Source organism: Rutidosis leptorrhynchoides, chromosome 4 (assembly GCF_046630445.1).
Source record: "Rutidosis leptorrhynchoides isolate AG116_Rl617_1_P2 chromosome 4, CSIRO_AGI_Rlap_v1, whole genome shotgun sequence".
Classification (NCBI taxonomy): Eukaryota; Viridiplantae; Streptophyta; class Magnoliopsida; order Asterales; family Asteraceae; genus Rutidosis; species Rutidosis leptorrhynchoides.
The window spans coordinates 612,826,757-612,898,845 of NC_092336.1; the positions used below are offsets into that span (position 1 = coordinate 612,826,757).

Consider the following 72,089-nt stretch of genomic DNA (forward strand, 5'->3'; position numbering starts at 1 on the left):
AGACCTGTATTTAAGGAATGGTGTGTTGAGTTGATGAGTACTGTATCTCTTGATACAAATATTGTTAGAATAGATGATAGAAGATTTCTTAGGTTTATCCTTGGCGGGAGGATGTACAGAATGTCCATGCTGGACATGGCCAGGGCCTTACAGATATATACTCCTGGTGAGTTGCTATTACCCGATTGTACAAACTTGATTCATTATGGTGAACGGGTAGATAGTAACTTTGACGCTGACGCCATTTGGAGGCGTATGTCACATTTTGATGTTTTTACACGAGCAGGAGGACACTCCTATACACATATTGACAGAGCCGAGCTTCGTATTATTCATAGATTTTTGGCTAACTCGATTACACAAAGAGGTCATAATACAGAAAAAATTACCTTATATGATTTATTCTACCTAAAGTGTATTCGGGATCCTAGAAGCTTTGTCAATATCCCTTACTGTGTTGCTTTTTATTTATCTAAAATGGTAGAGGGAATGCAGGACGGGAGTATAATAGGAGGAGGTATTTTTGTTACTCTCATTGGAGAGTATTTAGGTGTTGATAGGAACCAAGGGGGTCCATTACAGATTTGTAGAGAACAGGTTGAGCCCTTAGGATTGAAAGTTTATGTGGGTGCTAAGGTATTGAAAAGTAGACGTAACCAGGCAGTACCCTATGAGGGATCTCATCCTCAGGTAGAGAGAGGCTCAGACGAGGAAATAGAGGAGGCGGAAGACATTAGGGATGTCTTTCGAGATGCTATTCTTGACGTCCACGTTCGTATAGATGAGGAAGCAATGACGAACGCGGCCAGACATAGTATGTATGAGCAGTGGAACTCCGAGCGAGTATACGAGGATTATAGGCGACGCCAACACGATAGCTGGTTAGTTCATCAGCACCAAATCATGAGCCAGCTATCATATCAGGTACCAAATAACTATGTACCTACTCGACCTGCTCATTTTCCGCCACATAGGCCCTATATCCGACCACCCTTTAACCGGTATAACTATAACCAAGCCTATCAGAACACCTATAACCAACAATGGAACCCACCCGATGAGATGAACTGGAACCCCTATCCAGACTGATTTAGTTCCATTTGGTTATTTTTATGATTTTTATGTTTTTATCTTTTGACTTTTTCATGTTTAAACTTATGTTATTGGATATATTTGTGTAATTTTTATTATTTTATTATTATTGTGTACTAATATTTCATATTTAGAATTTGAAAGTGGGATATTAAGTCCCATTTCAAATTGCCATGCATGATTATATTTGTATGTATGTATATTGTCGATTGTACAAAACAGGGTAAAACAGCGCATTTTCAAAGACTGGCATTAAGTTCAGCAAAAGCTACTAATTTTGACGACAAGATGACAAATAAATGTGATGTAACAACAGACGAAATGAACAAATGATATGCACCATTTATCATTCAGCAAACAAACGCCAATATGTTTGGAAACTTTGGTAAAATTTAATCATTTCTACGCTAATCACCCTCAATAATTTAAATTGTACTGATTTCTTGCAAATGAGGGCATTGCAAGATCTTAAGTGTGGGAAGGGGTTAAATTCTTTCGGATTTTTAAAAATTTTATCTTTATACACTTGGTTACCATTAAAAATACTAGTAACGTAGTAGTTGTATTATAATCTAGTGCTCTCTGATAATAAAGAACAGCCCTAGTCTTATATACTGACTACCCAATTCTAGTAAAATTTTTCAAAATTTTCAATTAAATGAACTCAAAATCATGTTTATACATATTTATGAACGATAAAACTAGGTGTTAACACCGAAATTATTGTTACCTCGGAAAGGACATAAATTGAGAAATAAACCAAAATGTTAAAATTCATTTAAAATGGAATAGAGAACAATAAAAAGGAAAATAAAAGCCAAGTGTGGGAAAAATTATCAAGTTATTTTAAACATATGTCACATATTTCTGTAACAAATAAACTGAAAATACTTTTGCTTTGGACTAAACTAAACTATTTTACCCGATGAAAGAAAAGAAGAGATGGATTTACACGATGAATCAATTCCATCATTAAAAGGAAGTAAAGTCTTCCGAAAAAGACACGCGCTTCTTGATTTAGGTCAAGAAGTTGTCGTCCAGACCAGCTGTAGGTTGACGAAAAATCTAGAAAAGTCATCACTAAAATCAGCAGGAAATCCACGGACCTCAGCATTAAACAGGGTCGCCAAGTGGTCAGATTTATCCTAACCATGAGAAGGATTTATCTCGTACAATGGGGGGGCACCATGCAAATTAGCTTGATAAGACTAATGAATCAGATCCCCAGAAAGGATAATCTCCTTAAAAGATCAAAAATCAGCTTTTAAACCTGATATTACTCAATCGTTGAGATTGACCTTAAAGATTGAGAATTACAAACTCATGGAATTCAATGATATCTAAACTCGAGCTTGAACGAAAAAATATTTTGATCAAAATTACAAACCGATTTGTTTTCTGAAAACCCTATTTTCAATGCGTTCATTACCATTGAACATAAAATTCTAGGAATTCACCTGGAATTCATTAGGTCACCTGAACTAAATCGGGTGTCAACCATAAGAACGGTGGTTGCATAGTGGTCAAAGACAGGACCTTGTGCCAGACCGAAAAATTATAAGGGTGAGCTTTACTATTGCTCCTACCAAGGATAGTAATTGCGTCCGAAACGTTATAGACCATAATTAAAAGCATGTCAGGGGACATTGCCTTAACAGTTGCTTGTTCAACGCTTTCCTTTACAACCGGACGATAGTTTACCGAAAGGTAATATACGGGACAAGTAAACTGGACGTGTTGCTTTCCAAATACAAGGTTAGCAAGTGGGTGACACAAAACCGCAAGTTTTGAGCTAAAATTTTCAAATCTGAAACCCACCAAACCCACAAAAATATTTTGCAAACACCGGTAAAGGGTTATTCCGGAAAACTTATCTAGGGTAAAAACTAGATTTAATTTTCAAAAGATCAAATGTTTTCATAAAGATCCAATTTCCTTAATGGATCTAAATTTTTATAGTCATGTGGGACTGTAAACTATATCGTTACTACCATTGTTTATACCGCCATATAGAAATCACTGATGTACAAAGTGTGAAGAATAAAGAAGTGATTCTAGTATTTCAAGACGATATTGCTTGAGGACAAGCAACGCTCAAGTGTGGGAATATTTGATAATGCTAAAAACGAACATATATTTCATAGCATTATTCCTCAAGAAAGACAAGCTTTTAGTTGCAATTGTTCTATTTACAAGTGATATTCGTTTAAATAATAAAAGGTGAAGACAAAAGACAGATTCGACGAATTGAAGACACAAACGACCAAAAAGCTCAAAAGTATAAAATACAATCCAAGAGGTTCCAATTATTGATAAGAAACGTCTCGAAATTACAAGAGTGCAAGATTCAAAACGCAAAGTACAAGATATTAAATTGTACGCAAGGACGTTCGAAAATTCGGAACCGGGACCAGAGTCAACTCTCAACGCTCGACGCAACGGACTAAAAATTACAAGTCAACTATGCACATAAATATAATATAATATTTAAATAATTCTTATAATTATTTAATATATTATATTTATTTATAAAACCGTCGGCAGAAGAAAATAACCAAATATGAGCCTCCCCAACTGGCCATGCGATCGCATGGCCTGGAAGGCATAAATCCATGCGATCGCATGAGCCCCAGTTCCAGCCCACATGCCTATAAAAATCGAGCTTTGGTGCACCACAAAATCCATCTATCTTTCTCTTCTCCATTCATACGTAATATTTATATTTATAATTTATATTTTAATTTTAATTTTAATTATAATTCTAATAATAAGGGTATGTTAGCGAATGTTGTAAGGGTGTAAGTCGAAATTCTGTCCGTGTAACGCTACGCTATTTTTAATCATTGTAAGTTATGTTCAACCTTTTTAATTTAATGTCTCGTAGCTAAGTTATTATTATGCTTATTTAATCCGAAGTAATCATGATGTTGGGCTAATTACTAAAATTGGGTAATTGGGCTTTGTACCATAATTGGGGTTTGGACAAAAGAACGACACTTGTGGAAATTAGACTATGAGCTATTAATGGGCTTTATATTTGTTTAACTAAATGATAGTTTGTTAATGTTAATATAAAGATTTACAATTGGGCGTCCCTATAAATTACCATATACACTCAATCGGACACGATGGGCGGGGTATTTATATGTACGAATAATCGTTCATTTAACCGGACACGGGAATGGATTAATAGTCACTAGAATAATTAAAACAGGGGTGAAATTATGTACAAGGACACTTGGTATAATTGATAACAAAATATTAAAACCTTGGGTTACACTCAGTCGACATCTTGGTGTAATTATTAAACAAAGTATTAAAATCTTGTTACAGTTTAAGTCCCCAATTAGTTGGAATATTTAACTTCGGGTATAAGGATAATTTGACGAGGACACTCGCACTTTATATTTATGACTGATGGACTGTTATGGACAAAAACTAGACGGACATATTAAATAATCCAGGACAAAGGACAATTAACCCATGGGCAATAAAACTAAAATCAACACGTCAAACATCATGATTACGGAAGTTTAAATAAGCATAATTCTTTTATTTCATATTTAATTTCCTTTATTTTATATTTAATTGCACTTCTAATTATCGCATTTTTATTGTTATTGTATTTAATTGCACTTTTAATTATCGTACTTTTTAATTATCGCAAGTTTATTTTATCGCATTTTTATTAATCGCAATTTCATTATCGTTATTTACTTTACGCTTTAAATTAAGTCTTGTATTTATTTATTGTTTTACATTTGGTTTTAACTGTGACTAAAGTTTTAAAATCGACAAACCGGTCATTAAACGGTAAAAACCCCCTTTATAATAATAATATTACTTATATATATATTTGTATTTTTATAAAAGTAAACTAATATAGCGTTAAGCTTTGTTTAAATATTTTCCCTGTGGAACGAACCGGACTTACTAAAAACTACACTACTGTACGATTAGGTACACTGCCTATAAGTGTTGTAGCAAGGTTTAAGTATATCCATTCTATAAATAAATAAATATCTTGTGTAAAATTGTATCGTATGTAATAGTATTTCGTAGTAAATATATAACTATTTTGTACCCCTTTGCTTTAACATCAACATATTAAAACACTACATGTATATACATTTTAACTGAGTCGTTAAGTCATCGTTAGTCGTTACATGTAAGTGTTGTTTTGAAACCTTTAGGTTAACGATCTTGTTAAATGTTATTAACCCATTGTTTATTAAATCAAATGAGATGTTAAATTATTACATTATCATGATATCATGATGTATTAATATATCTTAATATGATATATATACATTTAAATGTCGTTATAATGATAATCGTTACATATATGTCTCGTTTCGAAATCCTTAAGTTAGTAGTCTTGTTTTTACATATGTAGTTCAATGTTAATATACTTAATGATATGTTTACTTATCATAATATCATGTTAACTATATATATATATATATATATATATATATATATATATATATATATATATATATATATATATATATATATATATATATATATATATATATATATATATATATATATATATATATATATATCCATATATATGTCATCATATAGTTTTTACAAGTTTTAACGTTCATGAATCACCGGTCAACTTGGGTGGTCAATTGTCTATATGAAACCTATTTCAATTAATCAAGTCTTAACAAGTTTGATTGCTTAACATGTTGGAAACACTTAATAATGTAAATACCAATTTCATTTAATATATATATAAACATGGAAAAGTTCGGGTCACTACAATCCGTACCCCGGATGGGACTTGTCGAGGTCCATAGATCTATCTTTAGAATTCGTGTCAATTAGGGGCCATATCCGTTTCCTAATTATTAGGTTACCAAGCTAAAAGGGGTGATATTCAATATTCATAATCCAGCCATAGAATGTAGTTTTTGATCACTTGTGTCTATTTCGTAAAATATTAATAAAATCAGCGCATGTATTCTCAGTCCCAAAATATATATATATATATATATATATAAAGGGAGTAATGAAACTCATAATACTGTATTTTGTAGTAAAAATACATATGACGACTTTGAACAAGTGTAGGGTTTGCCTCGGATTCACGAACCTATATCATTTGTGTGTGTATATATATATATATATATATATATATATATATATATATATATATATATATATATATATATTAACAAATATAATAACAATTAACAAGTTATTTATTACTAATATACTTCTTATATTAATAATTTATATGTTTCATTAATTAACTATATTTATTTTATATAAAATACATAATATTTATTATAAAAATATCATCGATATAGATGTTATGTGTATTAAATATATTTTTATATAAATATCTTTTGTTAAAATAACTATTGTAGTAATACTAAAATAATGTTAATAATAATAATAGTAATTAGATTTATTAATCATAATAATAACAATAATGATAAATTAGTAATAATAATAATGATAATCTTTATAAAAATGACAATTTTAATAATAATAATAATTTTAATAAAAATGATAATTTTAGTAATAATGATAAAAATAATAATTTAACTAATAATGTTAATCCTAATAACATGAATTTTTTTAATTAATAATAATGATAATAATAATTATAATTATAATAATAATAATGAAAGGACCCGTTCATATACATTATAAACGATTCATAATAGTTGATTACATCGTGAGGTATTTGACCTCTATATGATACGTTTTACAAACATTGCATTCGTTTTTTAAAGACAAACTTTCTTTACATCAAAAAAATTGACGGCATGCATACCATTTCATATTACATCCAACTATAATTGACTTAATATTAATCTTGATGAAGTCAACGACTCGAATGCAACGTCTTTCAAAGTATGTCATGAATGACTCCAGGTAATATCTTTAAAATGAGCTAATGCACAACGGAAGATTTCTTTAATACCTGAGAATAAACATGCTTTAAAGTGTCAACCAAAAGGTTGGTGAGTTCATTAGTTTATCATAATCAATCATTTTCGTAATAGTAATAGACCACAAGATTTCAGTTTTCATAAATATCCGTACACTCGCAAGTGTTTAAAAGTATTCTATAAGTTGTAGGCACCCGGTAACAAGCCTTAACATTCATGTTTTACCCTCTGAAGTACACCAGATCAGGTGTGTTTAAAATAACCACGAAGTACTAAAGCATCCCATAGTCAGGATGGGGTTTGTCAGGCCCAATAGATCTATCTTTAGAATTCGCACCTACCGTACATAGACAAGTAGTTTAATGTTACCAAGCTAAGAGTATATTTCTGGTTTAAACCCACATAGAATTAGTTTTAGTACTTGTGCCTACTTCGTAAAACATTTATAAAACAGCGCATGTATTCTCAGCCCAAAAATATATATTACAAAAGCAATTAAAAAGGGAGCAAATGAAACTCACAATACTGTATTTCGTAGCAATTATGTATATGACGGCACTGAACAAGTGCAGGGTTTGTCTCGGATTCACGAACGTATCAATATTGTGATTCAATATTGCAGGAAAGTACGTAAACGCAACGAAAATGATAAACGTTAGGTTGACCTCACGAGCAATACCCTCGATCAATACTCATAACCTCCATAGCTATAACCCATAATTTCCTTAGCTCTATCCCGTTTGAAAACTTATTTTGAAATCGTCTGAGTATAACTCCGTCGTAGTATTTTATGTATACTAATAATATCTTGAAATAATACAAAGAAAATATATATATGTAATTTGATTGAGAGAGTTTAGAGAAATATATTTTCAAGTTTCTATGAAATAATGAAACCTATTCAATTCTATTTATAATAGATTTTTGAATTATTAAAGTGAATTATTAAAGTATGAATTATTAATGTATGAATTATTAAAGTGAATTATTAAAGTATGAATTATTAAAGTGAATTATTAAAGTATGAATTATTAAAGTGAATTTTTAAAGTATGAATTATTAAAGTTAAAGTAAAGTAAAAGTAAAGTAAAGGTAAAGTTAAAGTATAGTAAAAGTATAAAACTATATACGTATAATACGCATATAAATATATATAATATTAATTTAAATCATTATATATATTTAATAAAATAAAATATAAATATCGTTATCTTTATCATACTGGTTAAGTAATGAGTTGTCAAAAGTGGTTCTAGATATTTATAAAACATATATACGTTTTAATAATAAAGTTCTTTTTAAACTGAAAACGTTTTTTGTACTTTTGAAACTAAATCAAATAAATATGATAATTTTGTTTTCCAAAACTAAATATATTTAAGAATCATTTTGTTAAAAGGTTAAAATAATGGAAATCGTTATATCATAAAACATTTTAGAAAAGTAGAATTATATATATTCATAATAGGTTTCAAGTTTTTAAATTACAGTCTATTGGTGAAGCATGGGATAAAGTCCAAAGGTTAAATAAACGTATGAAATCATCTTAATGAAAAATGTTGAGTTACTTAACTTGTCGATATCCAACATCTAAGTTATTTACACTCCAAGTTCTTATTTTCATATTAAATAAAATGAAAGTTAACATAGTTATCTTATCAAAGTCACGAGGAAAATATTATAAAACATGCCTTGGAAATTAAACAGGAATTTCCACTAACCCTTGTCTAGTTCCCGTTAATTGACACATTTGTTCTTATTTATAAATCACTTTACCATTTTCTGAATGTTTTCAAAAAGAATAGATTTCTTAAATCACAGTGGACCTCATAACATAGGCCCGTAATCATATCATAATGTATCTGATAATTCAATCATTTGATATTATCTCTTAATTCTGTCTATAAATATATCGAAACAAATACGTTCATGTAAAGTATCATATATCTAATACTTTGTTAATGTTTTCAGTTAATATTATATATTATATATACATATCTATATACTCATAATTGTTCGTGAATCGTCGAACACGGTCAAAGGGTAATTGATTACATGAATGTAGTTCCAAACTTTTTGAGATTCAACATTACAAGCTCTGCTTATTATGTCGGAAACATATAAAGGTTAAGTTTAAATTTGGTCGGAAATTTCCGGGTCGTCACAGAACCTACCCGTTAAAGAAATTTTGTCCCGAAATTTGATCGAGGTCGTCATGGCTAACAATAAGAATGTTATTATGATGAATATAAGTTGATTCATAGGGTTTTATCATGATTGAGAAATATGGATAAAATAATTTGATTACTCAAAACGTATGAGTGAAGCTATCGTAAAAGAGTGAAATGAGAAAATAGGGATTCATCTTATCTTTTGACATCATCACGGTTGATCTCCGGATTAAAGAAAATCTTTGTAATCTATATAGGATTTCATTCTTCGGTGATTAAGGAAATTATGATCCTCTTCGATTTAATGCGATGATTCATCTCGATTTTTCTGTCGGTTATTTCACTATAAATCCACCTCCTTCGTTTCCTTTTAATTCACACCTTCTATTCTTTCTCCCTCAATTCTTACTTTAAAATTATTCGTCAATATGCTTCATCCAGTGCCGATTCTCGATATACTCCTCACTTTCATATCTGTCGTTCTTCTTTTTCATCTACCTCCAGAAGAATCTATTTACTTCTACTATACTCTTGGTTTTATAGTGTTTTTAGTTCTCCCGTGTCTTTATATTGCTATATGCATCGATATATATGGTTTATAGTTTCTGGGTTATTGTTGGGTTTTATATCTTCCCTTATATTTCGATGTCCCTGCTTCTGTCTTCTATAATCATTGTCATCCCCAATTAATGCTCTCTTTTATTTGCTGCGATTTATACCCCAATTTCTATTTTGGAGTTTTGTCCTTTCGTTTCTTCTTCTTGTGATTAACCACCGCTTGTAATGGTCCAGAATTCGCATATATGAATTTCAGAATGAACATTGTTAATGTTCTAAGAAGGAAATTGTAATGGCACGATCTTGACTTGTCAAATTACTAGAATACCTCAGAAAAGGCCGAATCATCAAGAAATATTTTCTTGATATTTTAGAGGTTAAAGAGAATACAAGAGTCGTGTAACATAGCACATGATGACGTTATGATCTGTGAATCATCACATTCCATTTAGAAACTCAGCATGACTTACTGTAATATAATCACGTTGATCAAGTGTCATTATATTATACTAGTTCATGCTTCAGTTCCCAACACTACTTCAAAAATATTCCTATTTTAAATTCGAAAGTTTCAGAATTTAGAAACTAAAATAGTTTCTTTTATGATGTAATACAGACAGCACGAAGAGGTAAATGATTTCAGATAAGAATAATTATGGAAATATCTTCAGAAATATGGAGGATATTTATAATGAAAGATACGATGATATCTTAAAATTTCTAATATTAGAGGATGATGAAGAATATTGTCCGTACGGGTTTAGAGTCAGGAGCAAGGTATTCGATAATGACTTCAGCAGACACGGAATCATTTGGATTCTTTGAAGGTAGATTTCGTCCTTGTGATTTATCCACAGCCTTCTTCATGGTTTGCTCAATCCGTATTTTTCAGTACCAAATCTTCTCTTTTTTAGAGCTTTGCCAACACACTACTCTTTATCATCAAACTTTTTACTATTAAGGTCGTTTATAGTTTTTGCTGCTTCATTAGTATTTCGAGAACTAGTTTGCAGTTTAGGGTGTTTTTCAGAAACTTCACATTCAAAGTATATAAGTCCAGAAGATAGACACATATAATTGTTGGCGTAGACATGCTGCGAGATTTCAAAATACTGATTGCTAATTTTTGATGATTCGTATGGCAATTCTCGTTACAAGATGCAGATGAGTAAATGATGGGGTTTTGATAAATATAAAGATTTTTCGAAAAGTCAAAGATCAATGAAGTTGTTAATAAGTTTACTGCTAATGTGGCGAGATATGAAAGGTTCCCCGGTAATAATGATGAAGGGGTAATCATTATAATAAGGCTTATTCGAATGAACAATTGAAGTTGGTTTGCTGGAGCTGTGACAAAACCGTCTATTTTTAGAAGGGATTGAAAAGTTATTTTAGCTCGTAAATGCCAAAAGGTCTGACATGGATGCATGTTAAATTATGACTTTGGTTTTAAGAGTTTTTCAGGTACGTAACTGTGGATAACATGTGGTTGGATCATCATCTCGATTGTTCATTATTTGAAGTGTATTCAGGTATTTCGAAGGGCTTGAACACAGATTATAATCGTTAATATACATACGATGTTCTAACACAGTTTTGAAGTTAAAGTATAGCTTTGAAAGATATAAGAATCTAAGAGTGATGATACCGGTTATAACTTGAATTGAATTCGGCGATTTCAAAATCAGAATATGTAATTAGATTTTTGAATGAGTATGGTTGTTTTGATTTCTATAAAAGAATGTATATTGTTGTGAAAGTAGGGAGTATAATGGATGATTTGCTGAATCAGATTCGAAGAATGTAACATATTAATTGTGAATTTATATATCTCTCGGGTATTACCTACCCGTTAAAAAAATGTCACAATTAATATTTTGTACAAAAGAATTTTATTACAGTCTTTATGGAAATATATGTGTATATTTCTTCAGATGTAATATAGATATAATGAGTTAATATTAAATTAAACTCACTTGATTTATGGTTAAGGCTAGGATAGATAATTTCTAAACTTTAGAAATTATATAATCGTCATAGAATGTTTTCCCAATGAAGTTATGAATCAATACTTCATCGTTGTGGTATTCCTTAGTATCTACAGGGCGTATGACGTCGATGCTCATGGGACAGATTGTGAAGTTGAGGTTTGCGATGCGGTTGTTGTTGGTGGTGGTAATGGTACTGTTGATGTTGTTGATGGTGGTACTGGTTATGTTGCTGGTGCTGCTGCTGGTGTTTGTAACATTTGCACCATATTCTCCAAAGCCACTACTCGAGCGCGAAGCTCGTTGACTTCTTCTATTATACCGGGGTGATTGTCGGTTCGGACGAGCGGATAAATAAGATCTAGAATTTGGTATAGTATATAATCATGACGAGATACTCTGGAAATGAGAGAGAAAATGGTGTTTCGGACAAGTTCGCCGGTAAGTGCTTCAGGTTCATTGCCAAGAGGGCAATGTGGTGGATGGAAAGGATCGCCTTCTTCTTGTCTCCAATGATTAAGGAGGCTATGAACCCATCCCCAATTCATCCCGAATAGATGATGGCTGATTGGTTGATCCATTCCAGTCACACTGCTTTCAGAGCTTGAGTGAGATTCTATTTTGGAATCCGAGGAACTTGAACTGATGACGAATTCCATTTCGTACAATTTGATAAAGGATTTTTCGATACGAAATGATTTTCCGGCTATCGGGTGGTATTCTAACTACATAGAATATCTATATATATATATATCAAAAGATTTCATAGATTACGGAGGAATTTACGGAACATGTCAGGCAAAGTTTACGGTAATAGATACGATAAGATATGATTTAGCAGATACGCTAAGATATGAATTTTGTCTATACACTATTCATGCAATCAATGCAGCAAGACGTGTCTAGACTAAGAATGATAAGCAGGTAATTTCCTAAGGATGGTAAGTAGATGATTTCCGACTAAAAATGATAAACAAAACTTTTAACATGCAGACACGGTCGAAGTCCAGACTCACTAATGCATCTTAACAACTATCAGTTAGACACACTAATGCAAAACCTGGTTCGCTAAGACCACCGCTCTGATACCAAATGAAAGGACCCGTTCATATACATTATAAACGATTCACAATAGTTGATTACATCGCGAGGTATTTGACCTCTATATGATACGTTTTACAAACATTGCATTCGTTTTTAAAAGACAAACTTTCTTTACATCAAAAAAATTGACGGCATGCATACCATTTCATATTACATTCAACTATAATTGACTTAATATTAATCTTGATGAACTCAACAACTCGAATGCAACGTCTTTCAAAGTATGTCATGAATGACTCCAGGTAATATCCTTAAAATGAGCTAATGCACAGCGGAAGATTTCTTTAATACCTGAGAATAAACATGCTTTAAAGTGTCAACCAAAAGGTTGGTGAGTTCATTAGTTTATCATAATCAATCATTTTCGTAATAGTAATAGACCACAAGATTTCAGTTTCCATAAATATTCGTACACTCGCAAGTGTTTAAAAGTATTCTATAAGTTGTAGGCACCCGGTAACAAGCCTTAACATTCATGTTTTACCCTCTAAAGTACACCAGATCAGGTGTGTTTAAAATAACCTCGAAGTACTAAAGCATCCCATAGTCAGGATGGGGTTTGTCAGGCCCAATAGATCTATCTTTAGGATTCGCACCTACCGTACATAGACAAGTAGTTTAATGTTACCAAGCTAAGGGTATATTTCTGGTTTAAACCCACATAGAATTAGTTTTAGTACTTGTGCCTACTTCGTAAAACATTTATAAAACAGCGCATGTATTCTCAGCCCAAAAATATATATTACAAAAGCAATTAAAAAGGGAGCAAATGAAACTCACAATACTGTATTTCGTAGCAATTATGTATATGACGGCACTGAACAAGTGCAGGGTTTGTCTCGGATTCACGAACGTATCAATATTGTGATTCAATATTGCAGGAAAGTACGTAGACGCAACGAAAATGATAAACGTTAGGTTGACCTCACGAGCAATACCCTCGATCAATACCCATAACCTCCATAGCTATAACCCATAATTTCCTTAGCTCTATCCCGTTTGAAAACTTATTTTGAAATCGTCTGAGTATAACTCCGTCGTAGTATTTTATGTATACTAATAATATCTTGAAATAATACAAAGAAAATATATATATGTAATTTGATTGAGAGAGTTTAGAGAAATATATTTTCAAGTTTCTATGAAATAATGAAACCTATTCAATTCTATTTATAATAGATTTTTGAATTATTAAAGTGAATTATTAAAGTATGAATTATTAATGTATAAATTATTAAAGTGAATTATTAAAGTATGAATTATTAAAGTGAATTATTAAAGTATGAATTATTAAAGTAAATTATTAAAGTATGAATTATTAAAGTTAAAGTAAAGTAAAAGTAAAGTAAAGGTAAAGTTAAAGTATAGTAAAAGTATAAAACTATATACGTATAATACGCGTATAAATATATATAATATTAATTTAAATCGTTATATATATTTAATAAAATAAAATATAAATATCGTTATCTTTATCATACTGGTTAAGTAATGAGTTGTCAAAAGTGGTTCTAGATATTTATAAAAGATATATACGTTTTAATAATAAAGTTCTTTTTAAACTGAAAACGTTTTTTTGTACTTTTGAAACTAAATCAAATAAATATGATAATTTTGTTTTCCAAAACTAAATATATTTAAGAATCATTTTGTTAAAAGGTTAAAATAATGAAAATCGTTATATCATAAAACATTTTAGAAAAGTAGAATTATATATATTCATAATAGGTTTCAAGTTTTTAAATTACAGTCTATTGGTGAAGCATGGTATAAAGTCCAAAGGTTAAATAAACGTATGAAATCATCATAATGAAAAATGTCGAGTTACTTAACTTATCGATATCCAACATCTAAGTTATTTACACTCCACGTTCTTATTTTCATATTAAATAAAATGAAAGTTAACATAGTTATCTTATCAAGGTCACGAGGAAAATATTATAAAACATGCCTTGGAAATTAAACAGGAATTTCCACTAACCCTTGTCTAGTTCCCGTTAATTGACACATTTGTTCTTATTTATAAATCACTTTACCATTTTCCGAATGTTGTCAAAAAGAATAGATTTCTTAAATCACAGTGGACCTCATAACATAGGTCCGTAATCATATCATAATGTATCTGATAATTCAATCATTTGATATTATCTCTTAATTCTGTCGATATATATATCGAAACAAATACGTTCATGTAAAGTATCATATATCTAATACTTTGTTAATGTTTTCAGTTAATATTATATATTATATATACATATCTATATACTCATAATTGTTCGTGAATCGTCAAACACGGTCAAAGGGTAATTGATTACATGAATGTAGTTCCAAACTTTTTGAGATTCAACATTACAAATTCTGCTTATCGTGTTGGAAACATATAAAGGTTAAGTTTAAATTTGGTCGGAAATTTCCGGGTCGTCACAAATAATAATAATAATAACCAAAAATAATAAAAGTGCTACCTTAATGAAACAAGCTTTAAAAAGTTAAACGCCTCGACCCAGGCTCAAACCCGCGACCTCCCGTTCTCCTACACACACCCCAAACCATTTACTCTACTTATGTCTTTCTGTTTTAACCCCGAAATAAAATTATATACCCATACTTATTCCGGCCCAACAGCAGGCTGCATTAATCGGCCCAATAGCAAGTCTCTTTATTAATTAATTGAGGTCTAATAACATTTTAGCCCAATCATTCAAAATAAGCCCAAGAGACCGATTAACCTAGTCTTTAAATCCATTCTTGTTCGTAAATAAAAAAGGCAGATAGTAGCTGCGACAAAAAAAAAATAGAAACAAACAGCTCGTTCATCTCTATTCGCTATTCATCGTCTTCTACCTCGCATCTTCACTATTCTCGTAATTTCTTCGCTGTAAATCGCCACTACTACTATCATTCGTTAATAGAAACACTAAGTAAATGATAGCAGCAATAATTAGTGGTTTGTGTATGGTGTTCGGTTTAAAATTGAACAGAAAAAGAAAGTAACTGCATCGGTAATAAACGGTTGGTGTAGCAATGGTTTTTCATGGTTTTTGTTGCGTGAATTTCGAGTAAGAACCAACCTTTAACAGCGTAGCAGTAGTTAGAATAGAAAACGGAGGTTGTGGTAAGTTTGATAATTGTGATTGAATTTCTCATTCATGTACAGCCCCGTATATTTATACAACTTTGTGTAATCCTTTCCTAACAGGCTTCCCTGCTCTAACAGCAGCGAACAGTGGTAGTTTAAGATGTTCAACAGGAGTAGAAACCGAAGAAAACAATAGGGATTTTCGGTGGTCCGTGGTGATGGTGAGGTGCTCGATGGTGTGGTTCACGGTGGTGGTTTTGAGTTTGCATTGAAACAGAAAAACGCAGGTGGTTGGTCTCCTGGGTTTGCTCGACAGCAATAGTAATAAAAGTAATAACCATGGTCATAAGGTGGTTATTAAATGGGTGTCGTGATGGTGAAATGGTGGTGAGCTTTGTGGCGGACTGTTTGAGGACAATGGGGTGTCCGGTTAAGATCAATCACAAAAAAATAATGAAGGTAAGAAAAGGAGTAAAAATGGAGGTGACGATGATGATTCTTGGTGGAGGTATAGTGGTGTTGCCATGGTGGTCCGGCGATGGAAACCGGTAGTGGCTGGTGGCGGGGAGATGATGGCAGGAGATGAAGAGTGTAAAATATATATCTATCTATCTTCATACATACATATATATATATATATATATATATATATATATATATATATATATATATATATATATATATATATATATATATATATATATGAGTTATAAGTTTTATATTTAAATTATAATATTAATAATAATAATAATAATAATAATAATAATAATAATAATAATAAATAATATAATAATGCTCTTAAAATCAACAATGCACAGTAATTTGATTTCAATCAGTAAGTGGAAGCAAAAATCAAGCACAGTGACCAGCATAGTGGATCTCAAATAATATAGCCGCCTCTGATTTGTTTTATTGAACTACAGTTTATTTACGGATAGTATATCGTATTCCAGTGTTAATTAGTGGCGAATAAAAGTTCTTAGAAAAATCCCAAATCCCAAATTTTAAATTTACTATATTTATTTATTTTGGTCATTATGTTACAAAATTCGATCATTAACTATTAATTAAATTTACATTAATTATTCACTCCCAACCCCAAGTAAAATATAAAAAGTTTTAAAATTCAACAAATAGTTCCTATATACAGTTTTGGTAAGCCTAAAATTTATATAACTAATTTTCGAATCACCGTTTATTTTAAAATTACATAAGTTTGAATTTTAACTTACTTAATATCAATCGAAACATCAAACGAGTATTAAAATTATTTAATATTTATTTTTAATATACTTTATTTATATATAGAGATATATTTTATATAAATTATTATAATATCCTATTTTTATTTTATTAATTTTTAATAACAATAACATATAATACTTCAAATTATATTTTGAATTATTATTTATATATACATACACACATATCTATTTACAATTAATTGTTTCGTGAATCAACGAGAGCAGTCGAATGCCAATTGAATATATGAAACAGTTCAAACTTTTTGAGACTCAATCTTACAGACTTTGCTTATCGTGTCGAAACCATAAAAAAAATAAGTTTAAATTTGGTCGAAAATTTCCGGGTCGTCACACAATAAAGGATCCAAAATGTAAGGTACACTCATTCAAGTTAGAAACAATCGTCTTTGTTACAATACATATGAATTGTGTATTATTGATAAAGTGTAGCGTACATAATACCGATATATAAATACATTGCATTGACAAGCCCTAACCGTAAATAGAGACTAACGGGCTAAGCCTAATACATATAATAAATAGGTTAAGTACAATATCAACTAACATCCCCCGCAGTTGAAGTAGGAATACTGTGGACGCTCAAACTGGATATTTACTCATCAAATAATACATACGGGTGGCCTTTGGTGAAGATGTCTGCAAACTGATATCTGGATGGCATGTGAAGAACCCGTACCTGCCCCTGAGCAATGAGATCACATACAAATTGAATGTCGATCTCAATGTGCTTGGTCTGGTGATGCTGAACCTGGTTAGAAGACAGATAGACCGAGCTGGCGTTATCGCAGTATACCAATGTAGTGGATGTGAGAGGACAATGAAGCACGCGGAGAAGGTTATGAATCCAACAAGTTTCTGCAACGGGATTGGCAAACCCACGGTAATCTGCTTCGAAAATGGAGCGAGAGGGCATGAGTTTCCACTTTAATGACCATGAGAGAAGGTTGTTACTGAGAAAAACACAGTATCCAGAGGTATAACATCTGGTAGTTGGGCAGCCGGCCCAATCAACGTCAGAGTATGTGACCAAAGTAGTTAGAGATGATGCATATAACTGTAAACCGTGATCAGTAGTACCATGTATATAGTGAATGATCCGTTTGAGGGCATGCATGTGTTGTTCCCAAGAATCGTGCATGAAAAGGCAGATCTGCTGAACAGCGTATGAGATGTCTAGGCGAGTGAATGTAAGGTACTGTAATGCACCTGCAAGGCTCCGATAGAGAGTCGGGTCCTTGACAGGAGGTCCGTGACTAGTAAGCTTGGCACCTGGTTCAACGGGGGTCCTGCAAGGATGAGAAGTGGGCATGCCGACCCGCTCAATAATCTCGGTAGCATATTGTATTTGAGAGAGGAACATGCCAGATGCTGTGCGAGTTGCATGAATCCCAAGAAAGTAGTTTAAGGGACCCAAATCAGTCATAGCAAATTCCTTATGTAAGGAAGAAATAATCCGCTGAAATAAACCCGTAGAAGAAGCAATCAACACAATATCATCAACATATGAAAGCAGGTAGGCTGTATTGAATCTGAGACTGTTTTATTCATAGCACGAGGGCAGATGGCATGGCTTACTCTTTTGGCTAGGTCTAGTTCGGATAGTCCTCCTCCGGCTAGCATGCAAATGAATAGATAATGATGCAGGACAAAAGCAACCTTTCTTAGCTCGCTTTTCAAGCGCTTAGCTTCTGCTAGAAAAAGGCGGCAAGGCCATAAAGTAAGTGAAGTTGCAAGCCTAAGCCAGTAAGCTACGAACGAAGTGACTCTTAGACATGAGATCTTGCCTAAATCAATTTTCATTGAGTGGGGCTGGCGATAAATAGAAAGGGATGTATCACAGTGGAACAAAATCACATTACGAACAGAACCCTCGCCAAAGATGACCGAACAATTAACATCCTCAATCAAACCCCTATAAAACTCGTCAAAAAGAGAACGACCAAGATCAACGTCAACAACATCGTGAATACGCTTTGCATTAGACTACTTAATGAAAGCGAATAAAGATTCGAGATCACCTAAATTGGTCGAAGATTTGGCTACAGAGTGAACTTCTCCAAATAACTTGGCAACAATTCTAGCATTAGAGGCCCTTACTATTATCTATTTAATTTTAAATAATTCAATTAAACTTATTCATGATATAGCACAAACTGACATTCATTTAAGCTATCTTAAATCTAACAAAAATTGTTAAAACACAATTAAAATAGGAGGAAGGGCAATTGAAAGAGCGACTAAGAACAAAAGCTTTGATTGCATTATGTTAATATGACTTTTTTCTTGCCTTACTTATAAAACATTACATGTTTCTTTCTTTAAAGTTAAAAACTATAAAAGAATGAGTTGTATCATACACTCCGCCCTTCTATCTCCTTCAATTTTATTTTTGTTTCAATAATTTTGAAGCAGCATATTTTTACGAATATAGTAACCTTCTACTTTTGATCGGCTATTACATTTAGTGGTTTACCTTTATTTTCTTTTCGGAAAAACATTTTGTCGAAGAGAAATAAGATTTTATTTGCCAAATTGAAAGAAAAAAATATGAAAGAAATTACCCTAATTATACATGCATTTTATTAAATTAAATTAAAAATCTATTCAAAACAAAAATCGAAAACACAAATTCTTTTTGCTTTATATATCTTTCTTTTATTTTCTTTATAAAATGAACATAGCACTATTATAATAGGAAGAAATGAAAAAACTAACGTGTTGTAAAGTATGATTATCCAATATTTAATATACTTATACTTAACACACCAAATGTTTTTAGACCTTAATTAACGCGCGTGTTGGAAGCAATATTTTTGCTTGAAACACCACAAAAACGCTATTAACGTGGCGTGCCGGTGGGTGATCTTCTCCGGTGTGTTGGTCGGTTGCACGGGAGGAATGAGAGTGTGTTTGCTTTGTGGCCGGGTATCATTGGACAATAGATTCAAACGGCTACTTTTTAAACGTTTATGAATTATTAATTAATTAATTAATAATATTTGATAAAAAAATTTATCTATAAATACTACACAATCAAACACAATTTTTATACAATCTTAACTTTTATTCATATCTTTCTCCCTCTTTATATAATTATTCCATTTTTTCACAAAACATCACTTAACATGGATGCTTACTTTGCTATTGCCGATAATTAGCTAGACGATGAATTATTGTTTAATTTAATGCAATCGTACGCCGAAGAGCTAGTTCACAATAGCTTCTAAGAGAACCAGAAAACCAACAAGCTTGTGTTAGAAATCGAAATAGGGATCGTGCAACTAGAGATATGGAAATATGCGACGAAGATATGCATAATCAACTTCATGAAAACCTAACTAAGCACATATTGCATCTTGCACAAAATTTCCGCCGCACTAATAACTAGTTTTTTTTAATTACTATATTTTTTGACGATTTAAATATAAAGTAATTTTAGTTTAAGGGCTTTTTAAATAATGTTTTATTAAATTTTAGTTTAAGTGTGTTCTATTGATTTAAATTAATTTTAATTATTATAAAAATTACAGAATAATAATGTAAATAATTAAACAAAATAGAAACTTAAACAAAATATACAATAAAGAAAATGAAAGGAAATTAAAAATACCCGCTCCTACCCCTAGCACGCAATTCAACACGTTGTCCCACTATTTTCATGTTTACCGGCATGCATGCCACGTTAGCGCCAAACATTCCACCCCACCCCACAACACGCCACTTTTTCCATCTCCATTAGACATGTCTTAAATGATTTTATATTTTCAAATTTAAAGACTTAAAAGATACTTACGTACTCCTAGAAGTTTAAATGATAAATGATAGTAGACTCAATGAAGTTTAAATACTTAGTAGTTTCATGATTCTTTTTAGTTTTCATTTTTTTATGTCAAAAAAAGTATTTTTCGCAAGTAAACAATATATACAACAACAACAAAACCCAATACCACATAAGTGGAAGTAAATAATATATATATATATATATGTATATATATATATATATATATATATATGTATATATATATATATATATGTATATATATATATATATATATATATATATATATATATATATATATATATATATATATATATATATATATATATATATATATATATATATAGTAAGGTGACTAATTAGCAATCTTTCCCCATCATTATAACTTATAAGGCAACATTTTCTTTGGAAGAGGATCTTCACTTTTCACGGGGTAGCCGATTATATAGGGATTTCTTTTAGATAGTTGGATTTTCTCCCAATTTTCTGGAAATCCCGAGTAACGCTATCGAAAAAGTCTAACCGTCTGTGACGACCCGAAAATTTCCGACCAAATTTAAATTTGATCTTTATAAGATTCTGACACGATAAGCAAAGTCTGTAATGTTGAGTCTCAAAAACTTTGGAACTATGTTCATATATTCAATTGACCTTTTGACTAGTTTCGACGATTCACGAACCTATAATTCTAAACAGAAATGTAAATATAAATAAATAACTATATTAAATATATTAACGAACTATTATATGATTTAGTTTCTATGAGAGATAACTTTAACTAACTAAAATTTGTTATTTTGAATACATAGAGTATATTAGATATAAACGGTTTCAAATATAACTTTCAACGTTATCAAAGTATTACATGTATAATGTTATACTTTAAGTTTAATTGTCTAATTTATATAATTAATTAATTATCTACTTAATATTTAAAACATAATTGTATATATAGTTGTATATATATATAAATCTATATATGATTTCTATTTATAATTATGATTATATTGTAATATATAAAATACATGCACATTAAATATTCAATGAATATTATCAAATAATGTATTATATAATTATTAAATATTTACATGGTTAATGAATTGTAATATATATATTAAATGTGATTTCAAGAAGAATATAGTTGTTATACTAATATTATTATCATTACTTCATTATGGTTATAATATTCATATTAATATTAATATCAGTATTATTAATATTACTAGATATTAAACTTGATACAAATAATGTGATAAAATTTCTAATATTATTATTATCATTAATAATATAAGTACTATAATTATTTATATTGTTATTACTAAATTATCATTATTATAATAATGATTTAAGTTATTAATATGATTATTTTTATTATTAGTATTATATTGATATTATTATTATTATTAATATCTTTATTATCAACTCTATTATCATTTTTACTAAATTATTAACAGCATTATAATTTATTAACATATTTATTTAATACAAAAATTAAGTTTAAGATACAGAATCAGATACAGATTTATTTATAAGTTATAAAAATACAGATACAATTAAATATAGATACAAATACTATGATATACATATATAGCTACAAATAAGAACGTATCCTGTATTCAGTTTCACATCGTTGTCAAGCTGTGGGGAATTGATTTTTATATCATTAAAATCGTACCAATCAGGAAACTCAATATCAGATACAACAAAATCTGTTTGATATCGTTTTCAACTTTTTTAGTTTTTATTATTTTTTCTGTCCTTAGGAATAATTCTTGTCGATCATCTATCAGTATCTTACAAACAAATCATAATGCTGTCGTACTAGTTCCACATCACAATTATATAAAACACGTACTGCAACTTGAGGAATTTAATCAAAAAATATTAAGGAAACCCATCAACACCCCTGTTCTTGAATTTTTTTTACCAAAAGCTCGAATTCAAATGAAGTCTTAAAATCTATTAATGAAGTTTTGTTAGGAGTCCTTTAACAAAACTTTCTACCAAATTTCCAATCCTAATTCCACTTAACGAATTCTAATTTTTTGAGTCAAAGCTTCGTTTAAAAAGTCAAACTGTTTGAACTTAGATCGAATTCGAATTGTCTATTAAGATTTGAGTCCAATTAATAATTTTCAAGGTTTCTGCGAATGATTTACTACATACTTTGTGTAGAAATCATGATCTAAAACTGATTAATTTTTAAAATCAAAATAATTGTTCTTGAGTTCATTCGCGAGTGCAGATGCGGGTATATATATATTTTTTTTGTTTTTGTTTTGTTTTGTTGTTGTCTATTGAACAAAAGTTTCCATAACAGTTCAGTTTCTTTTCAATCTCCATTCTTTATCTAAACTCTAACTCGCCATGTTGAATAAAGATTTCACTGGTCGATTAAAATGGTGAAGATGTAGAAGAATAGGGGAAATAAATAGATACGGTTTATAGATATTTTTTTTCGATTTAAACCAGAAAAACAGAACATAAAAGATGGTTAAGGGAGTGAGCGGGTGAGCGAGAGGTCTCGGGTTCGAGCCCAGACTAGGGTGTTTATTTTTTTAAAGCTTGAAACCTTAAGGTAGTCTTTTTTATTAAATTCATTATTATTATTATTATTATTATTATTAATGTTAATGTCAATATTATTATTGTTATTATGATTATTATTATTAATGTTATTATTACTTATTGTTGTTATTATACAATTAAAAAGATTATTATTATTAACAATTAGTTATTATTAAGTAACAACATTAAAGCATAATAAGTATTATTATTATTATTATTATTATTATTATTATTATTATTATTATTATTATTATTATTATTATTATTATTATTATTTTAGTTATTATTATTATCATTAGTATTATTGTTATTAATACATGAAAATGATTATTATTATTAGTATTATTATTGCTATTACTAATATTATTACTATTATAGTTAAGTATTAGTAGGTAATATTATTATTGTAGTATTTATTATTATTATTATTATTATTATTATTATTGTGAAAATAATACAAGATATTATTTTTTATAAATATTAGTATTATTATCACTTTATAAATGTTAGAACCATTTTTATTAATATAAGTATATTATTATTATTATTAATATCATTATTTTTATCACTAATGAAATCATAACCATTAGTATCTTAATTAGTAATATTAAGTAGTATAACTATTATCATTCTTATTATTATTAATATTACTCCAGTATTACTATAACTAATATTTTGTAAACAAAAGATTTAGTAAATAAAAATATGTATAATAACCACAACTTAAATATATGAACACTTTACTTAAATATACAAAATAAATATATAATAAAGTATATAAGTTATTAATATAAAAATTATCACTAATAATAATATAATTATTGGTTCAATTACAATTATATGTATTGATGAAAATACAAATGATATAGGTTCGTGAATCCGAGGCCAACCCTGCATTGTTCAATGTCGTCATATGTATTTTTACTACAAAATACAGTATAGTGAGTTTCATTTGCTCCCTTTTTAAATGCTTTTGCAATATATATTTTTGGGACTGAGAATACATGCGCTGCTTTTATAACTATTTTACGAAATAGACACAAGTAATCGAAACTACATTCTATGGTTGAATTGTCATACCGGATATCGCCCTTGTTGAACTTGGTAACCTAAGAATTGGTGTTTATTATAATTGCTACCAATTGACGCGAATCCTAAAGATAGATCTATGGGCTTTGACACGCCCCAGTCAGAGAATTTGAACTGCTTTAGTACTTCGATATTTATATATGGGGATATTCTAGATGCATTTTGTTAATGTCGGTTACCAGGTGTTCAATCCATATGAATGAATTTTAAACACTTGCGAGTGTATGATTATTGAATAAAGGAAATCTTGTGGTCTATTAAAATTATGAAAATGATTGATTACGATAAACTAATGAACTCACCAACCTTTTGGTTGACACTTTAAAGCATGTTTATTCTCAGGTATGAAAGAAATCTTCCGCTGTGCATTTGCTCATTTTAGAGATATTACTTGGAGTCATTCATGACATATTTCAAAAGACGTTGCATTCGAGTCGTTGAGTTCATCAAGATTATTATTAAGTCAATTATAGTTGGGTGTATTATGAAATGGTATGCATGCCGTCAACTTTCATTGAAATGAAAGTTTGTCTTTTAAAAATGAATGCAATGTTTGTAAAATGTATCATATAGAGGTCAAGTACCTCGCGATGTAATCAACTATTGTGAATCGTTTATCTTGTATATGAACGGGTCCTTTCAGTTGGTATCAGAGCAGTGGTCTTAGCTAACCAGGTCTGCATTAGTGTGTCTAACTGATAGTCGTTAGGATGCATTAGTGAGTCTGGACTTCGACCGTGTCTGCATGTCAAAAGTTTTGCTTATCATTTTTGTCGGAAATTACTTGCTTATTGTGACGATCGCTCCAAATCCATATGGACGAACACGTCATTCATCGATTTCATTGCGAGGTATTTGACCTCTATATGATACGTTTTGTAAACATTGCATTCTTTTAAAAAGGCACACCATAAATGAATATTTAAATCAAAGGTTTTCGACATCTGATGATTTCTACATATAGACAATCACCATAAATAATAGTTTACAACAGTACTTCCGTTGACACTATAGTCAAAATAAGATACATGGTGATGATTTGGTGAATGCAACGTTTCCTTGAAAAATATGCCATGTAAGATTCCATGCACATAGCTTGTCTAACATATAAGCAAACAGCGAAAGACTTCTAGGGAACCTGAGAATAAACATGCTAACAAGTGTCAACACAAAGGTTGGTGAGTTCATAGTTTTAATGTTGTGCATAATCTGTACATAAAGGTGGATCACAAGATTTCAGTTGTTTCATCCAGAAACGTTTATCAAAATATTCTACAAAATTGAGCACCCTGGTAACTAAACTTAACGTATATATAATTTGTACCCTTTGTATAATCATCTTAATAATACACGCAAACCAAAGTGTACGCTTCTCAAATAGCATACGTCCGTTAAAAGGCTAGTGCTCTAGCTCGGAAGGGGATATCAAGCCCTATGGATCCATATACTACTACTCGCGCCCACCAGTTCTTATAACCGGCAGTTACTAGTTACCAAAGTTAAGGGATTTTCGGTTCAAACTCGGTGTAGAATTTAGTATGTACTTTTATCCATTGCGTTTAAAATAAAGTGCATGTATTCTCAGCCCAAAAATATATATTGCAAAAGCAATTAAAAAGGGAGCAAATGAAACTCACCTTAGCAGTACATAAAGTTGTTCACTGAAATGTGATCGAAACTCGGAATACCAAATAACCGTAGATCTCAACCTAGAGAGCATATGTTGGTCAATAAATGTCTATCAAGCTAGGTCTGGTCATAGTGTATCATAATCCTAATGCTCGAGATCGACATACAAAAGTTTATCAAAAGTCATTTCAAAAAGTCATTTTTGACAATAGTTCAACAAAACGAGACGTACCTTGTATAAGGATTCATTTACTCGGTTGGTAATATTCAAAAATCCATTTTATCATTCTCGTAAACAAGTTGTTTAAATCTTGATTGCATATTCAAAAGCAATTTCAATTAACGTCAGTCATAATTCAGTTGATCATATCTTTTAATCCGTTCATCGAAACTATTCGGTGTCTAAATGAAAAGTTACTGATTTTTCGCCAGCTTTCCAAAAACATGTATATCATATACCTTTTACCAGTAATATATGTATTTAATTCGTGATTCATTATAAACTATTTAACGACGAAATTTAGCATACAAACATGTATAAATATATATACTCGAGCACTAGACATGTATACACTATTAATTTATAAAAGATAAAATATAAATGCTTACGTATCAATATTATGACTCAATATTTCAGAAAAGTACGTAGACGTAACGGAGATGATAAACACTAGGTTTGACTTGCGAAATAATACCCATGAACATTACCCATAACTTCCATAGTTATAACCCATAATTTCCTTAGCTCTATCCCGCTCGAAACCCATTTTAAAAGTGACACGCTCATGACCTCGTCGTAGTATTTTATGTACTAATACTACTAATACTAATAAGATTAATAATAATATTAATGTTAATAATAATATAAATAATAATATATATATATATATATATATATATATATATATATATATATATATATATATATATATATATATATATATATATATATATATATTTCCTACGGAGTAATAATAAGAATATATGTGTGATAAGTGTCGAGCAAAATGCCATTTTATAGCATCAGGCCAGATTTTTGCCTCCATGCGATCGCATGGATTTCTAGGCTTGTGGCCATGCGATCGCATGGCCTCAGATTCCAGCTCACAAATTTTTGTTTTCTTGTTTGTCGATATGTTTTAATAATATAAATATAATATATTTAAATTATATAATTAATTATATATTATATTAAATTCACGTGCATAGGTGACTTGTAATTTTTGTTCCGGTAAGTCGTACGTTGTCACTCGACTTATGTCCCGGTTCCGGTTTTTCGAACGCCCTTTCGTACGCTGAGAAAACTAGTACTTTTTGTTTTGTGACTCGTACCTTTGTCAAAATATAAACTTAAATTATCCATAACTATACCACTCAAAGTACAACTTATACATTTGAGTGTTTTGGTCATTTACTTCTATAAATCATCGTCTCGTAGTATATATATATACATATATACATTTTCATTTTGAAATAGTGTTTTACCGTAGCAAAGTTACTGTAGCAAAGTTTTTTTACTGCAGCAAATAGTGATTTTAAAAAACACTGTAGCTTTTCGGGTACTGTAGCAATTCAAAAATACTGTAGCAATTTAGTGTTTTACTGGTTCATCTTAAACGTTCTAGTTAACTTATCTAATTATATCAATCAGATAATCAAACCAATAAGTTTAATGCACAGGATCATATACACAACACTTTGTTACGCTTTCAAGTTATAGTATATATATATATATATATATATATATATATATATATATATATATATATATATATATATATATATATATATATATATATATATATATCTACATATATGTGTTCGCGAATCGTTGAGAACAATCGAAGGGTAATTGAGTAGTTCAAGAATTTTGAGATTCAACTTTACAGACTTTGCTTATCATGTCGAAAACATTAAATCATTTAAAGATAAAGTTTAAATTTGGTCAGAAATTTCCGGGTCATCACAGTACCTACCCGTTAAAGAAATTTCGTCCCGAAATTTAAGTGAGGTCGTCATGGCTAACAATAAAAATATTTTCATAACGAATATGAGTTGATAAATAGAATTTTATCACCGTTGAATAATATGAATAAAACAATCCGATTTCTCGAAGCGTATGAGAGAAGTTATCATAAAAGAGTGAAATGAAAGAATAGAGATTCGTCTTAACTTTTGACGTAGTTAAGATTGATTTCTGGAATTTAAGGAATAGAAATTCTTCATAATCTAAATACGATTTGATTCTTCGAAATTTAAGGAAATTAAGATTTCCTTTAAATGCGTAATCTGCCTCAATTGTTATGTCTGATATTTCGCTATAAATTAACCACTTCCGTTTCATTATTTTCACCACTCCTACATCTTCTTCCTTATTTCATACTTCCAAAAGAATGTGAAATGCCTAATCCAGTTCTGATTCTTGATATTTTCTTGGCTATCGTATCATTCATTCTTCTTTTTCATCTGCCACCAGAGGAAGTTATTTTCTTCTACTATTACCTTGGGGTTATAGTATTTTTCATTCTCCCGTGTCTTTATATTGCTATACGCATTGATATAAACGGTTTGTAATATATGTGTTGTTGTCAGGCTTTATATTTTCCCTTATATTTAGGAGCTCCATGCTTTCGTTTTTCCTTCCCGACTTCAAGTCAAGCGAATAATGGTCCAGAATTCGTAGCTATATATTTTGGAATGAACATAGTTAATGTTCTAAGAAAGAAATTGTAATGACACGATCTTGATTTGTCAAATTGCCAGAATTTGATTTGTCAAATTGCCAGAATATCTGGAAAAGACTGAATCATCAAGAAAAGTATTTTCTTGATATATTTAGAGAATAAATAGAATGAAAGAGTTATGTAACATGGTTCATGATGAGGGTGTGATCTGTGAACCTTTATCACGTTCCATTAGAAACTCAGCATGACTTACTGTAATATAATCACGTTGATCAAGTGTCATTATATTATACTAACTCATGCTTCAATTCCCAACACTACTTCAAAAACATCCATTTTTCGAAATTTTCAGAAATTAGAAACTAAAATAGTTTCTTTTATGATGTAACACAGATAGCGTGAAGATAAATAATTTCGGATGATAATAGTTATGAAGATACCTTCAGAAATATCGAAGATATTTATAATGAAAGATATTATAATATCGAAATAATACCCATGAACATTACCCATAACTTCCATAGTTATAACCCATAATTTCCTTAGCTCTATCCCGCTCGAAACCCATTTTGAAAGTGACACGCTCATGACCTCGTCGTAGTATTTTATGTACTAATACTACTAATAATAATAAGATTAATAATAATATTAATCTTAATAATAATATAAATAATAATAATAATAATAATTATAATAATAATAATAATAGTAATAATAATAATAATATATATATATATATATATATATATATATATATATATATATATATTTCATACGGAGTAATAATAAGAATATATGTGTGATAAGTGTCGAGCAAAATGCCATTTTATAGCATCAGGCCAGATTTTTGCCTCCATGCGATCGCATGAATTTCTAGGCTTGTGGCCATGCGATCGCATGGCCTCAGATTCCAGCTCACAAATTTTTGTTTTCTTGTTTGTCGACATGTTTTAATAATATAAATATAATATATTTAAATTATATAATTAATTATATATTATATTAAATTCACGTGCATAGTTGACTTGTAATTTTTGTTCCGATAAGTCCTACGTTGTCACTCGACTTATGTCCCGGTTCCGATTTTTTGAACGCCCTTTCGTACGCTGAGAAAACTAGTACTTTTCGTTTTGTGACTCGTACCTTTGTCAAAATATAAACTTAAATTATCCATAACTATACCACTCAAAGTACAACTTATACATTTGAGTGTTTTGGTCATTTACTTCTATAAATCATCGTCTCGTAGTATATATATATATACATATATACATTTTCATTTTGAAACAGTGTTTTACCGTAGCAAAGTTACTGCAGCAAAGTTTTTTTTTACTGTAGCAATTCAAAAATACTGTAGCAATTTAGTGTTTTACTGGTTCATCTTAAACGTTCTAGTTAACTTATCTAATTATATCAATCAGATAATCAAACCAATAAGTTTAATGCACAGTATCATATACACAACACTTTGTTATGTTTTCAAGTTATAGTGTATATATATATATATGTATCTATTTACATATAATTGTTCGCGAATCGTTGAGAACAATCGAAGGGTAATTGAGTAGTTCAAGAATTTTGAGATTCAACTTTACAGACTTTGCTTATCGTGTCGAAAACATTAAATCATTTAAAGATAAAGTTTAAATTTGGTCAGAAATTTCTGGGTCATCACACTTATCATTCTTAATCTAGACATATCTTACTGCCTGGATTGCATGAATAGTGTACAGACAAAACTTATATCTTAGCGTATCTGTTACTGTTACCTTTGCCTGACAGCTTTCAAAATTTTCTCCGTAATCTGCGAAATCTTTATGCCATATATAAGTATTCTATATAATTAGAATACCATCCATTAGCCGAAAATCATTTCATACCGAAAAGCCCTTTACTCAATCGTACGAAATGGAACTCGCCACTAGTTCAAGTTCTTCGAAACCCGACAGCTATTCCGACTTGGATGTTCACCTAACTTTGGAAGCAGCGTCACCAGAATGAATCAACCAATCAGCCATCCCCAATTCAGCTGATGGGTTCGTAGTAGAGTTAATCAATGGAGACGCGAAGAAGGCGATCATTTCCATCCACCGACTTCCCCTCTTGGCGAAGAACCTGAAGCACTTACCGGCGTACATGTTCGTAATACCATTTTCTTTCTCATTTCCAGAGTATCTCGTCATGATTATATACTATCTCGAATTCTAGATCTTATTCATCCGCTCGTCCAAACCGACAATCATTCCGGTGTAATAGAAGAAGTCAACGAACTTCGCGCTTGATAGTGCTCTAAATGAACATATATTTAGGCACAATATCCTTCCAATATGTACAGCTTTTAGTTGTAATTGTTCTATTTTTATGTAATATTCGTTTAAATAAATAAGTACGAAGACAATAGAAGAAAACGACGATTTAAAGACGCAAATGACCAAAAAGCTCAAATGTACAAGATATAATTCAAGTGGTTCAATTTAATGATGAGAAACGTCTAAAAATTACAAGAGTGCAAGCCGCGAAACGCAAAGTACAAGATATCTCCGTGTACGAAAGGACGTTCGAAAATCCGGAACTGGGACCTGAGCCAACTATCAACGCGCGATGCAACGGAGCTAAAATTACGAGTCAACTATGCACAAGAATATAATATAATATATATATAATTAATATAAATTATATATATTATATATATTTAAATAAAAAGTTAGCAAACTAGAAAATAAAGTGATTGAGCTGGATCCAGATAGCCATGCGATCGCATGGCCTGGCTGCCTTATTCCCATGCGATTGCATGGCAGGGAAATGGTGGCCAAGTCTATGAATTCAGCATTTTTCGGACGAGTTTTACACATCTTTTTCTTTTCCTTCTCTGTAACGAAAACATATATATATATATATATATATATATATATATATATATATATATATATATATATATATATATATATATATATATATATATATATATTTGTAATATTAAGTTGAAATTAAGTTTAATAATAATTGGGTTATTGTAAGAAATGTTTTAAGGTTTTATAAGACGGAACTCTGTCCGTGTAACGCTACGCAATAAATAATCACTGTAAGCTATGTTCTTCCTTTTTAAATTAATATATCGTAACTAAGTTATTATTATGCTTATTTGAGCCGAAGTAATTGTGATGTTGGGCTAAATATTAAGATGGGGTTATTGGATTTTGTACCATAATTTGGGTTTGGACAAAAGACCGACACTTGTGGAAATTGGACTATGACTATTAATAGATAGGGGGTATTGTCTAATTAAGTGACAACTCATTGGAACCTGTCGAACCTATCTTCAAATTAGTTAATCTAATAATTATTAAAATGTTTATGTATGTCCTATTTAGTGACATTTATACGATATCTTTTACGATCATTTAATTAATTATTCGGGTTGGGTAATTGATTATTCATTCTGATCAAGTGGGTAAATTAATATTCATATCTCATTAAAACTGGGGTGGATTACATACAAGGATAATTGGTGTAATTGTTAACAAAGTATTAAAACCTTGGATTATACGCAGTCGATAACCTGGTGTAATCATTAAACAAAGTATTAAAACCTTGTTACAGTTCGAATCCCTAATTAGTTGGAATATTTAACTTCAGGAATAAGGTTAATTTGACGAGGATTTTATAATTATGACCGACGGACTATTATGGATAAAAACCAGATAGGTATCAAATAAAGCAGGACAAAGGACAATTAACCCGGGTAACAATTAATTAAAATCAAAATGTCAAACATCATGATTACGGAAGTTTAAATAAGCATAATACTTTTATTTCATATTTCATCGTACCTTTATTTACTGTCATTTTAATTACTGCAATTTACTTTATCGCAATTTAAATTATGTCATTTATATTATCGTCATTTATCTTTACGCTTTATTTAAAATCGACAAACCAGTCATTAAACGGTAAAACCCCCCTTTTATAATAATAATAATATTATAATATTACTATATATAATTATATATTTTTTATATAAATATAGTTGTAAAAAATATAGTGTACACAATAAGCCGTCTCCCTGTTGAACGAACCAGACTTACTAAAAACTACACTACTCTACGATTAGGTACACTGCCTATAAGTGTTGTAGCAAGGTTTAGGTATATCCCATCTGTAAATTAATAAAACTTGTGTAATATTTCGTACTATTTCGTAGTAAAAATAATAGTATTTCGTATACACCTCGAACATCATCAAGTTTTTGGCGCCGCTGCCGGGGACCCGGCAAAACGCTATATTTTTACGCTATATTTCTTATATCTAATTTTGTAAGAATATTTTGTATTAAAATATATATATATATATATATATATATATATATATATATATATATATATATATATATATATATATATATATATATATATATATATATATATATATATATATATATATATATAAGTGTTTAAAAATCTATATATTTGTTATTTTTAAGAATTTTGTTTATAAAAATTAAAAAAAAGTATTTTTATTTTTAGTATGTAAAATATAAGTTTATTCTATTTTATTAATATTCTAAATATATATTTTTGAAAATAAAAAATCAAATAAATATATGAATTAAAATTGGGCCGAACGGATTAGTGGCTCGAATTAATTCTGATATCTTGGGCCATGCGACCGCATGATCCCGATGGTGTAAACTCATGCGACCGCATGAGCTGATCTGACTGGCCAAAACTTTAAACATTATTTACGGCTGTAGGGTTTTATTATAATTAATATTATTTAATTAAATTAGGGTTTAATTAATTAATTAATATAATTATCTCTTGTTTAATATTAATTTGTAATATTAAGTTTTTATTTTTATTATTAATTATATAGATTAATATTTTTATATAATAATACTATAAAAATAATATTTTTATATAAAATTTTATTTTTATAATTTTTCTTTTATAACTTTTATAATTTATATCTTTTTAATCGTGTCGTTCGTAATATTAGTTTCGTAGTTATAGATTTGCCGTAGATTTTTAACTTTTAAAACTTTGCCGTAAAATCCCTTAAGTGCTTTTTCTTTAGATTTAGAATTTAGACGCTTTAGAATTTTGCGACGCCATTTATATATTTTAGTGCCTTTTAAGTTATTGCCGTTTGGATATAGATTTCCTTTTAAGCTTTAATACCTTTAGGCGCAACTTTTTAGATTTAGTTTTTAGACTTTTAAGTTTCGACGTTTTTCTTTTTATTTTTATTTTTCGACCTTTTATTTTTTGACGTTTTTTGACGCATTCTTTTTCTTTCTCATTTCTCGACGCTCTAGTTTTTAGGATATAGAATTTTCTTTATTTTCTTTAAAACTTCGACGAAAAATTATTTTAAGTGGTTAGATTGATAGACATCCAAAATTTTCTGGTTCGTAGTAATAGTTGGATTTGTTAGTGGCGAGTTGTGGGCTTCCGATTTAAAGGGTCCTGGCTACCTACTGCATCTATTGGCTATTCGAAACGTGGGCAATATCAGAAAAGTCTATTAATTTGATAACTTATATAATTTTTATCTTTATAACTAATAGGATATTCAGTGAATGCACCGAGCAAAACGTTCACCACCTTTCATACGTTCACCACCTGTAACTCGATCAAGACATCTAGCCAACATTATCATCGTTGATTTTTCTTTAGAAACATCATCTAGTCAAACAAGTACTCCAATTCAAATTTCCGATAATCCATTTTTTTTACCCGACTTCACTACCGAGAACTCGGAGGATATTCAAGGACAATTCCAAGATCCTGAACCACTAATCATTCCTCCTGAACCACAAACCGTTAAATCAGAATTCTCTAGTGATTCGTATTCAAAAAATTCAATTATGGAAGTAACTGAACCTCTAAGTATGGAAGACTGAATGAGAGCCACACGCACGGGCCAATGTCACGCCATTATTAAGCCAGATGTTAATGCGCCAGATTATGAAATCAAAGGACAAATCCTACACATGGTAACTAATCAATGCCAATATAGTGGTACTCCAAAAGAAGATCCAAATGAACATCTTCGAACCTTTAATAGGATCTGTACTCTATTCAAAATCAGAGAAGTTGAGGATGAACAGATATATCTCATGTTGTTTCCCTGGACTTTAAAGGGAGAAGCCAACGATTGGTTAGAATCGTTACCTGAAGGGGCGATTGACACATGGGATGTTTTAGTTGAGAAATTTCTTAAAAGGTTCTTTTCGCATCTAAAGCCGTGAGACTTCAAGGAGAAATTGTTACATTCGTGCAAAAGCCAAATGAAACATTATATGAGGCTTGGACAAGATTCGGAAAATTGTTGAGAGGATGTCCTCAACATGGTTTAGACACTTATCAAATAGTATAAATATTCTATAAAGGTGTCGACGTTGCTACACGAAAAGACACCGACACAGCAGCTGGTGGTTCCATTATAAAGAAAACCGCAACTGAAGCTCACAAAATCATTGATAACACAGCCTCCCACTCGCATGAGTGGGCATCAAGAAAAAGATATTTTTCGTTCATCTAAAGCGGCTAGAGCCGATTCTAGCCATGACTTTGATTCCGTTTCCACAAAAATAAATGCTTTCGAGAGACGAATGGAAAAGATGACTAAAGATATTCACGCAATACGAATCAGTCGTGAGCAATGCGGTGGACCACACTTAACGAAAGATTGTCACATTGAGCAAACGATGGAACAACGAGAGAATGTTTCCTACATGAACCAAAGGCCGGGAAATAATTATCAAATAATTATCAACCGCCAAGGCTGAACTTTAATCGAAATCAAAACATTCTTTACAATCCAAATGGACCCAACAATAACTCGTACAACCAACAAGGTCCGAATAACCAATCAACTCAAAACAACACTTACAATCAACAAAGACCTGACTTATATAAACCACCACAACAAACCGAAGAGAAAAAGCCAAATCTGGAAGAAATGATGGCAAAACTAATTGAATCTCAAACACAATTTATTACATCTCAAACCCAAACAAATGAGAGGTTTGATCAGTCATTAAGAACTCAACAAGCTTCCATTTTGAATCTAGAAAAACACGTAGGTACTCTTGCTAGCATGATGAGTGAGAGGGAACAAGGAAAGCTACCGAGTAATACTGAAGTAAATCCTTGGAATGAGAATGTTAATATGGTGTCAATAAATTCTGAAAAACCAGCATCATAAGATGGGAAGGTTTTTGATGTAAGTAACAATGAAGAAATTACAACACCACCACCACCACCCGATTATGCAAAGCCAGTGGTGGCACCATACAGACCACCCATCCTGTTTCCAAGAAAAGGAGTTGAGTATGAGAAAGTAATAGGTAATAAAGTTTGTGATACCTCTGGAAAGAAGAAGAAAAATAAGAAAGTACAAGAAACAATTACCGTAAAGATAAACCCGGTGAAGACAGTTCCACCAAAACCTCCACCCAGGGTGGGTGATCCAGGTGAATTTATTGTTCCTTGTCTACTTAGTGATTGTGTCATGTATGATGCACTAGCAGATTTAGGTGCAAGTGTGAGTGTTATGCCTCTTTCATTATATAAGAGATTAGGAGTAGGTGAGTTAAGTCCAACGGAAATGAGTGTTCGACTCTTTGATCAAACCATTAAGCACCCAGTTGGAATTGCTGACGACCTACCCGTTCAAGTGGGTAATTTAACCTTTTTAGTCGAATTTATTGTCATTAACATAGAAGAGGACTCAAACATTCCTCTAATTTTAGGTCGACCATTCTTAGCGTCCACCTGGGCGTTATTTGATGTAAGAGAAGGTAGAATGACACTTAGTAATGATGAAAAATCGATCATATTTGTGATTCGAAAGTCTAAATCTCCACCAACCAAAACCGTTGAACCAACAAAAACAAATGGTAAGAACCATGTTCTTTTACCAACTCCAACGGTAGTGCTTAACAATAATAAAATGCCTAAGTGTGGGGAAGATGAAGCAACACCTAATGATGACCTGATAACAAAGAACTCTGTTGTTGATACAAAATTAAATGACCCCGTTATTAATAGTTCAATGAAGAAACTTATTAAACGGATTCGCGATGCTAGAATTAAGGGGAACTTTGAGTTATGTAACCGGTTAGTATCCAATCTATCGCCTAAAGAAAAGGAAAAACTAGTTAAATTTATGGATATTACATAGGAATCCGACCAATGGCTTAAAGCAAAAGTCACAGATATGCAAGTTGATTATGGTCCAAGAGAAATTGACAATGAAGTTAATCACAATTTCGACACCACAGCTACCTAAGTGTGGGGAGATTCAGATGTTCTAAAAAGAAAATGCTGTCTAGAGTTAGTTGTTCTGTTCTCGTGTAGTTTCGAGAATGGAATCCGATTGGTCTTTTCCACTAGCAGACACTAAGGAACTAGTTTTCTCCCCCCATTCTGAAATTTTGTTTTGTAGGTTTTGTATGAAATTAATACGCTTTTAAAATTTAAGTTTTGTGTGAATTTAAAAACAAAAATTACTTTATTTCATTAAGTTTAAAAAAATGATTTCTAAAATTCATCGTAAGTTGAAGACTAGGTCATAGAACCGAAATTGCTTTACCCGAGAGCGGGGCAAAAAATTTTGTTATCATTATTTTTTAATTTTATTGATCTAAAGTATACCAAAAAAATTAAAAAACCCAAAAAAAAAAAATATTTGCTTTTAAAACAATCGCTTTAACGACAAATTTTAAATTTTGTCGAGGGACGGACTAGGTAAACATACCGAAAATACCTAAAGTAAAAGGAAACAAAATTTTAAAAAGTTATTCATTTAAATTGTTTTAATAAATAAAGATATATATATATATATATATATATATATATATATATATATATATATATATATATATATATATATATATATATATATATATATATATATATATATATAATAAAAATATTATGTATGTTTGTAGTTTATCTTATGTACAAAACAAGGTAAAACATCGCATTTTCAAAGACTGACATTAAAGTTCAGCAAAAGCTACTAATTTTAACGACAAGACGTAAAATATCAAATGTGATATAAAACAATATGTTTGCAAACTCGGTATTTTTAATCACTTTTCTACACTAATCACCCTCATGAATTTATAATTATAGTCTGATTTCATGCAAATGAGGGCATTGCATGATCTCAAGTGTGGGGAAGGGTTATAAATTCTCTCGGGTTTACACTTAGTTTAATTGCCAAATTTTGTGAAAATTTGAAAAATTTTCAACTAAATGAATTCAAAATCATGTTTATACATATTTATGAACGATAAAACTAGGTGTTAATGCCGAAATTATTGTCACCTCTGAGAGAACATAAATGGAGAAACAACCTAAAACGTTAGAATTCATTTAAAATGGAATAGAGGAGAATAAAAAGGCAAAGAAAAAAAATAAAAGCTAAGTGTGGGAAGAATTTACCAAGTTATTTAAAACACATATCACATATGTTTGTACAAGATTATTACAAGTACTTTTGTTTTGGACGATTTTAATCAGTTTTACCCGATTTACTGTAATATATTTGAAAGAAAGATGGATCTACACGATGAATCAATTCCATCATTAAAAGGAAGTAAAGTCTTCCGAAAAAGACACGCGCTTCTTGATTTAGGTCAGGAAGTTGTCGTCCAGACCAGCTGTAGGTTGACGAAAAATCTAGAAAAGTCATCTCTAAAATCAGCAGAAAATCCACGGACCTCAGCATCAAACAGGGTCGCCAAGTGGTCAGACTTATCCTAACCATGAGAGGATCTGTCTCATAAAATGGGGAGGGCGCCGTACAAATTAGCTTGATAAGACTAATGAATCAGATCTCCAGAAAGGATAATCTCCTTAGAGATCAAAAATCAGCTTTTAAGCCTGATATTACTCAATTCTTGAGATTGACCTTAAAGATTGAGAATTACAAACTCATGGAATTCGATGATATCTAAACTCGAGCTTGAAGTAGAAAATATTTTGATCAAAATTACAAACCGATTTGTTTTCTGAAAACCCATTTTCAATGCGTTCTTTATCATTGAACGTAAAATCCTAGGAATTCACCTGGAATTCATTAGGTCACCTGAACCAAATCGGGTGTCAACCGTAAGAACGGTGGTTGCATAGCATGGTCGAAGACAGGACCTTGTGCCAGACCTAAAAACTATAGGGTGATCTTTACTATTGCTCCTACAAAGGATAGTAATTGCATCCGACATGTTATAGACCATAATCAAAAGCATGTCACGGGACATTACCTTAATAGTTGCTTGTTCAACGCTTTCCTTTACAACCGGACGGTAGTTTACCTAAAGGTAATATACGGAGCAAGTAAACTGGACGTGTTGCTTTCCCAATACAAGGTTAGCAAGTGGGTGACATAAAACCGCAAGTTTTGAGCTAAAATTTTCAAATCTGAAACCCACAAAACTCACAAAAACAATCTGCAAACACCGGTGAAGGGTTATTCCGGAAAACTTATCTAGGGTAAAAGCTAGAATGAATTTTCAAAAGATCAACTGTTTTCATAAAGATCCAATTTCCTTAAAGGATCTAAATTTTCATAGTCATGTGGGACTGTAAACCACATCGTTACTATCATTGTTCATACTGTAACAACCCAACCCGTTAACCGACCAAAAATGTGCCATAATTTTTTTCTGGAACAGCACATCTGGACGGCGTCCAGATTTCTGGACGGCGTCCAGCTCTGAAGGACTGTACGGCGTCCAAGCCCTTTGGACGGCGTCCAAATGGTCTGCCAGATTCTGATCTGCTTAACGATTACACACGGGCGAAAAAACCCGCTTCCTGACACTTTTAAACCAAAACACTTTCACAATATGTTATAATGATTAAAACTAAGAGTTTTCCATAATAAAACTGAGTTTTACAACATCGGGCCCAAATCGACCCAAATTACCACAAAGTGACCATTTCGACCCAATTTAGTTTATACAAAACATAGACCGAGCATGGGATTGGGGATACGCTACCCAATCCTAATCGAACCAAAAGCAAGTCTTCTAAAGCAAACTACGCAAGCTCACTAATCCCCACGCTTACCCGAGCCACCGCATCCAAGTAATCTATAAAAATGTAAACAACGAGAGGGTAAGCTAACGCTTAGTGAGTGAAAATATACTACATACATATATATCCATAAAATGGACACGCCACACAATTAAACAAATACCGCATACCGGAGCATCCAAGCATAAAGGCGAGCTAAGTTAAGCATACCGTACGATCACTAAGCAACAAGCTAAACATCAACAACAAAGTAAGTTTACCAAAGTCGATGTGAACAACGCCAAAAGAGCTACACCCGGAGGGTTAGCTACATCACAACAATACGACAATATACAACAAGGCGTAAACTGCCCAAGGTTAACCCCTTAACCCGAATACAGAAACCAAAAGATTACCACGATGAAGATTGGCCGAACTACAGGAGCCTTAGTAAATCCGCATACACACGAGACTACTATCTTCAACAACGCAACATCGAGGTTGGCCGAACTACACGAGCCTTAGTAATCCGAAACCACACGAGATTACTACCTCAATAAGATGACCGAACTACACGCGCCATCGTGAATCCGAACTACACGAGACTCACTTCCGATAAGATGACCAAACTACACGCGTCATCGTGAATCCGAACTACACGAGATTCACTTCTACAATTCAATAAGATGACCGAAACTACACACGTCATCGTGAATCTGAACTACACGAGATCCACTTCTTCAACTCAAAACCCACGGTCACGGGATTATAAAATCCACCACATCGGGGTTATCCACATCATAACAATATCAACCCTTCGCCATTGGGTTATATACTCCACATCACAAACACGTGTGATAACGTACACACAAAACGTGTACCTCGCCAAAGGTGGTCAACCAAAATGCACAACCGTGCCAATTGGACCTATACACAAGTCCATCAAATCCACCTATATGTGAAGTGAGCTCTATAACCGAGAACCACTTCACCCGACCCGCACCCATCCTACACATACATATGCACATAGGATATTAACACTCACCTTGTCACCTTGATGAATGCCACCGTATAATCCGCAATTCACCGATGGAATGTACCTATTCCATTATCACAAATACAACAACACAATTAGGGAGGATTTACAAACCAACCCAAATTGACAACTAGTTCAATCTCGACCCAAATGCACCTCCAAGCACAAACCGCGCCCAAACTAACCAATAAGCACTAACACTAGTGACAATGGTCCTAATAAGCCAATTAAACCCGAACACAAGTGTTAAACACTTGTCTTGCCCAATTTGACACCAAAACCCTAATTTTGACCCATTTCAAAATTAGTCAACAAAACACACCCAAAAGTGTTTCAACACTTCCATAATCACTAACCCTAATGATTAAACTTAAGATCAAAGCCTAATCAAGGTCAAATCGTCAACCAACCCAAAACCCGCCAAGTGACAAGAATAACTAGTCACCATAAACCCACTTCATCATCTAAAAGGGTTTCACAACAAATCAAGCTAAAACCTTAACTTGAATATCAAATCAAACAAATGAAATTCGGAGTTTGAACTTACCAATACTACCACAACGTAGCTAGGAGCGAGATGAACAACTTTAAAACCCGAGATTTGGTGAGAATCCGACTCCTTCTTCTCCAAATCAAGCTTTCTCTATCTAAACTTTTACTCTCTCACTAGAACAAGATGAGAGGGTTTGTGTGGGTGATAGTGGAGCAAATGATGCTCCTAGAACTGATCTTGTGGCCTTAACTCATTTCACATGTGAAAATACCAATTTGCCCCTCTTTAAAATCTAAAATATCACAGCTGGCCCGATAGGCCAACTGGACGGCGTCCCAAATATTGGACGGCGTCCAGCTCTTCTTTGCTGGACGGCGTCCCGATCAACTGAAATGGAAACAGGGTCTTACAACTCTCCCCCACTTAGAATCGATCACGCCCTCGTGACCTTCGTCACCTACCCGAACGGACCTCACTCAACGGTCCTCAAACACAAGTCCAAATCCGACTTTCCTAGGCAACTCTTCCCAATGAATCACCTTTAACAACTAAAATCGTCACACGCGATTTATCAAATCACAATTCGAGCACTAAAACCTTCCTCATTCCCTCACATCGGGAAAACTCATCCAATCTCGAACCGAGATATAAACCCTCTAGCGTACCATTACCAAGTACAATGCCAAAGTAACCACATACCAACATAAGGTCAACCATCTAAGCTGACGAAGACCGAACAAAAGCGAACCCTTACGGATAACACTTACCACTTAACATCCTTTGTAGTGCGCAACACGACCAATACGCAACTACCGTAACATCATAAATAAACGGCTAAAACTGATAGCGCCCAACGACTATGGCAACGCAAATCTCAAGGTGTACAACATCGACTATAATCGCACCCGTAACATCATGTAAGCGAAACACGGCTATCGCATCACTAATCCCACAACATGGTCCTCACGACCTCCACCATTGGCGTATAAAACAACCAATAGATCAAACAACATGGTCATTACAACCCCACCATTAGTGTATAAAACAATCGATATATCACACAACATGGTCCTTACGACCCCACCATTGGTGTATAAAACAGCCAATAGATCACGCATCCAACAACATGAAGGTTGGCCGAAAACTACACGCGCCTCAGTGAATCCACAACCACACGCGACCCACTACCTCCACCGAACAACAATCGGGATTGGCCGAACTACACGCGCCCTAGTGAATCCGAACTACACGAGAGTCACTATCCCAAAAGAATGACCGCAACCACACGCGTCACTTGTGAATCCGAACTACACGAGACTCACTCCTCAATACAATGACCGAAACCACACGAGTCATTTGTGAATCCGAACTACACGCGACTCACTTCCACAATACAATGACCGAAACCACACGAGTCATTTGTGAATTTCGAACTACACGCGACTCACTTCCACAATACAATGACCGAAACCACACGAGTCATTTATGAATCCGAACTGCACGCGATCCACTTCCCAATCTCAACACCGGATGAAGTCAACGGACCCCAACAACGGTCATGCTTCACCGATATAACACCACCCCCATGATGAAGTCAGCGGACCCCGAAGGTCATGCTTCACCAATATAACACTACTCCCATGATGAAGTCAGCGGACCCGAAGGTCATGCTTCACCAATCAACGCCCTTTTGGCCTCGAACAATGAGTAGCGTAACATCGCGTTCTGCTACGCCATAGTGAATCCTAACGGATACCACTAACCATTCACACAATCGAGCAAGAACCACCTATATCAAACATAGGTACAAAACAATAATTCTCTAGAAGAGAATCCGACACACACATCCCTTAACCGAGGGATTTCACCTTTGCTCGCCAAACACGTCCATTATCTCTCAACGAGATTTACCACATTACCACCTCGGTGATAATTCATATCCAAGATCATAAGTACAATTTAACCGAAATTGTACTCTACCACAAATCGACCAAAACTAGGTCCCAACATAATTTTCGGATCTACTATGAGCATCCTCCGAAATCTCACACTAACACTTCCTCGTGCGGGAGTGTAACTCCCTCACTTGGAACTACGTTCCATAACCGCATCTTGTATAATCGTACAATGCTACCAAAGGCAGACTTTACCAACAATTGGATTCAAACGACCCATCACTACATCTTATTCCAATCTTGAGCACACGAAGGATTTCAATCAATCCTTAAACACTTCGAATGAAAAGTGTACCACGATTACACAAACCATTCCCTCGCAATCATCCAATTGCTTTAGTTTGTCAAATTTCACCCGATCACTCATGTACCTAAGGGTTTCACTTCGGTACCCTAAGTACAATGTAATCGCAACACAATCGGAGTCGAACACCACGATAGTAGGTATAAAAGAGGCACCTAATGTCGCGTTACGTAGACTCCTTTACCAACATGCATCGAGATCAACACTCGATTTCTCGGGTTTCATCCCACACGTCGAACCTCATGGTTCATCAACTTCAACACGAAAGCGAACAGGCGCTTAACATTCGAACACCAAAACCCATTCCCATGGCTTGGTAGAAACATTTCTCAACACTAAGGAATGCTTGGTTGCACCAAGTCTTACGCCCTTCGCCCGACAATCAAACGTCACCATAGGGTACTTCCATTAGGAACGTCACCCATATCAATAACATGCACAACATAATGCATCTAATAAACTCAAACTCAACGGCACATAATAAATAATCGAAGGACATATTTATTAAAATGAAACGTATCTTAACGTCTCCTTGCCGCACCCGTCCCCGCTAACTCGGGACATTCCGACTTACGATGTCCTTTTTCTTGGCAAATGAAGCACACCATACCATCACCCTTTGGCACCGAACATTCTCAAGACTTGTGACCCCTCACGCCACAATTGTAACATCTAGGCGCACTAGAGTCCGATATACTCGTCCGCGTACCACCTGTGCTCACGTTCAGACCCTTAGTCCTTTTACTTGGAGCACCATACGAAACAACCATTCTCTTACTTGAAGGTTCACCCTTCTTGGATCGCGAGTACGACTCGAAACCTCTAGCCAAGTCGAATAATTCCGCAAACGATTTCGCTTGACCTCGGCTAATTTTACTCTTCAAGTCATCATTCAAAGTCCGATAGAAACCCCCATCAACAAACGATCATTCCCCAAATACTCCGGGCAAAAACGAGCCTTCGCCATAAAGGTTGTCTTGAGAGTATTCAAGTCCATAGAACCCTGTTGCAAATTTCTCAACTCATTACGCAATTCCCACAAATCGGATGAAGTCCGGAACTCCTCGAAGAATTCCTTCTTAAACTCGTCCCATGATAACGCCATAAACGGTTCACCACCGACAAGATCAATCTTACCATCCAACCAATCCTTCGCCCTACCTCGAAACAAACTAGTAGCGAGTCTTGTCTTTTTCTCAGGAGGGCATTCAATAGTACGAAAACACCCTTCAACATCCGAGATCCAAGTTGTGCTTATCAAAGGATCCGGTTTTCCGTCGTACATCGGGGGTTTAGTCCTCATGAAGCTCTTAAGATAATACTCCATTTCACCACTACTCCGAGATTCGGAATACTTCCTATCCATTTCTTCTCGAAACGCACTCATTTGCTCCGCAACGGCGGCCGTAACTCTAGCATTAAACTCCAAATCGTCCGTCTCGATCCCGTTTCCCGTCGCCATTCTAAGGAATGCAAAGCGATTAGATCACGAACGTATAAAGCACACACATAATACCGCTCCATCTTGCTAAACACTCACCGTACATCACTTGCTAGACACGATTTGCACCCGTAATAAGGTTTACAAGTCCTTATTACGCACACACGCCGTATCAACTCGTTAGTACAACGACTGCCTCGCTCGATGATATAAATGAACACAAACAAAATTCTACGCGATATAAGCACACGCGAGAATTATTATCACAACACAATAATATATTAATAATATCCGCATTACTAATATAAACATTAGTCCACCAACAAACAAGGCACTAACTACAACCTATTCCGACCCGTACTCCTACAAGTCCCGCAACAATTAAGCACACACAAAAGTCTAAGTCTAGGCACCTATCTCAAGTCACCTAAATCTCTTAGACCATGCTCTGATACCACTTGTAACAACCCAACCCGTTAACCGACCAAAAACGTGCCATAAAAAAAAATTTCTGGAACAGCACATCTGGACGGCGTCCAGCTCTGAAGGACTGGACGGCGTCCAAATGGTCTGCCAGATTCTGATCTGCTTAACGATTACACACGGGCGAAAAAACCCGCTTCCCGACACTTTTAAACCAAAACACTTTCACAATATGTTATAATGATTAAAACTAAGAGTTTTCCATAATAAAACCGAGTTTTACAACACCGGGCCCACATCGACCCAAATTACCACAAAGTGACCATTTCTACCCAATTTAGTTTATACAAAACATAGGCCGAGCATGGGATTGGAGATACACTACCCAATCCTAATCGAACCAAAAGCAAGTCTTCTAAAGCAAACTACCCAAGCTCACTAGTCCTCACGCTTACCCGAGCCACCGCATCCAAGTAATCTATAAAAATGTAAACAACGAGAGGGTAAGCTAACGCTTAGTGAGTGAAAATATACTACATACATATATATGCATAAAATGGACACGCCGCACAATTAAATAAATACCGCATACCGGAGCATCCAAGCATAAATGCGAGCTAAGCTAAGCATACCGTACGATCACTAAGCAACAAGCTAAACATCAACAATAAAGTAAGTTCACCAACGTCGATGTGAACAACGCCAAAAGAGCTACACCCGGAGGGTTAGCTACATCACAACAATACGACAATATACAATAAGGCGTAAACCGCCCAAGGTTAACCCCCTAACCCGAATACCGAAACCAAAAGATTACCACGATGAAGATTGGCCGAACTACACGAGCCTTAGTAAATCCGCATACACACAAGACTACTATCTTCAACAACGTAACATCGAGGTTGGCCGAACTACACGAGCCTTAGTAATCCGAAACCACACGAGATTACTACCTCAATAAGATGACCGAACTACACGCGTCATCATGAATCCGAACTACACGAGACTCACTTCCGATAAGATGACCGAACTACACGCGTCATCGTGAATCCGAACTACACGAGATTCACTTCCACAATTCAATAAGATGACCGAAACTACACGTGTCATCGTGAATCCGAACTAGACGAGATCCACTTCTCCAACTCAAAACCCACGGTCACGGGATTATAAAATCTACCACATCGGGGTTATCCACGTCACAACAATATCAACCCTTCGCCATTGGGTTATATACTCCACATCACAAACACGTGTGATAACGTACACACAAAACGTTTACCTCGCCAAAGGTGGTCAACCAAAATGCACAACCGTGCCAATTGGACCTATACACAAGTCCATCAAATCCACCTACATGTGAAGTGAGCTCTATAACCGAGAACCACTTCACCCGACCCGCACCCATCCTACACATACATATGCACATAGGATATTAACACTCACCTTGTCGCCTTGATGAATGCCACCGTATAATCCGCAATTCGCCGATGGAATGTACATATTCCATTATCACAAATACAACAACACAATAAGGGAGGATTTACAAACCAACCCAAATTGACAACTAGTGCAATCTCGACCCAAATGCACCTCCAAGCACAAACCGTGCCCAAACTAACCAATAAGCACTAACACTAGTGACAATGGTCCTAATAAGCCAATTAAACCCGAACACAAGTGTTAAACACTTGTCTTGCCCAATTTGACACCAAAACCCTAATTTTGACCCATTTCAAAATTAGTCAACCAAACACACCCAAAAGTGTTCCAACACTTCCAAATCACTAACCCTAGTGATTAAACTCAAGATCAAAGCCTAATCAAGGCCAAATCGTCAACCAACCCAAAACCCGCCAAGTGACAAGAATAACTAGTCACCATAAACCCACTTCATCATCTAAAAGGGTTTCACAACAAATCAAGCTAAAACCTTAACTTGAATATCAAATCAAACAAATGAAATTCGGAGTTTGAACTTACCAATACTACCACAACGTAGCTAGGAGCGAGATGAACAACTTTAAAACCCGAGCTTTGGTGAGAATCCGACTCCTTCTTCTCCAAATCAAGCTTTCTCTCTCTAAACTCTTACTCTCTCACTAGAACAAGATGAGAGGGTTTGTGTGGGTGATAGTGGAGCAAATGATGCTCCTAGAACTGATCTTGTGGTCTTAACTTGTTCCACATGTGAAAATACCAATTTGCCCCTCTTTAAAATCTAAAATATCACAACTGGCCCGACAAACAACTGGACGGCGTCCCAAATATTGGACGGCATCCAGCTCTTCTTTGCTGGACGGTGTCCCGAATCCTGGACGGCGTCCCGATCAACTAAAATGGAAACAGGGTCTTACACATACCGCCATATCAAAATCACTGATGTATAAAGTGTGAGAATATAAAAAAAAGTGATTCGAGTGAAGTGTGATTTTATTTTAAGTTCTGTATTGCTTGAGGACAAGCAACGCTCAAGTGTGGAGATATTTGATAGTGCTCCAAAATGAACATATATTTAGGCACAATATCCTTCCAATATGTAAAGCTTTTAGTTGTAATTGTTCTATTTTTTTGTAATATTCGTTTAAATAAATAAGTGCGAAGACAAAAGAAGAAAACGACGATTTGAAGACGCAAATGACCAAAAAGCTCAAATGTACAAGATATAATTCAAGTGGTTCAATTTAATGATGAGAAACGTCTAAAAATTACAAGATTGCAAGCCGCGAAACGCAAAGTACAAGATATCTCCGCGTACGAAAGGACGTTCGAAAATCCAGAACCGGGACCTGAGCCAACTATCAACGCGCGATGCAATGGAGCTAAAATTATGAGTCAACTATGCACAAGAATATAATATAATATATGTATAATTAATATAAATTATATATATTATATATATTTAAATAAAACATCGGCAAACTAGAAAATAAAGTGATTGAGCTGGATCCAGATGGCCATGCGATCGCATGACCTGGCTGCCTTATTCCCATGCGATCGCATGGCAGGGAAATGGTGGCCAAGTCTATAAATTCAGCATTTTTCAAACGAGTTTTACACATCTTTTTCTTTTCCTTCTCTGTAACGAAAACATATATATATTTATAATATTAAGTTTAAATTAAGTTTAATAATAATTGGGTTATTGTAAGAAATGTTTTAAGGTTTTATAAGACGGAACTCTGTCTGTGTAACGCTACGCAATAAATAATCACTGTAAGCTATGTTCTTCCTTTTTAAATTAATGTATCGAAACTAAGTTATTATTATGCTTATTTGAGCAGAAGTAATTGTGATGTTGGGCTAAATATTAAGATGGGATTATTGGATTTTGTACCATAATTTGGGTTTGGACAAAAGACCGACACTTGTGGACATTGGACTATGACTATTAATAGATAGGGGGTATTGTCTAATTAAGCGACAACTCATTGGAACCTGTCGAACCTATCTTCAAATTAGTTAATCTAATAATTATTTAAATGATTATGGATATCCTATTTAGTGACATTTATACGACATCTTTTACGATCATTTAATTAATTATTCGGGTTGGGTAATTGATTATTCATTCTGATTAAGTGGGTAAATTAATATTCATATCTCATTAAAACAGGGGTGGATTACATACAAGAATAATTGGTGTAATTGTTAACAAAGTATTAAAACCTTGGATTATACGCAGTCGATAACCTGGTGTAATCATTAAATAAAGTATTAAAACCTTGTTACAGTTCGAATCCCTAATTAGTTGGAATATTTGACTTCAGGAATAAGGTTAATTTGACGAGCATTTTATAATTATGACCGACGGACTATTATGGACAAAAACCAGATAGGTATCAAATAAACCAGGACAAAGGACAATTAACCCGGGTAACAATTAATTAAAATCAAAACGTCAAACATCATGATTACAGAAGTTTAAATAAGCATAATACTTTTATTTCATATTTCATCGTACCTTTATTTACTGTCATTTTAATTACTGCAATTTACTTTATCGCAATTTAAATTATGTCATTTATATTATCGTCATTTATCTTTACGCTTTATTTAAAATCGATAAACCGGTCATTAAACGGTAAAACCCCCCTTTTATAATAATAATACTATAATATTACTATATATAATTATATATATATTTTATATAAATATAGATGTAAAAAATATAGTGTACGCAATAAGCCGTCTCCCTGTGGAACGAACCGGATTTACTAAAAACTACACTACTCTGCGATTAGGTACACTGCCTATAAGTGTTGTAGCAAGGTTTAGCTATATCCCATCCGTAAATTAATAAAACTTGTGTAATATTTTGTAGTATTTCGTAGTAAAAATAATAGTATTTCGTATACACCTCGAACAACATCAGCGCTCTAGTAATCAATTTGGAGAATATGGCGCAAATGTTACAAGCACCATCAACAACACCGGCACCAATAATACTACCAGCATCAGCACCAGTACCACCAACAACTCAAGTTTCAACATCACATGACTCAACATCTCATTCTGTACCTCGAGTATAATCATCGTTCTACATGACGTTTTACATCATTTATCTTCGTTCAACATGATGGTTATGTAACCTCTAATGTTTTAGAGATTATGTATTCTAGTTCTAACGGTAAATCAAATGAGATTAATATTATATTAACTCGTTAAATCCATGATTACATCTGAAGAAAATATATATGAAAGTATATTTTCATAAAGATTGTAATTAAAAACTCTATTGTATAAACTGTTAATGATGAGAATATTTTAACGGGTAGGTAATACCCGAAAAATATTTAGATTTCACATTAATAAGTTACACTGTACATTCTTCAAATCTGATTCAACATTCATTTACTATCCTACTTACATCTACAGAGATACGAATCCGTTCACCACAGAATAATCATTTTCATTCAATTTCATATTTGGATTTTGACCTATCAGAATCCAACAAGTGGCATAATGAAGAAAACATTGGACAAAAAAATAAAATTTGTTAGAAACAAACAAATTAACTATGAGAAACTTTGTTAAGAATCCACGCTAACTGTTCCTAGCTAACTGATTACATTTTATTTATCGCAATTTAATTATCGCAATTTATATTCTCGCAATTTTATTTATCGTCATTTAATTTTTGTTATTTATTTTATGCATTTTAAATATCGGGACACGTATACAAGGTTTTGACATATCATATCGACGCATCTATATATATTATTTGGAATAACCATAGACACTCTATATGCAGTAATGCTTGAGTTAGCTATATAGGGTTGAGGTTGATTCTACAATAATATATATACTTTGAGTTGTGATCGAGTCTGAGACATGTATACAATGGGTCACGATACGTAATAATTAATTCGAATATTATATATATGAATTATTGAACTGCTAACTGTGGACTATCAACTGTGGACTGCCAACATTGGACAATTAAAATGAATTAAAATATTGATTATAACATATGAAACTAAACAATTCTTCAAGTTTGCCACTTGATTTCATCTTAAACCTCATTTGTATCTTGACGATTACAATCTGCGTTCAAACTTTTCATGATTCTTGAAAATACCTCAATCTAGAGGATGAACCAACCGCACTTCATCTACAGGAAGAAAGATTTAAGCAATAATCATGCATCTGAAGAACTCTCGGAAACTGAGTAAACATTTAGCACATAGCTGTGCTAATTCCTTTAGAGTTATTATTACCGAAAATAACTTGCAACTCCTGTTCGAGATGGTCAGTTTTGTCACAGCTCCAGCAAGTCAACTCCAATTTTTTGTTCGAAATAATCTTATTATAACCTTGATAAATACAATTTCCCTTTAATTATTATCAGGGAAAACTTTTATATTCCACCTTTATGACCACAGACATAACAGTAACCTCGTCGCTCCTTGGCTTAAATCTCTCCGAAAAATTACTATACTTATTTATTAAAAACCCTATCATGTACTCATCGACATCTTGTAACGATAGTTGCCATACCAAATACCGGGACGCATTAATCATTAATTCTCAAATTTCGCAGCGTTCCTACGTCAACCGTTATATATCTATATATAACGTATATTTTCTGGACTGATGAATCTCAATTCGGAATCTCTGAATTCCTGAAAAGAACTCAAGCTTACGAATCAAATCTTCGAGTTTAGAAAAAGCTGGTGAATCAGCTAAAATTGAAGACTGTTTAAACAGTCAAAAGTTTGATAATAAAGAGCGACATACTGAAAAAGCTCAAAAGTTTTGATACTGAAAAACGGATTGAGCAAACTATGAAGGAGATCAAGGACAAATACAAGGACCAAACTCTGTATTTAAAGAATCCTGATGATTCTGTTTCTGATGAAATCTTTAGCGAATACCTTACTCCTTAATTTCTCTAAATCATTGTGAATGAATTTCTTCATCATCCATCGATATTAGAAATTCTAAGATATCATCGTATCTTTCATTATAAATATCCTCGATATTTCTGAAAATATTTTTATAACTATTCTTATCTGAAATCATTTATCTCTTCACGATATCAGTGTTACATCAGAAAGGAAACTTTTTAAAAAATGAATGTTTTTGAAGTAGTGTTGGGAACTGAAGTGTGAGTTAGTATAATATAATGACACTTGATCAACGTTGTAGTGACCCGAACTTTTCCATGTTTATATATATTAATTGAGATTGATATTTACATGATTAAATGTTTCCAACATGTTAAGCAATCAAACTTGTTAAGACTTGATTAATTGAAATATGTTTCATATAGACAATTGACCACCCAAGTTGACCGGCGATTCACGAACGTTAAAACTTGTAAAAATGACATGACGATATATATATGGATATACATATGGTTAACATGAGATTATGATAAGTAAGTATCTCCATAAGTATATTAACAATGAGTTATATACATATAAACAAGACTACTAACTTAAGGATTTCGAAACGAGACATATATGTAACGATTATCGTTGTAACGACATTTAAATGTATATATATATCATATTAAGATATATTAATATATCATAATATCATGATAATATAATAATTTAACATCTCATTAGATATAATAAACAATGGGTTAACAACATTAATTGAGATCGTTAACTTAAAGGTTTCAAAACAACACTTACATGTAACGACTAACGATGACTTAACGACTAAGTTAAAATGTATATACAAGTAGTGTATTTAGATGTATTAAAATACTTTTGGAAGACTTCAAGACATATATCAAAACACTCATACTTAACGAAAATGGTTACAGTTACTTTTCCATTCTTTTCTTTCATCAAGAATTCTAGTCGTATTCTTACCCGTATTATACACAGCTTCAAAACGTACTTACTATGAGTATATACCAATAGGAACTAGCATGGGATTCCACTCTTGATTATGTCATGTATGACTAATCAATTTTAACTTCTACCATGAGCTAGTCAACTAACTAGAACTCCTTTTAACCCCACTCACCAATTACCACTCATCATTCACTCCATTTCACTTCCAATTCTCTTTCTAATTCTCTCTCAACACACACACACACTATTATGAACGTATTTTTCCAGTAGTTAATCATCATCTTCATCAAAAATCACTTCAAGAATCAAGCTATAATCATCATAGGAAGAACACTTCAAGAACACTTCAAAAATCCCTTCAAGTTTACTAATTTACTTCCAAGCTTTCTAATACATTCCAAGTAATCATATAAGATCAAGAAACCTTTGTTATATACAGTAGGTTATCTTTCTTATTCAAGGTAATATTCATATTCAAACTTTGATTCAATTTCTATAACTATAAACTATCTTAATTCGAGTAAAAATCTTACTTGAACTTGTTTTTGTGTCATGATCCTACTTCAAGAACTTTCAAGCCATCCAAGATCCTTTGAAGCTAGATCATTTCTTGTCACTTCCAGTAGGTTTACCTACTAAACTTGAGGTAGTAATGATGTTCATAACATCATTCGATTCATATATATAAAACAATCTTATTCAAAGGTTTAAACTCGTAATCACTAGAACATAGTTTAGTTAATTCTAAACTTGTTCGCAAACAAAAGTTAATCCTTCTAACTTGACTTTTAAAATTAACTACACACATGTTCTATATCTATATGATATGCTAACTTAATGATTTAAAACCTGGAAACACGAAAAACACCGTAAAACCGGATTTACGCCGTCGTAGTAACACCGCGGGCTGTTTTGGGTTAGTTAATTAAAAACTATGATAAACTTTGATTTAAAAGTTGTTATTCTGAGAAAATGATTTTTATTATGAACATGAAACTATATCCAAAAATTATGGTTAAACTCAAAGTGGAAGTATGTTTTCTAAAATGGTCATCTAGACGTCGTTCTTTCGACTGAAATGACTACCTTTACAAAAATGACTTGTAACTTATTTTCCAACTATAAACCTATACTTTTCTGTTTAGATTCATAAAATAGAGTTCAATATGAAACCATAGCAATTTGATTCACTCAAAACGGATTTAAAATGAAGAAGTTATGGGTAAAACAAGATTGGATAATTTTTCTCATTTTAGCTACGTGAAAATTGGTAACAAATCTATTCCAACCATAACTTAATCAACTTGTATTGTATATTATGTAATCTTGAGATACCATAGACACGTATACAATGTTTTGACCTATCATGTCGACACATCTATATATATTTCGGAACAACCATAGACACTCTATATGTGAATGTTGGAGTTAGCTATACAGGGTTGAGGTTGATTCCAAAATATATATAGTTTGATTTGTGATCAATACTGAGATACGTATACACTGGGTCGTGGATTGATTCAAGATAATATTTATCGATTTATTTATGTACATCTAACTGTGGACAACTAGTTGTAGGTTACTAACGAGGATAGCTGACTTAATAAACTTAAAACATCAAAATATATTAAAAGTGTTGTAAATATATTTTAAACATACTTTGATATATATGTATATATTGTTATAGGTTCGTGAATCAACCAGTGGCCAAGTCTTACTTCCCGACGAAGTAAAAATCTGTGAAAGTGAGTTATAGTCCCACTTTTAAAATCTAATATTTTTGGGATGAGAATACATGCAAGTTTTATAAATGATTTACAAAATAGACACAAGTACGTGAAACTACATTCTATGGTTGAATTATCGAAATCGAATATGCCCCTTTTTATTAAGTCTGGTAATCTAAGAATTAGGGAACAGACACCCTAATTGACGCGAATCCTAAAGATAGATCTATTGGGCCTAACAAACCCCATCCAAAGTACCAGATGCTTTAGTACTTCGAAATTTATATCATATCCGAAGGGTGTCCCGGAATGATGGGGATATTCTTATATATATGCATCTTGTTAATGTCGGTTACCAGGTGTTCACCATATGAATGATTTTTATCTCTATGTATAGGATGTGTATTGAAATATGAAATCTTGTGGTCTATTGTTACGATTTGATATATATAGGTTAAACCTATAACTCACCAAAATTTTTGTTGACATTTAAAGCATGTTTATTCTCAGGTGAATACTAAGAGCTTCCGCTGTTGCATACTAAAATAAGGACAAGATTTGGAGTCCATGTTTGTATGATATTGTGTAAAAACTGCATTCAAGAAACAGATTTCGATGTAAACAGGATATTTTAGATTATCATTATTTGATAATCTACGTAAAACTTTTTAAACCTTTATTTATGAAATAAAGGTTATGGTTTGTTTTAAAAATGAATGCAGTCTTTGAAAAACGTCTCATATAGAGGTCAAAACCTCGCAACGAAATCAATTAATATGGAACGTTTTTAATCAATAAGAACGGGACATTTCAGTTGGTATCAGAGCGTTGGTCTTAAAGAACCAGAAAATTTGCATTAGTGTGTCTTATCGAGTTTGTTAGGATGCATTAGTGAGTCTGGACTTCGACCGTGTTTTCTTTAAAAATGATTGCTTAACATTTTTGTTGGAAACTATATATTTTTAACATATGAATATTATGTGATATATTAATCTCTTAACGTGTTTGATATTATGTGATAGATGTCTACCTCTAGAACAAGTCCCATTGACTCACCTAATAATAATGAAGAGTCAAATATAAATTGGAATGATTCGTGGACTGATTCACAAGTTCCCGAAGAGGAACCGGAAGAAGAGTCGGAACCGGAAGAAGAATCGGAACCGGAAGAAGAATCGGAACCGGAAGAAGAAATAGAACCGGTGGGGGAAATAATAAAACGGTTAAGTAAAAGAGAATCCTCAACCAACCGATCAAGGTTAATTATGGTCAATGGTGTTTCCGCCAAGGAAGCAAAATATTGGGAGGATTACCAATTCTGTGATGAATCGGATTCCGACGAGAATTCCGATGATGTTATAGAAATTACCCCAACTGAATTTAAAAAGGCAAAAGAAAATAATAAGGGAAAGGGCATAAAAATAGAGAAATCTAATTCCAACCCCGATGAACTTTATATGTATCGTCAACCCCCGAAGTCCTTAAGTTGTAACAATGACCCGGGAACCTCTAAACCACCAGGTTTTTCTAAACCAATGTGGACAACGATGGCTCGTATTAGGGGAACATCATATATCCCTAGAAACTTGGCAAAACTAACCAAAACCGAACAAGAAGAAACGAGCGAGTCGGAATAAGATAGTTGTATTCGTGTGGTGTAATATATGTAATATAGTGTGCTTATGCTTTATGATATATGTAAAAATTGCTTGTATTAATAAGTATTTTTTTATGAATCTAACTCTTGTCTATTTTACAGTATAAAAACACAAAATGGATAGACAACCCAATATTTTAAGAGACCTACCCGGAGACATGATTGATGAAATCTTGTCTAGAGTCGGTCAGAATTCCTCGGCACAACTATTTAAGGAGAGATCAGTTTGTAAGACATTCGAAGAACGTTCCAAGAATGCCTTGGTTTATAAAAGGCTTTCGTTCGAAAGATGGGGGATATCACATTGGGAAATCCATAAGTTACGATGTGTTTACTTTGACGCATATATTGCGGGGAACCCAAATGCTATTTTACGCAACGGGTTAAGAAATTATTTTGACTCAGTATATCCGAATATAGGACTTCGTGATTTAGAAAAAGCGGCTAACATGCAACATAAAGAAGCATGTTATGCTTACGGGTTAGTAATGTTCGCTTCTCACCAAAGTGAGAACAAGAACATTGGGCTACAACTATTAAACAAAACGTTCCCACAAGTGACGGAGTCGGTAATTGGGGTAAGAAATGAGGTTTTTAGGTTATTACGAGACTGTTGGTCATTATGTAACCCTCGTCCGTTTGACGACGTTACAACACGCTGTCTTATCAACGGCCATAACGGTTATGTTCCACAAGACCAAGGATGGGAAGTAGTCCTAGTAAAACCAGAATGCATGACTTGTTTCTGGACGTATGAATTACGTGTCTTTATTGCCTTTGCTGAACGACTTGTCTACTAGCTAGAATTATCTTCACAACTATCTTGTATCAAAGTTATTGTGTGCTATATTTCATGCTTTATGTAAAATAAGCGGTATTGTAAGTTTGTAAAATATTGTATAAAAGTTTGAACGCGAAATATTATTACAATCAGTTTTTCATATAGAAATGTAGTAGTTGAATTGTATATTAGCTACTAAGTATGAACTTAACGGGTAGGTACTACCCGAATTTAAACTTATAAAACGCTAATATGAAGAAAAAGCTTTTATAAATGAGTTCATATTATGCTACGAAATACTATTAACTACTCTTAATATTCTGTATGATTAACTTGTTCCATTTAACTATTTTGAATGAAATGGCACCGACTACTCGACACACCGTGAATATGAATGAAGAGGAATTCCGTACTTTTCTAGCTTCAAACATAGCCGCAGTACAGGCTGCGCTACATACCAACAATAACCTTGGATCTGGCAGTACAGGAAATCGTGTAGGATGCACCTACAAAGAATTCACTGCCTGCAAACCTTTGGAATTTGATGGAACCGAAGGACCGATCGGATTGAAACAGTGGACCGAGAAGGTCGAATCGGTGTTTGCCATAAGTAAGTGTACTGAAGAGGACAAAGTGAAGTACGCTACGCATACCTTCACAGGTTCTGCGTTAACATGGTGGAATAACTATCTAGAGCAAGTGGGACAAGATGATGCGTACGCACTACCGTGGTCAGCATTCAAGCACTTGATGAACGAGAAGTACTGTCCCAGAACCGAGGTCAATAAGCTCAAGACAGAACTTAGAGGGTTACGAACCCAAGGATTTGATATTACCACGTACGAAAGACGATTCACAGAATTGTGCCTATTGTGTCCGGGAGCATTCGAAGATGAGGAAGAGAAGATCGACGCGTTTGTGAAAGGATTACCGGAAAGAATCCAAGAAGATATAAGTTCACACGAGCCCGCCTCCATACAACAGGCATGTAGAATGGCTCACAAACTAGTGAACCAGATTGAAGAAAGAATTAAAGAACAGACTGCTGAAGAGGCTAATGTGAAGCAAGTCAAAAGAAAGTGGGAGGAAAACGGTGATAAGAATCACCAATACAACAACAACAGCAATTACAACAATAATCGCAACAATTATCCCAACAATCGCAACATCAATCGCAACTACAACAAATGGCCCAACAACAACAACAACAACAACAACAACAACAACAACAACAACAACAGTAACTACAACAATCATCCCAACAACAATAATAACCGCAATAACAACAACAATCAGAAGCAGCTATGCCAAAGGTGTGAAAAGTATCACTCGGGGTTCTGCACCAAATTTTGCAACAAGTGTAAAAGAAATGGTCATAGCGCGGCGAAGTGTGAGGTCTATGGACCAGGGGTTAATAGAACGAAAGGAACAAATGGTGTCGGAACGAGTAATGGCGGAGCAAGTAGTGTCGGAGCAAGTTATGCCAATGTAGTTTGTTATAAATGTGGAAAACCGGGCCACATTATTAGAAATTGCCCGAACCAGGAGAACACGAATGGACAAGGCCGCGGAAGAGTTTTCAATATTATATATATATATATATATATATATATATATATATATATATATATATATATATATATATATATAGGCATAGGAAGACCCGGAGCTTGTTACGGGTACGTTTCTTATTAACAATAAATCTGCTTACGTTTTATTTGATTCGGGTGCGGATAGAAGCTATATGAGTAGAGATTTTTGTGCTAAATTAAGTTGTCCATTGACGCCTTTGGATAGTAAATTTTTACTCGAATTAGCAAATGGTAAATTAATTTCAGCAGATAATATATGTCGGAATCGAGAAATTAAACTGGTTAGCGAAACATTTAAGATTGATTTGATACCAGTAGAGTTAGGGAGTTTTGATGTGATAATCAGTATGGACTGGTTGAAAGAAGTGAAAGCAGAGATCGTTTGTTACAAAAATGCAATTCGCATTATACGAGAAAAAGGAAAACCCTTAATGGTGTACGGAGAAAAGGGTAACACGAAGCTACATATTATTAGTAATTTGAAGGCACAAAAACTAATAAGAAAAGGTTGCTATGCTGTTCTAGCACACGTCGAGAAAGTACAAACTGAAGAAAAGAGCATCAATGATGTTCCCATTGCAAAAGAATTTCCCGATGTACTTCCGAAAGAATTACCGGGATTACCCCCACAGCGATCCGTTGAATTTCAAATAGATCTTGTACCAGGAGCTGCACCAATAGCTCGTGCTCCTTACAGACTGGCACCCAGCGAGATGAAAGAACTGCAAAGCCAATTACAAGAACTTTTAGAGCGTGGTTTCATTCGACCAAGCACATCACCGTGGGGAGCTCCTGTTTTGTTTGTCAAGAAGAAAGATGGTACATTCAGGTTGTGTATCGACTACCGAGAGTTGAACAAACTTACCATCAAGAACCGCTACCCACTACCGAGAATCGACGACTTATTTTATCAACTACAAGGCTCGTCTGTTTATTCAAAGATTGACTTACGTTCCGGGTATCATCAAATGCGAGTGAAAGAAGATGATATTCCAAAGGCTGCTTTCAGAACACGTTATGGTCATTACGAGTTTATGGTCATGCCGTTTGGTTTAACTAATGCACCAGCTGTGTTCATGGACCTTATGAACCGAGTGTGTGGACCATACCTTGACAAGTTTGTCATTGTTTTCATTGATGACATACTTATTTACTCAAATAATGACCAAGAACACGGTGAACATTTGAGAAAGGTGTTAGAAGTATTGAGGAAGGAAGAATTGTACGCTAAGTTTTCAAAGTGTGCATTTTGGTTGGAAGAAGTTCAATTCCTCGGTCACATAGTGAACAAAGAAGGTATTAAGGTGGATCCGGCAAAGATAGAAACTGTTAAAAAGTGGGAAACCCCGAAAACTCCGAAACACATACGCCAGTTTTTAGGACTAGCTGGTTACTACAGAAGGTTCATCCAAGACTTTTCCAGAATAGCAAAACCCTTGACTGCATTAACGCATAAAGGGAAGAAATTTGAATGGAATGATGAACAAGAGAAAGCGTTTCAGTTATTGAAGAAAAAGCTAACTACGGCACCTATATTGTCATTGCCTGAAGGGAATGATGATTTTGTGATTTATTGTGACGCATCAAAGCAAGGTCTCGGTTGTGTATTAATGCAACGAACGAAGGTGATTGCTTATGCGTCTAGACAATTGAAGATTCACGAACAAAATTATACGACGCATGATTTGGAATTAGGCGCGGTTGTTTTTGCATTAAAGACTTGGAGGCACTACTTATATGGGGTCAAAAGTATTATATATACCGACCACAAAAGTCTTCAACACATATTTAATCAGAAACAACTGAATATGAGGCAGCGTAGGTGGATTGAATTATTGAATGATTACGACTTTGAGATTCGTTACCACCCGGGGAAGGCAAATGTGGTAGCCGATGCCTTGAGTAGGAAGGACAGAGAACCCATTCGAGTAAAATCTATGAATATAATGATTCATAATAACCTTACTACTCAAATAAAGGAGGCGCAACAAGGAGTTTTAAAAGAGGGAAATTTAAAGGATGAAATACCCAAAGGATCGGAGAAACATCTTAATATTCGGGAAGACGGAACCCGGTATAGGGCTGAAAGGATTTGGGTACCAAAATTTGGAGATATGAGAGAAATGGTACTTAGAGAAGCTCATAAAACCAGATACTCAATACATCCTAGAACGGGGAAGATGTACAAGGATCTCAGGAAATATTTTTGGTGGCCGGGTATGAAAGCCGATGTTGCTAAATACGTAGGAGAATGTTTGACGTGTTCTAAGGTCAAAGCTGAGCATCAGAAACCATCAAGTCTACTTCAACAACCCGAAATCCCGGAATGGAAATGGGAAAACATTACCATGGATTTCATCACTAAATTGCCAAGGACTGCAAGTGGTTTTGATACTATTTGGGTAATAGTTGATCGTCTCACCAAATCAGCACATTTCCTGCCAATAAGAGAAGATGACAAGATGGAGAAGTTAGCACGACTGTATTTGAAGGAAGTCGTCTCCAGACATGGAATACCAATCTCTATTATCTCTGATAGGGATGGTAGATTTATTTCAAGATTCTGGCAGACATTACAGCAAGCATTAGGAACTCGTCTAGACATGAGTACTGCCTATCATCCACAAACTGATGGGCAGAGCGAAAGGACGATACAAACACTTGAAGACATGCTACGAGCATGTGTTATTGATTTCGGAAATAGTTGGGATCGACATCTACCATTAGCAGAATTTTCCTACAACAACAGCTACCATTCAAGCATTAAGATGGCGCCGTTTGAAGCACTTTATGGTAGAAAGTGCAGGTCTCCATTTTTTGGAGTGAAGTGGGGGATAGACAGATTACGAGTCCGGAGATTATACAAGAAACTACCGAGAAGATCATCTAAATTCAACAACGGTTGAAAACCGCCCAAAGTCGACAAAAGAGCTACGCTGACATTAAAAGAAAAGATATAGAATTTGAAATTAGAGAGATGGTCATGCTTAAAGTTGCACCTTGGAAAGGCGTTGTTCGATTTGGTAAACGAGGGAAATTAAATCCAAGGTATATTGGACCATTCAAGATTATTGATCGTGTCGGACCAGTAGCTTACCGACTTGAGTTACCTCAACAACTCGCGGCTGTACATAACACTTTCCACGTCTCGAATTTGAAGAAATGTTTTGCTAAAGAAGATCTCACTATTCCGTTAGATGAACTCTAAATCAACGAAAAACTCCAATTCATCGAAGAACCCGTCGAAATAATGGATCGTGAGGTTAAAAGACTTAAGCAAAACAAGATACCAATTGTTAAGTTTCGATGGAATGCTCGTAGAGGACCCGAGTTCACCTGGGAGCGTGAAGATCAGATGAAGAAGAAATACCCGCATCTATTTCCAGAAGATTCGTCAACACCTTCAACAGCTTAAAATTTCGGGACGAAATTTATTTAACGGGTAGGTACTGTAGTGACCCGAACTTTTCCATGTTTATATATATTAATTGAGATTGATATTTACATGATTAAATATTTCCAACATGTTAAGCAATCAAACTTGTTAAGACTTGATTAATTGAAATATGTTTCATATAGACAATTGACCACCCAAGTTGACCGGCGATTCACGAACGTTAAAACTTGTAAAAACGACATGACGATATATATATGGATATACATATGGTTAACATGAGATTATGATAAGTAAGTATCTCCATAAGTATATTAACATTGAGTTATATACATATAAACAAGACTACTAACTTAAGGATTTCGAAACGAGACATATATGTAACGATTATCGTTGTAACGACATTTAAATGTATATATATCATATTAAGATATATTAATATATCATAATATCATGATAATATAATAATTTAACATCTCATTAGATATAATAAACAATGGGTTAACAACATTAATTGAGATCGTTAACTTAAAGGTTTCAAAACAACACTTACATGTAACGACTAACGATGACTTAACGACTAAGTTAAAATGTATATACAAGTAGTGTATTTAGATGTATTAAAATACTTTTGGAAGACTTCAAGACATATATCAAAACACTCATACTTAACGAAAATGGTTACAGTTACTTTTCCATTCTTTTCTTTCATCAAGAATTCTAGTCGTATTCTTACCCGTATTATACACAGCTTCAAAACGTACTTACTATGAGTATATACCAATAGGAACTAGCATGGGATTCCACTCTTGATTATGTCATGTATGACTAATCAATTTTAACTTCTACCATGAGCTAGTCAACTAACTAGAACTCCTTTTAACCCCACTCACCACTCACCAATTACCACTCATCATTCACTCCATTTCACTTCCAATTCTCTTTCTAATTCTCTCTCAACACACACACACTATTATGAACGTATTTTTCCAGTAGTTAATCATCATCTTCATCAAAAATCACTTCAAGAATCAAGCTATAATCATCATAGGAAGAACACTTCAAGAACACTTCAAAAATCCCTTCAAGTTTACTAATTTACTTCCAAGCTTTCTAATCCATTCCAAGTAATCATCTAAGATCAAGAAACCTTTGTTATATACAGTAGGTTATCTTTCTTATTCAAGGTAATATTCATATTTAAACTTTGATTCAATTTCTATAACTATAAACTATCTTAATTCGAGTAAAAATCTTACTTGAACTTGTTTTTGTGTCATGATCCTACTTCAAGAACTTTCAAGCCATCCAAGATCCTTTGAAGCTGGATCATTTCTTGTCACTTCCAATAGGTTTACCTACTAAACTTGAGGTAGTAATGAATATCATAACATCATTCGATTCATATATATAAAACTATCTTATTCGAAGGTTTAAACTCGTAATCACTAGAACATAGTTTAGTTAATTCTAAACTTGTTCGCAAACAAAAGTTAATCCTTCTAACTTGACTTTTAAAATTAACTACACACATGTTCTATATCTATATGATATGCTAACTTAATGATTTAAAACCTGGAAACACGAAAAACACCGTAAAATCAGATTTACGCCGTCGTAGTAACACCGCGGGCTGTTTTGGGTTAGTTAATTAAAAACTATGATAAACTTTGATTTAAAAGTTGTTATTCTGAGAAAATGATTTTTATTATGAACATGAAACTATATCCAAAAATTATGGTTAAACTCAAAGTGGAAGTATGTTTTCTAAAATGGTCATCTAGACGTCGTTCTTTCGACTGAAATGACTACCTTTACAAAAATGACTTGTAACTTATTTTCCGACTATAAACCTATACTTTTCTGTTTAGATTCATAAAATAGAGTTCAATATGAAACCATAGCAATTTGATTCACGCAAAACGGATTTAAAATGAAGAAGTTATGGGTAAAACAAGATTGGATAATTTTTCTCATTTTAGCTACGTAAAAATTGGTAACAAATCTATTCCAACCATAACTTAATCAACTTATATTGTATATTATGTAATCTTGAGATACCATATACACGTATACAATATTTCGACCTATCATGTCGACACATCTATATATATTTTGGAACAACCATAGACACTCTATATGTGAATGTTGGAGTTAGCTATACAGGGTTGAGGTTGATTCCAAAATATATATAGTTTGAGTTGTGATCAATACTGAGATACGTATACACTGGGTCGTGGATTGATTCAAGATAATATTTATCGATTTATTTCTGTACATCTAACTGTGGACAACTAGTTGTAGGTTACTAACGAGGACAGCTGACTTAATAAACTTAAAACATCAAAATATATTAAAAGTGTTGTAAATATATTTTAAACATACTTTGATATATATGTATATATTGTTATAGGTTCGTGAATCAACCAGTGGCCAAGTCTTACTTCCCGATGAAGTAAAAATCTGTGAAAGTGAGTTATAGTCCCACTTTTAAAATCTAATATTTTTGGGATGAGAATACATGCAAGTTTTATAAATGATTTACAAAATAGACACAAGTACGTGAAACTACATTCTATGGTTGAATTATCGAAATCGAATATGCCCCTTTTTATTAAGTCTGGTAATCTAAGAATTAGGGAACAGACACCCTAATTGACGCGAATCCTAAAGATAGATCTATTGGGCCTAACAAACCCCATCCAAAGTACCGGATGCTTTAGTACTTCGAAATTTATATCATATCCGAAGGGTGTCCCGGAATGATGGGGATATTCTTATATATATATGCATCTTGTTAATGTCGGTTACCAGGTGTTCACCATATGAATGATTTTTATCTCTATGTATGGGATGTGTATTGAAATATGAAATCTTGTGGTCTATTGTTACGATTTGATATATATAGGTTAAACCTATAACTCACCAACATTTTTGTTGACATTTAAAGCATGTTTATTCTCAGGTGAATACTAAGAGCTTCCGCTGTTGCATACTAAAATAAGGACAAGATTTGGAGTCCATGTTTGTATGATATTGTGTAAAAACTGCATTCAAGAAACTGATTTCGATGTAACATATTTGTATTATAAACCATTATGTAATGATCGTGTGTAAACAGGATATTTTAGATTATCATTATTTGATAATCTACGTAAAACTTTTTAAACCTTTATTTATGAAATAAAGGTTATGGTTTGTTTTAAAAATGAATGCAGTCTTTAAAAAACGTCTCATATAGAGGTCAAAACCTCGCAACGAAATCAATTAATATGGAACGTTTTTAATCAATAAGAACGGGACATTTCAAACGTGATTATATTACAGTAAGTCATGCTGAGTTTCTAATGGAACGTGATGATTCACAGATCCTATCGTCATCATGTGCCATGTTACACGACTCGTACATTCTGTTTCACCTTCGAACATATCAATAAAATGTATTATTGATAGTTCTATCCGCAGTGAATCTAGTAATTTGACAAGTCAAATCGTGAGAATACGTTCCTTCGCGCTTAGAACGTTATAATCATTCGGAACTCCATACTTACGAATTCTGGACCATTACTAGCTTTACTAGCGGACGAGAAGAGAATAAAAAGGCAAAGAGCTCCAAAACATAAGGGAAGATATAGAACTCGACAACAACACAGAAATCACAAAACGTGTACATTAATACGAATAGCAATATAAAGAAACGAGAGTATGATAAACACAATAACCCCAAGAACGAAGTAGAAGTAAACAGATTCCTCCGGTGGTAGATGAAAAAGGAGAATGATCGATATAAAAGTCAGGAATATATCTAGAATTAAAACTGGATGAAGCATATTGACTGATGATTTGAAAGTATGAATTAAAATATAGAAAATGGGAGTGGTGAGAAGTAATGGAATGGAAGAAGTTCATTTATAATGAAAATACCAGGCAAAGTAATCGAAACAGATCATTGCATTTAATTAAAGAGATTCTAATTTCCTCATTTACCGAAAAATCATATCTTATAGATTTCGAAGATTTTCTTTAAATCCCTTGAATTCCGGGATTCAACCCAGACTACGTCATCAGTTAAGACGAACTTGCATTTATTCATTTCACTCTTTTGTGATAGCTTCACTCATACTCTTCACAACAATCAAATAGTTTTATCCATATTACTTACTGATGATAAAACTCTAATTTCCAACTCATATGAGTTATGAAAACATACTTATTGTCATCCATGACCATCCCAATCAAATTTCGGGAGGAAATTTCTTTAACGGGTAGGTACTGTGATGACCCGGAAATTTCTGACCAAATTTAAATTTGATCTTTATAAGATTCTGACACGATAAGCAAAGTCTGTAATGTTGAGTCTCGAAAACTTTGGAACTATGTTCATATATTCAATTGACCTTTTGACTAGTTTCGATGATTCACGAACCTATAATTGTAAACAGAAATGTAAATATAAATAAATAACTATATTAAATATATTAACGAACTATTATGTGATTTAGTTACTATGAGAGATTACTTTAACTAACTAAAATTTGTTATTTTGAATACTTAGAGTATATTAGATATAAACGGTTTCAAATATAACTTTCAACGTTATCAAAGTATTACATGTATAATGTTATACTTTAAGTTTAATTGTCTAATTTATATAATTAATTATCTACTTAATATTTAAAACATAATTGTAAATATAGTTATATATATATATATATAAATCTATATATGATTTCTATTTATAATTATGATTATATTGTAATATATAAAATACATGCACATTAAATATTCAATGAATATTATCAAATAATGTATTATATAATTATTAAATATTTACATGGTTAATGAATTGTAATATATATATTAAATGTGATTTCAAGAAGAATATAGTTGTTATACTAATATTATTATCATTACTTCATTATGGTTATAATATTCATGTTAATATTAATATCAGTATTATTAATATTACTAGATATGAAACTTGATACAAATAATGTGATAAAATTTCTAATATTATTATTATCATTAATAATATAAGTACTATTATTATTTATATTGTTATTACTAATTTATCATTATTATAATAATGATTTAAGTTATTAATATGATTATTTTTATTATTAGTATTATATTGATATTATTATTATTATTAATATCTTTATTATCAACTTTATTATCATTTTTACTAAATTATTAACATCATTATAATTTATTAACATATTTATTTAATACAAAAATTAAGTTTAAGATACATAATCAGATATAGATTTATTTATAAGTTATAAATATACAGATACAATTAAATATAGATACAAATACTGTGATATACATATATAGCTGCAAATAAGAACGTATCCTGTATTCAGTTTCACATCGTTGTCAAGCTGTGGAGAATTGATTTTTATATCATCAAAATCGTACCAATCAGGAAACTCAATATCAGATACAACAAAATCTGTTTGATATCGTTTTCAACTTTTTTAGTTTTTATTATTTTTTCTGTCCTTGGGAATAATTCTTGTCGATCATCTATCAGTATCTTACAAACAAATCATAATGCTGTAGTACTAGTTTCACATCACAATTATATAAAACACGTACTGCAACTTGAGGAATTTAATCAGAAAACATTAAGGAAACCCATCAACACCCCTGTTCTTGAAAACTTTTTACCAAAAGCTCGAATTCAAATGAAGTCTTAAAATCTATTAATGCAGTTTTGTTAGGAATCCTTTAACAAAACTTTCTGCAAAATTTTCAATCCTAATTCCACTTAACGAATGTATGTTATTACATTTGCATGTTTCCATGAATGCCCGTACTTGATTTTAATTGCCCGAAACGTCTTTGTGACACACGAAACTTACACAAATAATATTTTCAAGTATTATTTACGTTCATGATTAAGTTTTATTAATCATTTTATTTAACTAAGGTTATTAGTTAATTACATGGGCTTTTATTGGATTACTTGTTAATTACTTACAAACTTGGGCTTTATATTTGTACATGGACTTAAAGAGCTCACCCTACTTCTTAGTTGGACTAGTTAGCCCATGTCTTACACTTGTAAGTATTATTTAGATGGAAACTAGCTAGTTTTGTTCAAATGAGAATCTAGTTACCATAATCCCCATGCATGGCCATCTATTAACCACACTTTTAAGGCTTTTCATGCTAGTGACCAAGGAACAACTCCCTCCCCCAATATGCTTGAGAAACCGTCGGCCTAGCTCTCCTACAAGGGAGTTTTGGTTTTCATTTTTCATTACTTCACTCTCTTGTTTTCTCTCATTCAAACACACACACAAAAACACTTCCAAGTTTCTCTCTTTTCTCTCTAGTTTTTGTAAGTAAATTGAAGCTTTTGTTCCTTTCTTTTTTCCTTGTAAAACCGTAGCAAGAACATCCCATAATCATCATCATTTGCTTGTTGTTACTTGTTCATGTTTATGGTTTACTTACTTACTTGTTGTTATTGTTATTTACTTATTATCTTCTAAGAAGCAAACTTGTTAGTTTGATTCTTCATCTATCTTGTTCTAACAAGAACATACAAGACATAAACTTTCTAGTTTATGATCTCCACTTAATACTTGTTTAAAGAAAGAAAGTTCATGTGTTGTAACTCATACTTGAAGTTCATGAAGTAAACTTAAAGTTTACTTTCTAAAGATCAAGACTTAGGCTTGAATCTTTAAAGTATGAACAACCATGACTTATTAACTTGTTTATTTAGTTTGTTACTTCATATTATGCACTTAAATTTCTGTTGTTGGTTAAATGGTCAAGTACTACAAGTTAGTCTTGATCTCATACTTTCTTGAACTAGAGTTAACTTTAAAAGTTCAAGAACATGTTAGTAAGCTTTCTTAAATTATAACTTTGTACACTTATGTTAGATCTAGACTTTTGAGTCTTGGATCTTCAAGATCAAACTAAGAACTATGTTCTACAACTCAAGATCTTGATTTCATAAGTTCACTTTCAAGTTTGTAACTTATTATTAGTTTTAAAGTTCATGTATGTGTTAGATCTAAGACTTTGATGTAACTTTGGTTCATCAAAACACTTGCAACACTTAAGTGAGTTGTGCTTCATGTCTTAGACTTACACTTGGGTTATGATGGTCAAACCTTGGTGAAAGTGATGCAAACACATCAACGAGTTGTACACTTAAAGCTATATGCATCAAGGATGAGAACCATGATAAGCATCGAGCACCAAGAACCACCGGAACCTACTGACCCTACTGTTCTACTGTTTCTGTGTCTAACCCGTATGACCTGGGCTACTGTAATTATGATTTTCAGATAGCTCTGTTCGAGTAGATAACCTTTCATATAGGACTTGTCTTAATCCGAGTTACAGTTTAGGATTTATGGCCCTCCGATCATCACTATGTCCATTTAACGTTGTGCTGAAAATTCTGACATACTCGCACTTAGACCGTCGCCACGGTCAAACGAAGATGAGTTTGCTTCTGTAATTTTTACCACAACTAAAGGACTCATATACGGAGCCATGGCCACTGGTCTCACCTTATTTCAATAGGTGTAGAGGCCGTGGTGACTGACCGAACTCAGCCTTTGTTTTAAACTCTTTTCATGAACGAAACTTACTTTACACCTTTTGTTTGATGATGAATGATGATGAACCTTAAGACCTTATTTACATACTTTTAAACCTTTTGGGATGATTTACTAACTTAATACTATTTGACTTAGGTTGAGGACCCGTTTGGACAACCTTCATTACTTGCTTACTTTCCGAGTCATACTTTACCGCTACTTTATCATTGTGAGTTATAGCATTCCCTTTTTACTTTAACTTATTTTGGGAACTGAGAATACATGCGCATTTTACGTTTTACATACTAGGCACGAGTACTTAAACTTATATATGTGTGGGTTATACAACGGCAGAAACATTCCCTTTAGCTCGGTAACGTTTAGTCATTGGTTTTTGAACCGGTGAAAGCGAATCTTAGATATGGATCCATAGGGTTTGACATCCCCACTCGGGATAGTAGCGCTAGCATTTAATGAGTGTTTAACACTTCGTAAACATACACACTTGCCAAGTGTATTTTCAGGGAGTATAAACGTTAAGTTAGTTACCAAGTGCCCACGGTTAACATATACTTTATCATACTGATTTGAAACGCTCTTTGTAGCACCGAAATCTCGTGGCCTACCTTAGATACTGTTATACTTAAACTATAGCTCACCAACCTTTGTGTTGACGTTTTTCAGCATGTTTTTCTCAAGTGCTTAAGGTTATTTGCTTCCGCTGTCGTGCTAGTCTTGCCGTAGACACCCGCTGCTCTAGTGTATCACCGCATGAACTGTTTATCTTGCATTCAAACTTTAATACTTTTGAACTATGTTTTGTAATGACCTAAGGGTCACATACATTTATTCATGCTTGCTATTTATAGAAGCATACTGTTGGTGTAAAACAATTGATGTCGGTTATGACGTCATCTTTTTATCGTGAATGCAACTTCTTTTATTACAGCATCTAGTACTTAACCTTGTAATGATCCTGTTGTTGATGATTCGTACACGATGGTTTTGTACGGGGCATCACATTTGGTATCAGAGCATTGGTTGTAGGGAATTAGGTTGCATTAGTGAGTCTAAGACCGACCCGAGTAGGATTCACTAATAGGACTAATCTACAACTTGCTAGTTTACTTGTTTCCGCTGAACTTACTGCATGCTGCTGCTTACTTTTACTGCTATATGCCGTATGCTATTACAGGATTTCACTACTGCATGATATTACTTGCTTTCGATTGCATGATACTTCTGTACGATTCGTTATTATTGCCATGCTACTTATTGTTATACATGATTTAAACTGTTGGCCTAATACGTGCTTGCTTTATGACTTACTGACATGGAAAAATTTATTTTTCCTTGTTCAGATGTCGGATACTCCACCTGCTATCGTTTTGGGCAGTCCAGACTCTTCTGCCACCCCACCTGCTGCTGCTGCCGACACACCGATCCTGATACGCACCAGTGACCCCGGCACTTCGTCTTCCGGAGCTAGTAGTAGTGTGCCGTCACCAGTGGCTACTATTGATGGACACGTGGACCCTACGGAGATTCCAGCTCCGTCTGCTCCCGGACCCTCGGAGCCACAGCCCCGCATCGGTGGTGTTGTGATTCCTGCGGAGTTCGGGGAAGGGCCATTCCGTAACCATATGCGCATGCCGTGCCGACGCGCTCCTAATGGACGTTTAGTGCCGATTTCGCCAGGCAGATACAGACAGATGATGGCCGCCCACGGACTGCCAGTTCAGCCACCAGTGCCACCACCACATGATTTGGATGACTCATCATCCGCCGATTCTTCATCAGATGACTCTTCCTCAGACGATTCCAGTGATGATGAGTACCCTACTGATGTACCCGTACAGGTGTAGAGACCCATCCTAATCCATCCGGACGAAGTCTATATCGATTACAAATGACTCACAACAGTTGATTACATCGCGAGGTAATTGACCTCTATATGATACATTTCACAAACATTGCATTCGTTTTTAAAAGACAAACTTTCGTTACATCGACAGTTGACAGGCATGTATAGCATTTCATAATATATCCAAATATAATTGACTTAATAATAATCTTGATGAACTCAAAGACTCGAATGCAACGTCTTTTGAAATATGTCATGATTGACTCCAAGTAATATCTCTAATATGAGCAAATGCACAGCGGAAGATTTCTTTCGTACCTGAGAATAAACATGCTTTAAAGTGTCAACCAAAAGGTTGGTGAGTTCATTAATTTAACATAAATAATCATTTCATAGTTTTAATAGACCACAAGATTTCATATTTCCATTTCTCATAAACATACGTCCCATGCATAGAGACAAAAATATCATTCATATGGATTGAACACCTGGTAACCGACATTCACAATATGCATATAAGAATATCCCCATCATTCCGGGATCCTCCTTCGGACATGATATAAGTTTCGAAGTACTAAAGCATCCGGT

At 33.1% G+C, this 72,089-nt stretch overlaps 1 protein-coding gene and 1 non-coding gene across 2 annotated transcripts; both read right to left on the minus strand.

Moving 5' to 3' along the window:
• Window positions 1-17,643: 17,643 nt before the first annotated feature.
• On the minus strand, window positions 17,644-18,972 carry LOC139843028 (uncharacterized mitochondrial protein AtMg00810-like). Its single transcript, XM_071833114.1, has 3 exons — window positions 18,748-18,972; window positions 17,787-18,628; window positions 17,644-17,674 (listed from the first exon to the last, which is right to left on the minus strand). The coding sequence occupies exons 1-3, from the start codon at window positions 18,970-18,972 to the stop codon at window positions 17,644-17,646; spliced, it is 1,098 nt and encodes a 365-aa protein (XP_071689215.1).
• Window positions 18,973-35,169: 16,197 nt separating this feature from the next.
• On the minus strand, window positions 35,170-35,276 carry LOC139846053 (small nucleolar RNA R71). The gene has a single exon (XR_011758799.1). It is a non-coding gene; the product is annotated as a small nucleolar RNA R71 (small nucleolar RNA).
• Window positions 35,277-72,089: the final 36,813 nt, after the last annotated feature.

What these genes read in the sequence shown, in the direction of transcription:
- LOC139843028 (XM_071833114.1), bottom strand. Translation starts at nt 18,972, where the DNA reads ATGAAAATTGATTTAGGCAAGATCTCATGTCTAAGAGTCACTTCGTTC. An exon ending in AACTAGACCTAGCCAAAAGA is followed by an intron (nt 18,629 to 18,747) that starts GTAAGCCATGCC and finishes GGTTTATTTCAG; the next exon opens with CGGATTATTTCTTCCTTACA. An exon ending in ATCTTCACCAAAGGCCACCC is followed by an intron (nt 17,675 to 17,786) that starts GTATGTATTATT and finishes TATATGTATTAG; the next exon opens with GCTTAGCCCGTTAGTCTCTA.